Source organism: Mixophyes fleayi, chromosome 8 (assembly GCF_038048845.1).
Source record: "Mixophyes fleayi isolate aMixFle1 chromosome 8, aMixFle1.hap1, whole genome shotgun sequence".
Lineage (NCBI taxonomy): Eukaryota > Metazoa > Chordata > Amphibia > Anura > Limnodynastidae > Mixophyes > Mixophyes fleayi.
The window spans coordinates 10,452,224-10,524,312 of record NC_134409.1 but is presented as its reverse complement, the minus strand read 5'-3'; the positions used below and the strand labels follow the sequence as shown (position 1 = coordinate 10,524,312).

At 41.2% G+C, this 72,089-nt stretch overlaps 2 protein-coding genes across 8 annotated transcripts; one reads left to right on the top strand and one right to left on the bottom strand.

Moving 5' to 3' along the window:
• Window positions 1–22,969: 22,969 nt before the first annotated feature.
• On the top strand, window positions 22,970–36,907 carry SERBP1 (SERPINE1 mRNA binding protein 1). 7 transcript variants are annotated; one of them, XM_075181871.1, is made up of 9 exons: window positions 22,971–23,348; window positions 25,702–25,906; window positions 26,431–26,577; window positions 26,681–26,752; window positions 28,776–28,850; window positions 29,685–29,862; window positions 30,707–30,721; window positions 34,015–34,206; window positions 34,492–36,907. In XM_075181871.1, exons 1-9 carry the CDS (start codon window positions 23,084–23,086, stop codon window positions 34,546–34,548), a joined length of 1,206 nt encoding a protein of 401 aa, XP_075037972.1. In that variant the 5' UTR covers window positions 22,971–23,083; the 3' UTR covers window positions 34,549–36,907. The 7 variants fall into 7 exon arrangements, with proteins under 7 accessions (XP_075037977.1, XP_075037975.1, XP_075037976.1 ...); XM_075181873.1 differs by having other exon boundaries at window positions 26,666–26,752; window positions 34,015–34,188; XM_075181870.1 differs by having other exon boundaries at window positions 26,666–26,752.
• Window positions 36,908–42,283: 5,376 nt separating this feature from the next.
• LOC142098920 (interleukin-12 receptor subunit beta-2-like) lies at window positions 42,284–70,712 on the bottom strand. The gene is made up of 16 exons (XM_075181869.1): window positions 70,580–70,712; window positions 67,120–67,271; window positions 65,736–66,002; window positions 64,486–64,600; window positions 62,593–62,771; window positions 59,069–59,208; window positions 56,882–57,029; window positions 52,591–52,670; window positions 51,104–51,320; window positions 50,576–50,773; window positions 49,465–49,566; window positions 48,456–48,614; window positions 47,197–47,340; window positions 45,186–45,285; window positions 43,962–44,061; window positions 42,284–43,352 (listed from the first exon to the last, which is right to left on the bottom strand). Exons 2-16 carry the CDS (start codon window positions 67,193–67,195, stop codon window positions 42,843–42,845), a joined length of 2,535 nt encoding a protein of 844 aa, XP_075037970.1. The 5' UTR covers window positions 67,196–67,271; window positions 70,580–70,712; the 3' UTR covers window positions 42,284–42,842.
• Window positions 70,713–72,089: the final 1,377 nt, after the last annotated feature.

Below are 72,089 nucleotides of genomic sequence, written 5' to 3'. Positions count from 1 at the left end.
CTCCAACTCTGGGCCCCTGCACCCTCGGTAAGTGCACCACTGCCTGTAAGTATTAGTGGATGGTGAGCCCATTATCATATTGCAAATACTGATTTGATGGAACAGTCCTTTACATATCATCAGTACATGGTTTTCTCCCACTGCAGGGTACTTGTGAGGCAGAGATATTCTGGTGTCCTAAATACTGACATTTCTCAGCAATCTGAGCCACAGACTCTCTTGTCTCCTTATCTAAATCCGTCTGTTTGTGCACCTGTTCGGACATCCCCAGGCATGCAAAGTGTTTCATGTTGGACCATGGAATTGGTTGAGTGGACGAGGCAGCCATGACAATGCGAAAGTGGCTAATTGTAGCCTTTTGCCAAAGTTTCTCCTTCCCAGGCAGGTGGAGCAGAGTTTTCCATAGTTCAGAGTTCAAATAATATAATTGTGTAGGCAGCGGTTAAACTGGCTCTTCCCGCCACTGTATAGTTTAGTGCTTTGGCTCTGAGCAACGTGCTCCACCCAGACTGTGCTGATTAGTGATGGAATGCTGCCGGACTGGAACTCTCCTGGCTGTGGACTTTGCAGGCATTCTATACGGCATTTAAATCACATTGTAAAAGTCCTTTGTATATAGATCTAGTGATTAATAGGTTTGCAGTTTGTAGACCGATGCCAAGATTTAGCATCAAAGAAATCCACGTGCTGCATTAATGCAAGATTGCAATTGTTGCTTATATTCAGCATCTAAACCAATTGCTGCATGTAGGTGCAGCCCTTAGGTACAGTATAGTACTGTACTTAGTGTTGGTAGTCTGCAAGAAAAATATACTGCTACTTCTCATGTTATTTGATGTTCACACATCAAATAACGTTTTGCAAAATATATAAAATGCAATAAAATATTATTTTTCTGTTTTGTTTTTTTTCCAATTTTTAATTGGCTGGGTAGTGAGGTATATAGAACCTTGTATTACCTTTATAAAAGCATGTGATACACAGAATGGTTGGTGCTTAATCAGTCAACAGCGGGTGTTGGGTCTTTCTAGAGAGCGTTATCTAGAAAAGAAACCTTTGCACACTCCAGTCACCAACCATTTTGTTGCACTAATGCGTATGCTCCCGCTAAAGGATGCAATTGTGCAAAAATAGACTTGACATCACACCATGGCAATTGTGCTGTGGGCAACATTTTTGCACTTTTTAAAAAAAAATAGTTTATGGGTCTATTACATGTAGTTGAGTACAGACGTGTGCCGATAGTCAGGATGTCACAGGTGCTATTTGGTCCTAGAACCCATTTTTGATCAATGTATAAATTGCTCTGTAAACTGCAGCAGAGATTGTGTTCGCTTTGCATCAATATTTGAAGCAAAGTGTGTGTCCTTTCATTTGCATTATTTGTAATTCAGAGTCATGGAATTTGTAATGGTCTATAAGATGCATTAAACGCTTTACAATAACATCTATGTGTACATGGACGTCCTCTCCATTATCTGAGCATTTAATCCAACAATCAATGTCCTGTTGTGTTTCCAGTTCTAGCTGAGTAAAACGGGGCCCTCTAGTGGCTGTGTTTAGTATTTGATTTTCAGACAGTGTAAAAGAATTTTCTTTAATCTGAAAATTCTGGGGTTTTAATCATACTTGCCAACTCTCCCTGAATGTCAGGGAGACTCCCTGAAATAGGGGTGATCTCCCTCACTCCCTGAAGAGTCTGGCATTCTCCCTGATGCTGAGCCAGTATAAGAGGTGGTTGGTTTCGCCATCTGTGGCATGATGACACAGTTCAGAAATTGTGTCCTATGTCCATGTATTGATGCCTATGGAGGTGGCCATTTTCATGGAGACCAAGATTTAATCAAAGACTGACAGGTAAGACAACATGAGTTCAGTAATGGAGACAGAAATGTAAAAGACACTTCAGTCTCTAGAGATTCATTAGCTGCTTTTCTTTAACGTATATTTGCCTACACTCCCGCATTTCTGGGAAACCTCCCTGGATCCCGGGGGAACAGGGCAACCTCCCGGTTCTCGCCCTGCAATAAATGAGCGACAGGGTAGGGCTTAATTATGCAAATATTGCGCCCAAAAATTATGCAATTCGTCAAGCCCCGACCCTGCACACCCACCTCCCCCGGAATCTCCCTGAAGCCAACAAGGAAAAGTTGGCAAGTATGGTTTTAATGTTGTTGTTTTTTGTCAAGGGGATATTATATAGTCTGGGACAAGGTTTTATTTAATCCAAAGAAGCATTATGCATGCAGGAAGCAGGACCTAGAGTAGACATTCATTCTTCTTTCATTTCCTTTTTGAGTTAGGACTTGAGACAAAACTTGCAAAAGTTGAGCCTTGTTACCTAGACGGATTATTTGTAGAGTGGTGTACTAGGTTTCCACCTCAATTATGGACTTTTATGAAACACTTTTCCAGTTATTTTTTACAAATGCTCGTCAGTGACATCAAAAGTGGCTGCAGTTTTGTTTTAAGACATTTTGTAGACAGATTACACAAAATATCTGGTAAGATGCAGTGTCATAATTTACCTATAACAATGTTATTGTTTATGCAATTATATTATTGTTATGCTAAAATGTAAAATTTATGTAAACAAAGAATAATTTTAGCATTATCACTATATCTTGATTGGTGTGGTTTTAAATATTTTTTTCTTTTTTTAGGGGGGGTTGTCAGTAGGTTCTGATTGTTTGCTTTGCTACCTACACTGTTATATTGAAACCAGTTGGGTTACCTGGAACCTTGTTGGCTGTGATGCACTTTAGGGGCCACATGGGCATCCCTCTAACCTTCAAAAGGGCCACACATTAGTCTCAGTAATAAGTACAATCAATACGTTTAACCAGAGAGACACCTATCTGTAATAACACAGCAAGCATTTTACACAAGTGTTACAAGCTATAACACACATCTGACAGCAGGAAGGAGCTGGGGGCTGCCGGTGATGGCTGAGGGCCGCCTGTTGCCCATCACTGGTCTACACGCTTCCCCCCACCCCCCCCCCCCCCCGGCAGTCGTTCATTAGCCCGCACAGCAGGAGATCTGTGATGTCTTAGTCCAGCTATCAGACTGCACTGTGCCCGCTCTGTACTTCCACCGTATCACACCATACGGGCGGATGTCAGCCTGTCTGGGAGAGAGCACAATGCACTGAATAAAATGCTCTCTGCAAAGGGAAAACCTTTATTTTTTTTTTATCTTGTGTATAGTTCACCCCTCGCTCTGTAGTAAAGTAAAAAAAAAAATATCGGACCATGTAACAGGTCCAGCTGGGGTTATGAGTATGATTTCCAATCAGGGCCGTATCTGTGTACAGTTTATATGTTCATCCCGTATTTCCTCCAGGTGCTCCGGTTTCCTTCGGTACCCCAAAAACATACTGTTAGGGTAACAGACTGCTGACAATTAACCCTAGTCTGTGTGTGTGTCAGGGAACTTAGACTGTAAGCTCCAATGGGGCAGGGACTGATGTGAAAGATAAATATTCTCTGTACAGCGCTGCATAATATGGTGACAATATATACATGAAACGATAATGTTATTCCTACATAGAGAAAGGGTTAGATATATTGAACATACAACTTATTTCAATTAGAAGAAATTGCCTCAAAGTGGAAGTGACTGATTTTCAGAGCGATGATGGTTTTCTTAGTTTGCTCCCTGTTTATAGAGCTGTTGTATCTCTAAATAAGGTGTCATCTTGTGACACATTATCATTATGTCCCTTTGATAAATATCCATCATTAATGGAAGTTATGTTTCTGTTAGAAGGGAAACCTGGCACAGCTGGTAGAGAAACATCAGATGTTATGTAGCTTTTCAATTCTATATAAAGTACCAAAATGAAACAAGCGCGCATACAGTGAAGGGTAGATTTACTAAAACTTCTAAAAAGGAAGAGGTGTTGCCCATAGCAACCGATCAGATTCTAGCTAATTAAGTAGAATCTGGTTGCTATGAGCAACACATCCATATATATTTTTTTTTACAGTAAATACATAAATCAGGATGTTAATGTGTACTGTGCACACGATGTGTTTTTATAGTCCACCTTGCATACACATGTTCTGCGCTCTCTATTGGCACGCATGTGTAGTTCTTAATACAAAGATAATGCTGTGACCGTTATTAGCAGTTTCTACTAAATCTAATAATTTTTAATATTTTATCTTTTAAAATGTACTTTACATTTAATACAAATGTTTGCATATTGGATGTCCGAAATGGAGGACGAGCAGACGGAGGTGGGACGAGAAGGAAAACTGATGCCCCCCAGCCTTCAATTTTAACCCATATTATTCATAAAGTGCGGCCCCCGTTCAGCGTTGCACCCTGCACGGTTGTCACTCTTGCTCAGCCCTATTTATGGCCCTGGCAGACACTATTGCCTAAGTGTGATCACAGCCCATAGAGAGAGCGTAAGGACTGTACCATATACGTTCTCCAGTAGTAGGCGCAAGTGAGCAAAGACAAATGGATTTATTTTTTAGGTCAGAGTTTCTTAAACTTAGGTGTTCTATACAAGTCACTGATATTTCTAGTGCACAGTAGAAGTTGTTCTTTGTCATTAGGGGCTCTCGGCGATCTGCTTACACTGCTGGTTGTTAGTTTGCACACGCTTCCATATTTACCCAACATCGTTCCATCTTTGATCGTGATTTTTAGGAAGATTATAAAACCAAATCAACAGATTCCATGGGTTTTGGTACGATAAAACATAATGGTGGAAGTATACACACTCTTGGAATATATGAATAAATGGTTGTGAATCGTGTGATCTGCACGATAACTGCATAGGTCTGTACCCAGCTTAATACTAGATTCTGTCTGCATCTGCTGATAGTGAGACACCTTAGTAACAGACTATTCTGCATTTGTTTACACTCCAGTGTTTATCAGCTGGTTCATATACACACTCATAGTCTCCAGTTACTGTAACTACACAAACCATCAAATACAATACAATCATAGATAGCAGGTACTAGGGATGTAAACACCTGTCACACAAACACACACACCTGGCTGTGTTTAATGACTGCCAGGATCTGTGGTCAGAGATGGTATGAAGAATAGCAGAGACCCTTTTGTTCATTATCTGATCAGCGTTTGTCTACGTCCACCAGAATCTGGGAGTATCTCCTGCCCTCGTTCTCCAGATATTTATACAATCACTGATGGGCATACCTCAGCAGAGGTACGTCATTTAGATATATATCAAAGGCTTGTGTCTCTAGAATGTTGCATATGATCTCATTAACCAATAAAATTATGGGGTTTTGTTACATGCCAGGCAACATTTTTGCAGGGCGTTTCAAACTATTTATGAACAATACATAAATATAATAAAACGGAAGTTTGTTTTCCACCCGTGGTCAGCACGGTGGCGTAGTGGTTAGCACTTCTGCCTCACAGCACTGGGGTCATGAGTTCAATTCCCGACCACAGCCTTCTGTGTGGAGTGTGTATGTTCTCCCCGTGTTTGCGTGGGTTTCCTCCGGGTGCTCAGGTTTCCTCCCACACTCCAAAAACATACTGGTAGGTTAATTGGCTGCTGTCAAATTGCCCCTAGTTTCTCTCAGTCTGTGTGTGTTGGAGGATTTAGACTGTGTAAGCTCCATTGGGTCAGCGCTGCAGAATTAATGGCGCTACATAAATAAATGATGATGATGATAAACAGGTTGCTGAATATCTGTCTGTGGCAGGTTACCCTGCGCTCTGTTCGCCATGTGACGGATGCAGAGGGTAGCGCTTGGCACAGGGATGTATTCACCTATAGCTCGCTACTCAAAGCAGTCTTTACAAAAAGGGATTTGGCCTGTGCCTCATGCCTCCGTATCACATCTGAGGTAGACCTTAGAGGGGGGGGGGGACATAGAGTATTTTGAGAAGAGTTTTGACATGTAAGAAGAAGGAGGTGTTGAAGGCTTTGTAGGTAAGGACGTGTCATTTGAATTGGATTCTGGAGGACACGAGAAGTCATTGTAGGGATTTGCAAAGTGATGCAGTAGATGTGGAGCGGTGAGAGAGGAAGATTCGACTTGCTGCAGCAGTTGAGATGGATTCAAGTGAGAAGATTTGGGTAAGGGGAATGCCAGATAGCAGGAGTTTGCAGTAGTCAAGGCGGGAGACAGGGGGGCGGGCTGGGCAGGGGGGCAGCGGACCCCTGGGCCGCTCAGGCAGACCGCTATTAGGGCTGGGGGGGTAGGCCAGGTATTCCACATTTTTACCCGCGGCCGCATCTGATAACATGAGATGCGGCCGCGTCAGCGCACAGACGGCCGCATCACATGACAGGCGATGCGGCCGTCTGTGGGCTCCCCTCTCCCAGCTCACGCCTGGCGGGAGATGATGCGAAAAGTGGAGTTTTAGGAGCATCTTAGGTAAGTAAAGGCCGTATTCTGAAGGTGACAAGATTGGGAGCTAGTCTGGATGTGGATAATGAAGCAATGTGACACCTAGGTAACTGGTTTGGGAGTGAGGAAATTGTGGTGTTGATGTAGAGGAAGTGGTGACTCTGGGAGGGGGAAGATGAACTTTGTTTTGGACATATTGAGCTTAAGGTAGCATTGGGATATCCATGTAGAGATAGTGGAGAGACAGTTGTCTAGACCAGATGGTACAGTCAAGGCCAAAAGTTTTGAGAATGACACAATTGTTCTCACAAAGTTTGCTGCTTCAGTGGTTTTAGACCTTTTTTGTCAGATGTTCCTATGGTAAACTGAAGTAAAATTGCAAGCATTTCATAGTGTGAAAGGCTTTAATTGACAATTGCACTAAGTTTATATAAAGAGTCAATATTTGCGGTGTTGACCCTTCTTTTTGAAGACCTCTGCAATTCGCCCTGGCAGCTGTCAATCGACTTTTGGGCCACATACTGACTGATGGCCGCCCATTCTAGCCTAATCAATGCTTGGAGTTTGTCAGAGTTTGTGGGTTTTTGTTTGTCCACCCACCTCTTGAGGATTGACCACAAGTTCTCAACATGATTGAGGTCTGGGGAGTTTCCTGGCCATGGGCCCAAAATGTTTGTTTTGATCCCTGAGCCACTTAGTTATCACTTTTGCCTTATGACAAGGTGCTCCATCATGCTGGAAGAGGCATTGTTCATCACCAAACTGTTCTTGGATGGTTGGGAGAAGTTGCTCTTGGAGAATGGTTTGGTACCATCTTTATTCATGGCTGTGTTCTTAGGCAAAATTGTGAGTGAGCCCACTCCTTTGGCTGAGAAGCAACCCCACACATGAATGGTCTCAGGATGCTTTACTATTGGCATGACACAGGACTGATGGTAGCGCTCATCTTTCCTTCTCCGGACAAGCGTTTTTCCAGATGCCCAAATAATCTGAAAGGGGATTCCAGAGGAAATGATTTTACCCCAGTCCTCGGCAGTCCAATCCCTGTACCTTTTGCAGAATATCAGTCTGTCCCTGATCTTTTTCCTGGAGAGAAGTGGTTTCTATGCTGCCCTTCTTGACACCAGGCCATCCTCCAAAAGTCTTCGCCTCACTGTGCATGCAGATGCACTCACACCTGCCTGCTGCCATTCCTGAGCAAGCTCGCACTGGTGGTGCCCTGATCCCGCAGCTGAATCAACTTTAGGAGACTGTCCTGGCGCTTGCTGGATGTTCGTAGGCGCCCTGGAGCCTTCTTCACAACTATTGAATCTCTCTCCTTGAAGTTTTTGATGATCTGATAAATGGTTGATTTAGGTGCAATCTTACTAGCAGCAAAATCCTTGCCTGTGAAGCCCTTTTTATGAAAAGCAATGATGACTGCACGTGTTTCCTTGCAGGTAACAATGGTTAACATAGGAAGAACAATGATTTCAAGCACCACCCTCCTTTTTAAAGCTTCCTGTCTGTTCTAACTCAATCAGCATGACAGAGTGATCTCCAGCCTTGTCCTCATCAACACTCTCACCTGTGTTAACGAAAGAATCACTGACCTGATGTCAGCTGGGCTGATATGCAGTGGAAATGTTTTGGGATAAAGTTCATTGTCATGACAAAGAGGGACTTTGAAATTAATTGCAATTCATCTGATCACTCTTCATGACATTCTGGAGTATATGCAAATGACCATCATAAAAACTGAGGCAGCAGACTTTGTGAAAAATATTTGTCATTCTCAAAACATTTGGCCATGACTCTACTCAGGAGGGAAGGAATGAGGTCAGAGGAGGAGAGAGATTTGGGTGTCATTAGCGTAGAGATGGTAATGGAGGCCGAATGAGAAAATTCCCCACGTGAAAAGGTGTACACTGAGAAAAGCAAGGGCCAAGAAGAGGGCCCTAAGGGACCCCAACAAATGGTGAGGAGGGGAGGATCAGCCAAAGAGACACTGAAGGAGCAGTTCGAAATGTAGGGAACCAGGAAAGGAAGCGAGTGAGATTTGGCATGAGGAAATAGCTTGTCAAATGGTGTCTCGTTCGTCTTTTGAAGTAGGTGGCAAATTCATGGACTGTGACGGAGAAAGGAGGATGCAGGTGAGCAGAGGTGACAGGTGGAGATTGGGGAAAGGTATATTTGCTTGGCAAGTGAAAGGACGGTGTTATAAGATGAATGGATGATGTTATAGTGGAAGATGTTCGCCTTGGAGCCAGGCTTCCTCCAGTAGCGCTCACTGTTTGGTGTGCCATGGTTGGGGTTTGGCTCATTGGAGACATGTGTTGGATTGAGATGTATTATCGAGTGCTGAGGTGAGTGGTGTGAAGAGAGTCAGCCTGATCAGGGCTCTGCAGGATAGTCATGAGAGCTTAGTTTTAATGAAAATTAGTGGATGGAGGAGACCAGATCAAGGGGAGTGTTCATCTTCCACCCACTGTGATGAAGTCCACTGGGAGAGAGTGGGGAAATAAAGGTTTGTGGCAGCAGACACAGTGGTGTTGTCAATGGGAAGGTTGAAAGATTGGAAAATCTGGAAATCCTGATATTTTAATCAATGTAATTTACTTTATTTTGCACAAAATTTAGGAATTCAAGTTTTGTCGTCTGTCGTGAACAGAGAACTTGGTTATTTATAAGGGTGAACCCATCACATAATTGTGGGGGATAAGGCCTAAATCATGACTGCAGTGTGAATATTATATCAAATAAATCCATTGATAAGTTGGCTACTAAAGTGTAAAATGTGAAGTCAGAAAGTCTGTTGTGTGTGTATTTGGTGGCTCTGCACATCCCGGTGTTAGAAGATAGCAGTGTCACCTGTAGCGGCTTCAAAGGCCCCTGCTGTGAGCTATATCCTGACACAAGTTAGTTTTTGGACACCTGAATAGCCTTTGTGGGGCCGGTCACAGCTAGACATCCTTGTAGCCAAAACAACCAACAAAACTAGTATAAATCACACCAGGAATGTTCTAAATCCTTCTAGGATATGGTTATTATTAGTATCTTATTTTGATAAATATAATTAGTATCTTTACATTTGTTCCTGATATTAGTATATTGTAATTATGATACCATAGATCCTGAAAGTGGTGCTCCCACACAAAATATCATACATTTAAATCACTATTTATTTATTAATAAATATTTTAATGAATATCAATAAAGTTTATTAAGTTTTATAATGCTCCTGTTCTAAGAGTGCCCCATTTGAACACATTGGCCTTTGTTGATTTAAATCCTTGTACCCAAAGGCAGCATTTGAAGCCCTATATAGGTATATAGAAATATGAGCTTCAAAGGAAAATGTCTTCATAGTTCATATTTTGGGAAATCCGGATGGCACTCCATACTGAGGAGCAGATATCACACCAGGGTTGTGAATGACAGGTACGGGTGGTATCTGGGAACAGCTATAATCGCATGACTGAAGGAAAGGTATGTCCCATTGTCATAATTCCATCATGTTTGGTATTTAAATATGCGGGAGATTATGACCGGTATATTGAAGGGGGAGTTATGTCTCTGGGATATATCTGTGAAGGAATTACCCAAAGGTCAAAACTTTGGGATTATTTGTGAGAAAACTATAGTGACACCCAGAAGACATCCCTGCCCCCTATTGGCATTAACACTGCTCCTGTGAAGACCATCCCATTTCATGTTGCTTAAAAAACCTGTGTTTGGGAAGGGGCAAATTGTCAGTCTTTTGGGAAAATCAATCCACATTGATAAGATGTCCATCTTCCTAGCCAAATCTCCCATGTAAATTATACTCTGAATGTAATCCCTTTTTAATTTTAAACTGCTTTGCTTCTGTATGTCATGTCAATTGTTTGGTTTTTTTTTTTGTTTATATTTGAATGCCCTATAACTTTTTGTATATTAAACTTATAAATTAAGTAAGTTGCGTCCTTGATACTCTAACGAATCCATTAGTCTAGGAAGAATATAGCTCGACCAAGTTAACCCTTTGAATGCCGGAGTGGGATTTGTTGATACATTTGACTAACAAGCTTAGTGTGTGCTTGCATTTACATCTGTGTAAGTCTAGAGGTGTGAAGAGTTAACCCTTTGCTGGTGTGGGCCCTGCTAACCTGTGGGTAGCCAGAAGCCTTGTGTGACAGAATATCGGGGTCCTATTGTCTGTATTCAATAGGTGGTGGCAAACCAGAAGTGTGTGTGTGTGTAGGGGGGGTGAGCGCAGTGTGGGGGCAATTCAGTAGGTCCATAACCTGTGTGATAGGTAGAGAGAGACTGGGCTGGAATCATGTGTGACCTCATGCAGCAAACACCCCAATGTCACAAAAGCTGGGAGCGTGTTGTAAAAGCGTCCCTTTTGATCATTACAGTTTATATTGGAACCCTCAAAAACATTAGAATTCAGTTCTGTGTGAGGTTCTTCTCTATACGTTCTCTCTGTAAAACATGCCTCTATATGAAATGAAGTTCGTACATGGATATTTTCTGTCTTTCTATTGCAGTTGGCTTTTACTTTTTTGTGTTGTATTCTGATGCTCTGGTCTAGTACAGTCAATGTTCTGATTGGCTACTACTCGATCCACACTGAATTCTTACTTTTTCAGAGAAGTCTTGTTCTTTTCCACTTGTATATCAAATGAAGCCTTCTAAATGTCTGCAGGGGAGGGCTGGCAAATTTTAGCCTTGGGGGCAAGACTCTGCTCAGCAGCCGATTGGGAACATTTTAAAGGAAAATGTACATAGCCCAGTGACCCAGCCCAAAGCAGCCAACTATGGAACCCCCAGTCTAGCCAGCCAGCGACCTGACAACAATCGTTTAACGTCCTAGATTAGGTGTATTAAAGAATTCAGTGAGATCTTTTAGGTGGAGGCCGCAAAGATATCTTAAAATAGTTCTTGTCTTCAGTCCAGGTTACTCCTGAACGAGCAGGACCACCCAAAGGCTCTAGTGTCCTAGCACTGCCTTCCTCTCTGCTACCACTGCTTGCCTGATTCATACAGGTAGATGTGTTGTTGACGCTCCTCCCCCATGATCTCGCCATACCTCAAGAGTGCTGTTTTATATTTATCACCTATATAGCAGCGAGAAAAGTAGCACTGGAATATGAACTCACTGGATAAGGGAAAGCACATTGACCGTAAGTAGAACTCTGTATTTTATCATATCTTAGTGGATTCCACCCAAAAACATCTTTTAAGCTTGGGAGGAGGTAACGTTTAACATCATAACATTTGTATGTGCTATTGCAAATATTTTAAATGCAATTGGTGATTTGTCTTTTTAATAGACATTATAGACCCGTAGGTTTTATTTTGCAAATATCACTATGGGGGAGATTCAATTTGGAGAGCTATATCTCAGACAGGAGGTGATTTCTGGCCTAAAATCTTTGCTCATTTTTCCTTGTACCCCGTAGAGGTGCACAAGAAAATGTGCCGCTATTCCTTACCGTAATGTGCGCAGCCGCACATCTCGTTGATGTCCTGCGGAACATTGCTCCTAATTCCTGGTATCTGAATATTCTGAAATTGAAGCATCCTCTGTCTTCTGGGGAAGATATCACATTGTACGCAGACATGTTTACTCCCTGGAAAAAAGGGCCTGTTAAATATACAGAGTGTATCTAACCATGCTGAGGTACGAAGAATCTGCTAGAAAGTGTATCTAACCAACAATGCAAGGTAGACCGGGACGTTTTTATAGGTGAAATTTACCTTTTGTGTCTGCTAAATCTTATTTAAGGGGAAAAAGTCCACAAAGGTGGGAATTTCCTTTTAATCTTTCGGCTACCTGGATGTGAGTTGTTGTATAGAGAGAGCATTTCTTTGTAAATGGAATTGTCACTTGGAGCCTATAATGTTTTTTTTTTATTTTTTTTTTTTTGTTTTTTTCATTTAAGTATTTATTTTTATGATATTATTTGATTTGGTGATGAGAACACATAACCGCAACTTATCCTTCTTACAAGCGCCTGAAACGTTCCCAGCTACTTATCAGCGTTGCTCTTTTGAATATAGCAACTTGTTTGTTTATAGTCTGTGTGATTGTCATATTCACACACTCTAATGTTTTATTACATACATTAATTTGTTGGTTGAAGTCAAAAAATGTGGCTCACACTTTCCCACCCACTTGTTCTGAAGAACGTATTTTTGAAATGAAACCAAAATATAAAAATTAAACCAAACCTTTTTAACACCTTATTTGCAAAACTTCTTGTAATACCCCAGCATTCTGTATTATACGTTATCCAGATACTTGGCGTATTATGATGCACATACAATCTAATCCTATGCTAAAGATCAGACTGCAGACTTGCCAGCCCAGGCAATGTGATTTTTCATGTCAGAGACTGGGTATTGTGCAGAGTATAGTCTATGAGCCGCCATCCTCGGGGGGAGAAAGAATGCTTATACACAGCAAGCCATCAATGCATCTAAGACTGCCGTATCAGCAGTTACTGTCCCTGGCTCTCGTTCTGTGTATAATGCTTGTCCTGAACTAACTCAACCACCCCCCGACCCCACTGACTCATTTTAAGGATGGTCACTTAACCTATTTCCCCCGGATAGATACAGAGCTATGATTTAATATTCATTATAAACAGTAACACTGCAAGTGCAGAGGCTTGGCACTAGGGGTGCAATCCGTAGGGACTGCTACTGGGGTCCAGCTCTGATTCCTATATGTTATACTGCAGTCATAGGTCACGTGCGGCCCCCCCTGAGCCTTCACGTGCGGCCCCCCCCTGAGCCTTCACGTGCGGCCCCCCCCCGAGCCTTCACGTGCGGCCCCCCCCCCCCCGAGCCTTCACGTGCGGCCCCCCCCCCCGAGCCTTCACGTGCGCCCCCCCCCCCCCGAGCCTTCACGTGCGCCCCCCCCCCCGAGCCTTCACGTGCGGCCCCCCCCGAGCCTTCACGTGCGGCCCCCCCTGAGCCTTCACCGGATAGATACAGAGCTATAATTTAATATTCATTATAAACAGTAACACTGCAAGTGCAGAGGCTTGGCACTAGGGGTGCAATCCGTAGGGACTGCTACTGGGGTCCAGCTCTGATCCTATATGTTATACTGCAGTCATAGGTCACGTGCGGCCCCCCTGAGCCTTCACGTGCGGCCCCCCCCCCCGAGCCTTCACGTGCGCCCCCCCCCCCGAGCCTTCACGTGCGCCCCCCCCCCGAGCCTTCACGTGCGGCCCCCCCCGAGCCTTCACGTGCGGCCCCCCCCGAGCCTTCACGTGCGGCCCCCCCCGAGCCTTCACGTGCGGCCCCCCCCCGAGCCTTCACGTGCGGCCCCCCCCGAGCCTTCACGTGCGGCCCCCCCCGAGCCTTCACGTGCGGCCCCCCCCGAGCCTTCACGTGCGCCCCCCCCCCGAGCCTTCACGTGCGGCCCCCCCCCGAGCCTTCACGTGCGGCCCCCCCCCCGAGCCTTCACGTGCGCCCCCCCCCCCGAGCCTTCACGTGCGCCCCCCCCCCGAGCATTCACGTGCGCCCCCCCCCGAGCCTTCACGTGCGCCCCCCCCCCCGAGCCTTCACGTGCGCCCCCCCCCCGAGCCTTCACGTGCGGCCCCCCCCCCTGAGCCTTCACGTGCGGCCCCCCCCCTGAGCCTTCACGTGCGGCCCCCCCCTGAGCCTTCACGTGCGGCCCCCCCCTGAGCCTTCACGTGCGGCCCCCCCCCTGAGCCTTCACGTGCGGCCCCCCCCCTGAGCCTTCACGTGCGGCCCCCCCCCTGAGCCTTCACGTGCGGCCCCCCCCCTGAGCCTTCACGTGCGGCCCCCCCCCTGAGCCTTCACGTGCGCCCCCCCCCCCTGAGCCTTCACGTGCGCCCCCCCCCCCTGAGCCTTCACGTGCGCCCCCCCCCCCTGAGCCTTCACGTGCGCCCCCCCCCCTGAGCCTTCACGTGCGCCCCCCCCCCTGAGCCTTCACGTGCGCCCCCCCCCTGAGCCTTCACGTGCGCCCCCCCCCCCTGAGCCTTCACGTGCGGCCCCTAGCTCATTCCTGCATTGTCAGACTTCTTTGTTACAGCTTCTAACACTTGTGTAAACTGCCTGCTGATGTTATTACAGATGGGTGTCTCTATCTTTTGATTAAATGTATTGTTTTAACTTATTATTGAGATTAAGGGTAACGTGCGGCCCTTCTGAAGGTTGGAGGGCCGCCCATGCGGTCCCTTAAGTGTGAGGTTGCCCATCACTGCTTTACAGGCTCTGCTTGAGGAAAGACCAGAGATAATAGGGGACATACAAGGGACACATTTTGTAGATCCCCCCCCCCCAGTAGGGCAGCAGCGTAGCTGTAATTTCTGTAATATATTTGAGATGGTGGGCAGACGATCATATTGTGCCGCCATTGGGTATGGGGGTTAAAAATGCTTGTAAAACTTACCGTCTGTAAATTCTTTACAATGCTTCTCAGCATCGCTGCCACACTCACCGTGAGATACAGCAGATGGGCTATAAATAAATACTACAATTAGGGATTTTCTTTGAAGGCCACACCCTTGACTTGTTGTTAACGCAGCAGAGAACATTATTTACAGATTACTTTCATGTTTCTGGCTCACGTCAGGCACTAAGACTCCTTTTTGCTAGTATGTTATAAATATGTGTTTATTGGGCAACTCCCTTGAAACTCATACAAGAGAATTTCAGAAGTGCTATGTTTGGGTTGGGAGAACTGCTTAAAGACCAGGAGCCACCATTTGGAAAGGCCTATTATGGAATTTAACATTTCTTATTTCATATAGTGCATGAGAGATCTTAATAACACATCAAAGTACTAAGATTCCCTATAATACTGCCCGATTATCTCAAATGTTTTTTGTAAGACCTATTGGTCATGTGAATCTAGGAATAACTACTTCTAAAGGGAAATGCTAAACCACTGATTCTACTTTAGCTCTTCTAAAAACAAGGGCAAATCCCTATGTGTGGGTGGCACAATGGTTAGCATTGCTGACGTATATATCTGGGGTCATTAGTTTCAGTGGAGTTTGTATGTTCTTCCTGTCCCGTGTGTTTTCTCCTGAAGTTCAAAAACATACTGGTAGATTGGTTGACTTCTGACAGATGGACCCTAGTCTGTGTGTGGTGGGGAATTTAGATTGTAAGCTGCATTGTGTCAGGGACAGATGTGAATGGCTGCATATTTTCTGTACAGCGGTGCGTAATAAGGATTAGAGCAATACAACTAAACCATAACGACTTGCTGGCCCCTAAGATGGTAGGAGCTTCAGGACAAGTGGGCAAGTGCTATATGCAATCTATAGTACATCATGTATATAGAAAATGTTTAAGGTTTAGTATAGGGGCTATATGTGCAGAATAAAATCTTGCCCAAATTTTTTTTTTTCACCAAACCAGAGTTGACCTTTAATGTTAAATGTTTAAAAAGTTGCAAGACCGGCAAACATGCTTTAAAGTGAATGGATAACCCATAGCTTGCGAGCAAGGCCTTCTAACCTCTTTGTCTGTTTTACCCAGTTTATTAGTTTACTGTGTTTGTCCCCAATTGTAAAGCGCTACGGAATATGTTGGCGCTATATAAATAAATGATGATAACGTCACACCATAGTGATGTCACTGTCAATGCGCAGCCATGAGATGATGGGGGAACAGCTTTTCCTATTCACTTTAATGTTGTGCTGGCTGAGCGTATCCTCTCTTTAGAAAGCTGCTTTTTCCTGGTCCGAGAATTGTAGGGTTTTAAAATGTATGCCGGACACTGATCTCAGTGCTGCAGAGAAGCGGATGAGATAGACGGGGTTTATCAATCGCAAGGGAAAATTTCCAAAAATTGTTTGCAGATGATTTGTATCGGCAAAAATGCAATGCAACAACCAAACGCGTAGAAGGCCTAATTCATTAAGGAACACAAATGGCGAAACACAATGCATTTTGCTTAAAATCTCTCTGTGCATAAGCAGAACCGGACCAAACGCTGGTAAATACAAGAACATCCAATTTTCAAGCGCAAAGGACCCTTATGACAGGTTAGGATTTTAGGAGCGGAAGGGGCATGGGCGTATGCACATAATGTACAGGAAGGGCGCGCCACACTCTCGCACACAGCAGCGGCCAATTCAGTCTTTGGGCATCTCTGTTTTCCTGTTGTATCACTTGCACCAGCTACAGGTCAGATGTAAGTGCTGGGTGATAATGATGACATCACATAAGCATGCTAAAACATGTGCTGGCAATCGGGAGCAACTGTAAAGATGCATTCTATGTACAGTGTACGTTAATAACATTCTAATGTTTTATGGGAGGGGATGAAATGTTTTGTCCTTAATGATCATTATCAGACGACTGTAAATGAATTTGCGCAGCTAATTCCATGCGATAATTACATTGATTTCATTTGTTACTGTGGGAGACTTTAATATCATCTACTGCAAATTAATGTGACTTACATTCCTGTGAATACATGCAAACAGTTGTATGAAACTAAATGCAACCAGTTGAAATTGCAGCAGGTTGCAGACGTATCGGACAACTGCAATCCAGTGTGACAAGACTCACATGTAGCAATATTACATATTGTACCATTGGTTTAATGCAAATAATCATCCACGATCACACAGCTAAAAATTACTTGTGTAGCCTCAACCTTATTCAATGGTGTGGAAAAGATGACAGCTGTTTAAAACCTCAGGGTCAGTGTCTTTTCATATATTTAGCCACAAATAAAATAACTGGAACTTGAGTAAGGCTTGAGTTACACTAAATTCAAACATTTTATAAATTGTGATTTTAGGACTAGACTAACCCAGGCCCTGCCTGATATACAGTGTATGTTAATATACTATATGTTCCCCTGTGATGTGATCTTTCTTGATGATGCAATGAATACACTATAATGGCAGAACGCGATTGGCCCTGACTATTCTGATACTGTGACCCAACAGTGTACATATGAATGTACTATGCAAGCTTGAAATATAGTTTACATCTAATTTTAAGTGGCTGACATGAAAACTCAATTTGCGATTTGAGTAAATATTGAAGGACACTCAAAACCAGAAACGCGTTTGATCATAGACAAATCCTATTACCTCCGTATGTCCACCATTGTATGTATGTATTCAATTGGATGGGATATTTTCATTATATATTTTTTTTTTATGTATCACGGCCATAACATGTCAGGACAGTCATTAATAAATTGTAATGCATATAATAGCCTAGTTGTATTTCCTGGCAGACTTCTCAATCTTAACTAAATTAATTCATTTGAATTCAAGTCCTTGTTGAACAAGATACTTTGTACCAGTTACAAACCTAATGGGCTGACGTGTCCCATGGATGCGCTTTTTCTGTTTCGATTTAAAATATTCAGGCTATATGTAGTCGTAATTAAAAATTTAAAATTGTTTGCAGCACGATTTGCTAAAAGCCCTATTTTTGATAGTTATTCGCAATTCTTTATTTAAACAAAGACATTTTATGTCGTAAAAATGCATCTTATGTATATTTGTTATTTTACTTAAGAAATGTTCTAAAAAAATAAATAGTACATTTTTTTTCAAAGTATGAAAATAACTTTGTCACTTAAAATCTTTTAGTGCAACTTGTGAAAACAGATTTCCCAGCCATGAAATAGTGATATTTATAAACACTTTAAATTTGCTGAAACGTTTTGCACATCTCTAGTAAAGTAGTATAGAAGAGACCAGTTATTGTGCAAACAGTGAAAGAAGTATGTAAGTATGTCTGGATCCTGAAAATTGTTGACTGTTTGCATTTATAGGACACACCCCATCTCGGAGCACTTTGCTCAGTGTTTTATGCATTTTTAATCTGATTTCAGTTGACAACATGCACAGTGCATTTAAGTTTACTTGATAAGACGCTACTACCTCACTATGTATGGCCTATACTTCACACTTCAGTGACCCGGTTTTTTATTCTAAATTTAAACCTATCCCAGTTGTGACATACTTTCTATCTTTCTATATATATTGTGTATATGTATGTATATAATTAATGATTATACCATTACCATATCTGGTTATCATTTATTGTCACATGTTGGATGTTATCCATATCAACTGTGTAATGTTTGTAGACCTTTGGATAAGAAAAATGACATCTTTATAAAAAAAAATTGAGTATAAAATTAAGTTTTTTGTTTTTTTTTTTACTTGTAATTCGACTTTCATTATATGATTAGGTGGTGTTGCACTTTGATCTATACAGGGAAAATCAGGATACAAGAACATCTATACAATATTAAAAAATGTTGTATTCCATAGTCTGACATTTTAGTATTTTTCACAACAATGTAGATTAGTATATTTTTAAAGGTATTGAACGAATACCACAGATATACACTATATGGACAAAAGTACTCGGACGCTTGACCATTACACCAACAGGGGGACTGACATTGTATTAAAATACATATACTTTAACAAGTTAACCTGTGCATGATACTCATGCATTCTAGTCAAATCAAGCTACTTAAAGTGTTAAAAATGTTCTTGTCATGCATTTGGGGCTAGGCCAGGCCTCCTCAGAGGAAGAGCGTTACTTCCCGACGTAAGCGCCCTTTTTTTAACGAGGTTTTGTCCACATGTCACCACCTCATCATTCTTCTCCATCACCTCATCCTTCATCTTTATCGCCACATCCTTAATCTCCATCGTCTTACTGTTCTAAAACCTCTCGATACACGTTTCTGCTAAACACCTTATCGCTGTGCTCAATCAGTCTTCCTTGAAGGGCAGTATTCATAACCTGCACTTTCACATCACTGCTTCTCCGTACTTGTGAAAATGCGACATACAATTGTCCATGACCAAACACAGGCTCTGGTAAATAAATACCCACACGGTCAAGAGTTTGAGCCCTCAACTGGTAAATTTAGCCTTTACTACCCCTCCCACAGGGGGAAGGGGGGATGATGGAAGTTAACTGACTTCACTATTATAATTTTTTTATCAAATAATGTCAGTATACCAAATTTCTGGTCAATTGGATGAGCCCTTTCTGAGAAAATAGTTTTTTACACACACACACACACACACACACACACACACACACACACTAACAAACGCCGCTAGGCTTCTATATATTAGATATGGAGTTGGTCCCCCTTTTGCAGCAATAACAATGACTCTTCTTGGAAGAGTCATCATTCACCAGATGTTGGAGTGTTTCTGTGGGAATTTGTGCCCATTCATTCTGTAGAGCATTTGAGGTCAGGCACTGATGTTGGATGAGAAGGCCTGGCTCGCAATCTCCGTTCCAATTCATCCCAAAGCTGTTCGATGGGGTTGAGGTCAGGGCTTTGTATGGGCCAGTCAAGTTCTGCCACACCGAACTCATCAAACCATGTCTTTGTAGTCTTTGCTTTGTGCACTGGGGCACAGTCATGTTGGAATAGAAAACGGCCTTCCCCAAACTGTTGCCACAAAGTTGGAAGCATAGCATTGTCCAAAATGACTTGTTATGCTGAAGCACTAAGATTGCCCATCACTGGAGATAAGGGGCCTAGCCCAAAACTCTGAAAAACAGCCTGTGACTGGATCACTCATAAATAACTTATGGTATCAATTTAGTTAAGGGAAATAGCGCAGGGCGCATATTTATATAATTGCATATGCACTTATTTTTTGTATTGTATATATTCTGAGATAGGAAATCGCTATTTCTGAGACCAGGTAAGAAACTGTTTTTTCCTGTTGTCACCTTACTAAAGGATATGCCTTATTTCTGATGCATATATCTGATACAATAGGTCTTTGTGGATGGAGGTTTTGTGTGCATCGAGATGTGTTTTGTATGGAAGTGTCATTGTTTAGGATTTGTAAGGTTGCTAGTGGAAACCTCCAATTAGGCATATGTGCAAGGCAGTATTACAAAACCAAAGGAGGACTCTGCACTAGGTCTTCCATAAAACTTCTCATCAGATATATGTCTTACTATAATTGAAATATTATATATCTGTGGGAAGGGTGCTCCCCATCATTGACAGTTACTTGAAACAAAGAGTCCAACAGAAAGGACAAGAAATGATATTATGGGGCACTCTAATGGAATGAAAGTAATGGCTGATCTGGGTAAATAACTGTTAAATACAACTTTATTAAATATTGGAACTAAAAACATCTACTAGCGAAATATAAAAGGTGTGGGTGAAATATACATGAAAAGGTATTATTATTAAACTGATAAAATGGACAGTGGAATTTGTCCAGCCGCAATACTTCTCGAAACTCTGTGCTAGGCACAATCAATTTTAAAGCATATATGTGTGCCACAATGTAAGGTAGAATTTATAAATAAATAAACACCCTTCAGATTAGTGATAAACTTCAGATGAAACCTGTATGTCCCTTATGTTACATGAGACAACGAGATGATCTATATACTCTGTCTGCTCACAATGTAACGCTAGTTTATCGTGGTGGCTGTATTCAGACAGCGTGATTGGTGCTATATTAACACATTCATATGTATTGTCTGGTAACTGTACTGGGTATAGGTGCCGTTAAACAGTAATAATCCTCTTAGAGCACTGTCTGCGATAATGCCAAAACACTGCCTAGATAAAGCTAATAGCGAAACACACTATTATCGAATAGTGTTTCAATCAAATACTTTTGTCCATATAGTGTGTTGGACCACAGATGCATTCTGGATGTTCTTCCCATATATATATATATATATATATATATATATATATATATATATATATATATATATATATATATATATATATATATATATATATATATATACTTAGAATTTCATTTCTGTTGAATGATATGTAGTTTTTTGATACTTATTATGGATTTGTGATCTTGTGTAATTTTTAATTTTGATATTTTTTTAATGTTTATTTGAAAAGTGTTTGGTGTCCTAGGTTAGTGGTTAATTGTCATTGATTTTATATTTAAGATGTACTTACGATGGTGGCCATTTTGTTGGTGGAAATTGTTTGACTCTCTATTTGAGGCGCCCATTTTGGATGTTTATTTTTCACACCGAGTAAGGTAATGACTGATTTCGTCATCACTTGGAGCCGATATGTCTGCATTTTTGTTTGCTTACAAGACTGTTTTCAATTTCAAATAATGTGCATTAAAAAAGCGTGTTTGGCGTAATCAGACCGACCACCCACCCCTGACGAAGTGTTATCATGAAACGCGTAGGGTGGTGTGTTTGTGTTAATTGCTGAACCCCGGTGGGGCTGTCTGGGCCAGTCCTGTTGCAGCTTTCCATAAGAGATGATGGTTCAGATAAGCTACGTTACTATTTTATTCTTGTAAGAGATTTTTAATTGCTGTTGTAAATAAATACACTTGGGAACAATTCCACTCGTGTGGCCGGCGCTCATTGTGGCTCTTTCTGGTTTTTGTTATTTGTGTATATCTTATCCATTGTCTTTGGGCTTAATCAGAGATCGGCCTATGAGGATTACAGATGAGCCTTATTTAATTTCTTGTACACCGTTTATATTGGATATCCATGGTATCTAGTAATACACTATGGGGCAGATTCAATTAGCCGCAGTGTTCTGAGGTACATCGCGGCTGCACGTTTTTTACCGTTTATTCGGTAAAAAGTAACATTTAGTTTTGCTCACATCTATGGGGGCACGATCAAGAGTGAGTGGAGTTTTCACCCAAAAAAAAAAGCCACGTAGCGTCTCGTGGCCATTCCTGGATACTATGCAGTGTTTTGCTTGTTTTTTTTTTTTTTTTTTACATTTGAACCTTCCGCTATGAGTGTTCTCTGGCTCTATTCTTGTATTTTCATATATGTGTGTGTGTATATAGAGAGTGTGTGTGTGTGTGTGTTTTATGTGCTTTTTTTTTTTTTTGTCATGGAACTCACCGGAACTGAGTTCCGGCACCTTTTTTTGACGGATTTTCCAAGTTTTAAAAGTAACTTTTGAACATTTGATGTTTGGTCCACGTGGACTTGAATCGCCCTGTCGAGCATAGCAGGACGGCGGCACAATCATTAAAACGGTGCATGCGGGCTGCTTGTGTGTCTAGTCCGATGCATGCGTGCTTCGTCCGCGCTGGTTGTGATGTCACTGCTCGGCTTGTGGCGCTGATCAGTTTGTGATTGGTCGTGTGGTCACGTGCTGAAAGCTTAATGGTGGCGGCGACCGTAAATCTCTCGTGAACAGTGAATGAGAATAGTGATTTCCACTCAAAACATAGAATTAGGAGTTTACTATGACCTCAGTAGTGTAACAGGGAGTTTTGTGGGACCAGCCTTGACCCCTGGACCTGTCCTTGTATATTGGGGACATTGGCAGTTACACTATGGGTGACATGTGACCTTGTCCCATTTCTAGCTGCGCGAGTGATTTGAGCTATAAGTTGAGGTGAATGTATTAGGCTGAGGTGGGGTCTGCTCTGTGTACCCCCGGCAGACAGCCCCCCTGTCACTGTGTTTGTATTTTCCTCCCCGTCTCCCTCATGTCACTGAGAAACAGCGCAACACGGAGCGGCGGGGCCCGGACAATGCAGGCGCGGGGCATGCCGGGACTTGCAGTCCGCCGCCCCACTCCCTGTGATTGACAGCCCGCTCATCCGGCCTACAACTCCCGGCATGCCCCCAGACGTGAAGTCCCGGATGTCTATCGCGCCGGAAGAGAAGACAGCCTCTTTCCCAGCCATCTTTCGGCTTACTAGCAAGCGAGCTCCGCGCTCCAGGCCTCGTAGAATCGGAGGACATCCACCTCTTTAGGGGCCATCATGCCCGGACATCTGCAGGAAGGCTTCGGCTGCGTGGTCACCAACCGCTTCGACCAGTTATTTGACGACGAATCCGACCCGTTCGAGGTGCTGAAGGCGGCCGAGAACAAGAAGAAGGAGGGAGCGGGGGGACCGGGCCAAGGCGCGGGCAAGACCGCCGCCCAGGCCGCCAAGCAGCCCAAGAAGGAGTCCCAGAAGGACCGTAAGAACCCGCTGCCCGACAAGAAGGAGGACACCCCGCCGCCCGTGGCCCTCAAGAAGGAAGGTAAGGCCCGGGGGGGGGCCCATGTGAGTGCGTCAGGGGGCCCCGAGCCTAGTGTTAGGCCCCTGTCACCGAGTCCTGCGGGGTCAGACCGAGTCCACCTCATATAGTGGCCCCCCCTTATATGCAGGGGCCACAGATTCCATACACGGGGCCCTGTCACAGTCCAGGCCCCGGGGGAGGGGGTCAGACACCGTTACTGATAACGTGCTGCAGGGGCCCCGCACGTGGGGCTGTCACCGTTAAATAGGGTGGGGGGAGGCTTGTGGCGGGAGATGGGCCGCACACCACGTGGTGTCGGGAGGGGGGGGGGCAGCTTGTCATAACGCTGAAGGGGAGCACGTGGTGGGCATTGCCCTGGAGCACCCCCCTATTAAACCTGGGGAAGATCCCTATAGTCCACAACACAAAGGGTGGGGGGCCAGTAGGAACGTGCCCTGGGGGAGGAGGCCGCAATGTCTGCAGACCCCCCCCCCCCCTTCTAATCATTACATTATACCAAGTTTTCTCCAGACTTTCCTATTCTCAGTTGCACACTATTGACCTACACGTGGTTTGTTGCATGTCAACAGCACAGATCACCTACTTTACAACAGGTTTAAGCAGCATTTGTGGCTCTCCAGCTTGTCTCCCTAGTCCCAGGGTGCTCTGTCAGACCTGGTATGATGGTACTTGTAGTTCCACAGGAAGGGTGGTCCAACTTTGACTGTGCCTAAACTTGCTGTAATAACAATACCAGTTTGTGTCTGCAAAATGAAATATTGTGACTACAACCTGTATTGTTTACTTGGTAGGCCTTGTTACCAGAGAAGATAGCACCCAAGTCTTGAGTTTAACTTGTACAGGAATATAGTTGTGCATGCAATATTTAGCCCCCCCCCCCCCCCCCGAATCTTCATAGCCTCATATTTTCTTAGCACCTAAATAAAGGTATACGGCCCTGTCACCGGTGGGTGTGGAAGTCATTATTCATAGTGTAGCGTGTCTAATATTCATAGTCAGCAACATTTGTGACCGCACCCTAATATAAAAGTTTTTTTAAGAGAATAATTTTGAGCTGTGTGCATGATGCACATGAGGGCATTAGTTTCTTTTGTTTTACATTACAGGTTAAGTGGTGGGTTTTTTTTTGGGTTCTTTTTCTCCTGTGTGAAAGTTGTTACTCATAATTGGGGCTGAATGGTTAATCTTCATTTGCATCACTTTAGGGGTTTCAGCAGCTGTTGTCGTCTAAATAAGCTGTAGTGGTACCAAGTGGCTATTCTCGGGCGCTGTGAAAGCCCAGAGTGTGCTGTCAATCATGATTGGCTGCATTCTGCTTGTTATCCAGAAGCCCTTGCAATACAGTGGTGACCTTACTCTGTTTAGATACTTCTGTAAATATAGTAAGTTTCTGTCTAGGCAAAAGCAGTTCATAATCTTTATTTTCTAAACTCATACACATGGTGAGGAGGCAACAGGCCATATACAATCATAATATTTGTAATGTGGAGCTATTTGAGTATAATTAACGGAACTTATCACACTGCACTCATTGAGAAACATTTGTGCCAATGTGCACTGATGATTATTATTTATTTATAAGGCTTTGACTTATTACACAGAGCTGTGCATTGCAGGGTGCATGATACAATGTCAGTAGACAGAGACTAGAGATAAATATATTTGTTTTTTACCCACACAGCAGCTAAAATGAGATCCTTTGCTTTCCCCCTCTACAGTAATTTGTAGAATTTATTAATAAAAGATGATAATTTACTGATGAACACCTACAAACAAAACCATATTGATTTTGCAGCTATATCAGATTTAAATCGGAAACAATAGAAGTGGGTAAATGCTCCATGTAGCAACGAACACCATTACATTTCTAACCTTATGGGTTTGTTCACACTGATGCATTTCTAATGGGGGTCTGCATGCACTAGTTAATGTTTAAAATACATTGTTAAAGGATTTATTTCCCACCTGTTCATTTAAGTACAGAAGCCCTATGGTGTGTGTAAAATAAAAAATGTGTGCGTACATATATGTATGCATGTATAAAGTTTTATTTGTATAGATATATGCACATTTCCTCCAATTTTGTGCGTTAAAGAAACATGGTCTTTTTCTTTCTTTTTTTTTGTTAAAACATTATGAAAGAGCCCAGTTTATCCAAGCTGCTCATCACATTTTGTTTTGGTTTTATTTTTATCTCATTGTAGTTACATCCACACTTTCATTTTAGTACATCACACATTTTGGACAGAGGCTTTTAGTTGCCATTAGATTGCGAGGGAGAAGTACAGTGTCTGACCTGACCCAGGCTGCTGTGCCATTGACATTACATGACATGTATGTTTGTGTGTGACAGGGATCAGGAGGGTTGGCAGAAGACCTGAGCAGCAGCAACAATCCCAACCTCCGCAGCAGCAGCAGCAGCAGCCGCCCTCACAGGCACCACAGGGCGAAGGCAAGCCCATCGACAGAAGGCAATCAGATAGGCGGCCACCTCGTGAACGCCGCTTTGAGAAACCAGCTGAAGAAAAGAGTGAAGGAGGGGAATTTTCTGTGGACAGGTAAATGCCGTTGGCCAATTTCTATCCCCCTTACAACTAGGCAATTGATGCACAAGATGAAGTCTTAACACTATTACAGCTTTTTCTGTTCACTTTGCAGTTTAAGTAATACAACTGCAAACAGAAATAAGAGTGAAGTCACCTTTGTCCTGCTAACCCCCCCTGCTCTGGTTGAATGGTGGCCCGGTTTCTAAAGGGTTGTTTTTGATGTATTTTCTATTATATGCAATCAATAGGTACAGTTTGTAAGATCTGTATCATAAATAGGATCTCACAAGACAGTACACAACTATATAGTAACGAGTCAGAAAGGAATATTGGTAACTTGTAATATAATTAGTTATCTTCAACATAAAATCCAGCCACTTCTAGGTTTGTGAAACCATTCTACCATTAAACGCAGACCTTATAGTTTCACTTCATTGTACGGCGATGTGGAATTATTTTTAGCATTTGGTAATGTAATGCTTCCTGAGTGCTCTCAAGTATGTGTCTCTTCCAATTTGAATTCCATATATTTTCAGGCCCATCATTGACAGGCCAATCCGTGGTCGTGGCGGCCCAGGAGGACGGGGTGGCCGTGGCGGTCGCGGACGTGGTTTAGGCAGAGGAGACGGCTTTGACTCTCGTGGCAAACGTGAATTTGACAGACACAGTGGCAGTGACAGAGTGTAAGCCGTCTTTTGCTTCCTGTTGATATTTGCTTTTGTTTCCCATTACCTTTACACCCACACTGACAATATAACTCATTTTGGTTAGTTCTTCACATTTCAGTGGCCCGAAGCATGAGGACAAGAGGGGCGGCAGCGGATCACACAACTGGGGGACTGTTAAGGATGAGCTGAGGTTGGTTTGACTCTTTCACGGTGAAATGTTTTACTTGGTGTAAGTAAGGAAACAGAATTTGTGAACTTATATGTAGATCCGATGAGGGCTATTTTGGATATAGAGGACCTGACACTGTTTTGAAGCCCTATTGTAATGTAGTTGAGACACTTGTTAACACTCCATTATTGCAGCTGTCTAGTTAAAAGTTGTTTTAATTATATTTGCGTATGAAGGAAAACTCTGTCCAAAATATCTGTTTGACAACTATTTAGAGAACCTATTGCATGCCCAATGTTAAGGCAGCCATTTTGTGTTGTGACCATTTAGTCTCATCAATTTGAGGCACTAGTTTCATCACTGAGGTACATAGAACTTCATGCCTCAGAAATTTCACTCGTTTCTTAATTTAATAGCCTGCCGTCTGATTATTGGTTCAAGCTGCAAAATGGCTGCCGGCTCTGTGAGTATGTGACTGGTGCCATTTCAAGGCCAAAGGTTTTTATGGTCAACATCCTTAAATGTACAAAAGAAAATACTTTCTAGGAACCAATGTTGGCTTAAAGTGGTCTTATGATTTACACACAGTGCAGGAAGCCATTTTATGGGCTGAGCTGATATCTACGAGGTCTGGGAATATAAGCCAATTTCTTATGAAGTTTGTCATTGATATTGCTGGTTCCTATCATTTTGGTTTGTTGCATGCCAGTTAACCCCACACAATTAATGCCTCCAAATGTACTGCAATACATCTTTATTGCTGCCCTGTGTCATCTTTGTGTGCGTTGGGTTGATCCAGAAGTCTGTGCAGTGCTAGATTGAAGACTAGGTGGGTAACGCAGTGTTTCATAAGCACCTCCCCCATTTTGAGCCTCTGTGCAGTGTTAGATTGAAGACTGGGAGGGCAGCACAGTGTTTCATAAGCACCTACCCCATTTTGAGCCTTCTGCTAGCAGTAGACAAGATCTCTAGTTTGGAATAGTTTGCTTATATTTCCTATTAAACATTCCTGACTTTTCAGTTTTTGTCTTCTAATGTGCAGTATATACCTGTTGCCAAAAGCCTCAGCAAATCTGATCATGCACTTAGGGGGGCATTCAATTGTTAGCGAGATCTCCGGAAAAACGAGTGCTCGAAAAATATTACCATTAATACGGTAATATGCGCGTAAATACCGTTAATACAGTAGTTTACTCGCTGAATTTCATCTCGCAGCTTTGGGAGCTGCGAGATGAAATTCAGCGAGTAATTACCGTATTAACGCTAATATTTTTCGAGCGCTTGTTTTCCGGGGATCTCGCTAACAATTGAATACCCCCCTTAATGTCCTATCGCTCCTGAATGCTCCATTTTTGTCTTCCGTATAAATAATAAACCACTGCCATTATTCAGGTCTAAAAAAACAAGGTAGTGTATGAATGAACAAGACTTTCATACAGATGGGGCAGCATGTTCCTCTTAAGAATGATGTATGATTAGGGGAACTGGTTACTACAGATCTGGCAGGGTGGTGGTAATGTTAGACTGTAATGGAAGCACCTGTTACTGATGTGGGTGGGGTGTGTGTGATAACTTCTCAAACGATTTCACCAGTGACTTAAAAGTCCAAAAGAGCATGTCGATTCATGTGTGTACACCCACACAATTTACCTTCAGATCTGTGATCTTCATCTCTCAGCGATCTGCTGAAACGATTGTGACTTGTAGGAAGTTTGTAAAACGAAATAAACAGATGCGATGTGTTTTTGTACGATAAAATATGATCGTGGGATCGTACACACTCTTGTAAAATCTGACCAAACGGTCATTTATTGTTTAATCTGCACAATGATTGCATAGGGGTGTACCCAGCTTTAGAGGTCACTTGAATTTTGGCATGAATGAAAATTTTCTGGTATGATTTTCAGGTGATTTTTTTGTTATTTTTAATATATGTAGATAAAATCTGCTAATCTTGAACTCTAGTGAGGAAGTAGGACCATGATGATGTGTCCGTAAGGTGAAGATCAGGTGCTGCAATGTTTGCTCTTTGTTTAATTTTCAGCGAATTGGACCAGTCAACTGTGACCGAGGAGACACCTGAAACCGAAGAACAACCTGTTGCTGACTCTGAGAACAAGTGAGTGTACATGTAGTTATATTACTGGGCTAATAAGAATTGTGTGCCAATATGTATGCACCAACACTGCACTCACTATCACGTTTCCTCAACTCCGATCCTCAAGTGGCCCCGGAGACCAGGTCCCTCTGTGATAACAGATTAATTACTGGATTAATAATGGAATAACTTGTCAGTTTTGTTGTTAATGTTTTATCTGTGAATTATTTTTTTTTTTTTTTTTTTAAATATCCTTTCTCAGTATATACAGCTAGAAACTGCCCACTTAGAGAGAGGTCATCTGAATATCCAGTCAGCTTAAGCGAAGCTTGGAGAATTTTGTAGGGGGAAAGAAAATTTGCTTTTAAATTTAATGTTTTGAGTTCATTTACACTTTACAAATTAGACTGACTTAGACATGTGTTTAACTGTCTTCAGTTGCTGGTTTGTGACGGGAGATTTGCCGTTCCATACCTCCTGTTACACGCAGGTGGAGAACTAACATCTGTACATAGTACATCATGTAGTGAATGCAGTTGTTTATGTAGTGCCACCATATTGCCGTGTATAGATGTAACTCTTGGAGACCATTGATCACAGTGTGTAACTCTGTATCCATTCACATTGATGCTTTGGCAAAATCTGACCATCCCGGAAACATTCCTTGTTCTATTTAGCTGTAGTGTCTCGGTGGTAAACACATCAGATTACTGGGGCACAAGCACAATGTGTACATACGTATACTGACTCATCATTCATGTAAACTTAGATTCACTCAAACGGACAACACACACCAGTGTGTGTATTACTTATGTGGTTATACGCTTCCTAGTGATGGTATCATGTTTGTTACAGGGAAAATGAGGCAGAAGAGGTCAAGGAAGAAGGACCTAAGGAAATGACCCTGGATGAATGGAAGGCCATGCAAGACAAAGAGCGCGCAAAAGTTGAATTCAACATCCGGAAACCAAACGAAGGCGCCGACGGACAGTGGAAGAAAGGTTTTGTGCTGCACAAATCGAAGAGTGAAGAGGTAACTAGAATTTCTTCTACTCTTGACCATATGTAGACTTTCTAGTTTGTTCATTTGGACATTCACCTTACTCTGGCTGTGTGCGGCATTTTACCACAGTGCTGTAAAGTGAGGTTGCAGATGAAGGAGAGAGATATTTACGGTGGTGTGTAGGTGTACAAGCTTAATACATCCATCAGTGTGCCGATAGCTTGTTGTGAAGTCTCCCTTGTTTTATACCCATTAGCATTAGTATGGAGAGGTTGGGTACTTTTTTTTTTTTTTTTTTGACCAAACCAATTGCAAGATTTTAGTTTATTTTGGTATTCTGCCAAATAGAATTTTTATTATATGTTTTTTTTAAACAAAGACAAAACTTCACAACCCTCTTACCACCTTTTGGTAGCAATTTTTTATTTAATTTTTTCTTTTCTTGTTTTAAAATAAACACAACAACACAAACAGAATGCCCTTTTACTTTATTCTAACCATTAATATTTTAACAATGCCTTCCCAAATAGTGTAACATAAATGTATATCTGTTTGTTTACAAACCAAATGTATAATTAAGATGACCAGTCACTCGATCCTCTGTCTTTGTACTATAATGTTGGCAAAACAAACACCTCAGGGCTCCAGGGGATCCCCACCCTGTGTTCTTTATACCTCTCAGCCCTGGGTCCTGAACTAAATGCTATTCCAGGGAGATGTACCCTGTTCTCTTGTTTTGCTTACAACATAGTGCACAGGACCTGGTGACAATTTCACTTTAATAACGTTTAAGAAGTTTTGTTTTTTTTTGTTTTTGGTTCCATTTTTCTTTTGTAATTCTTTTTTTCTTTTTCTTTTTTTATCTTTTCTTTAGAACATCAATGAAAAGGTCAGGCTAGACCCTGAGGGACAACTGTTTAAATTTTTGCAACAACTGAAATTGAAACTTGCACATCTAACTACAATTCCCACTGCAGCTGGTGCACTTTTTTTTTTTTTTTCACAAGTGAAAGCTAATATCAACCAATAGCTTGCTCTCCTGCATTACCTCATTGAATGTGCAACCTGATTGGATGACCGCAATAACTGTCTTTATTGGGCTAATTTACATGAGCGATTTTCAGTCGCTTGATCACAGGCGGTTGTTTGCCAACCTGTGATTGCTCATTTTACATCCGCTTGTTTCCTGTAGGGTGGTCAACACAGGTAGAGACCATTAAACACGCATACAGGTCACGCAAATCCTGCATTTATCCAGATCGGTCTCATGCGACCGCTGTATACATGAGAACACAGCCCAATCGGGGAGGCAAATGCTTCGGCTTCCCTGTATTGAGGAGCCCCCACCCGTCCACGTCTTTGACTCACTCAGACATGCAGGTCGGATGGGTAACTGCTAGGCACAGGTTGTTTTTTTTTGGTTGTGTGGAACGGGAAATGCTACTTTGACCCATGTAATGAGATTTCAGAATTGCAGAGTGTAGCACTCTGTTCTCTAAGCGATTAATTGCATGAGATTTAATTGCTGAGTGTAGTCCCGGTCTTAATCTTCCCTGTTTAGTACTCCTGGCTTGTAAGTGGAGGAGACCAATAACATCACATAACTGGATTGTGGGGGGGGGGTTGTCCTTTGCAATAAAGAGAAATATAACCGATGTTTTACCGCTACAATAAGTAAATAATACATGGGACAAAAGCGAAGCTTAAAAATACAAATGCGAGCAGATGGTGAAGATAAATGTGGTAAAAAGATAAGCGTGTGTTCTAACCTATCAACTGAAATTTTCAGCTCACAAGTAGATATGTATCAATTCAGTTTGAAAAAGTTAGTAATTGCAGCTTTGGCATCCTGCTTCATTCCCTATGCGCTACAGTACACAGGTAGCCACAAGCTTATTATTTGAAACCGTGCTAAATGGTTCACTATGCCGAGAACTACAGCCAAACCTGTCTGCTTAATACAGAGCTGTAGAACGTAGAGGAGCAGATCATGTGTCAGGTCACTAGAAATAGGATTTAGATAGAGAATATTGCTGATTTGGGTGATATCCCTTCATTAAGTGTTAGATACTCCACTGTCTGATGACCAATGTATGGGTTTGTACATTCACTCCTATAAAGCACAGCATTTAGTAGATGTTGATGGAGAAATGGGAAATCCATAAGACCTACATCTATTTACAATATTTGGTGTAGTATTTGGCTAGATGCTTCAGGGAAGACAGCGCTGGATGCTGCTCAGTGTTTACCCTCAGACACCAGCTGTTGATGCTGACAGTTGTTGTTTGTACATAAACTGGAAGATATTCGGCACCTATGCTTTATATGTTACTGTGGTGTAAATGTATGATAAATACAGCTTGGAACATATCCATAGGTGCCATCATACATTTATTTTATATTTTTGTCAATAGAACGTGTAAGAAAACGTTTTCATACTTTGATTTTGTGCTTTCTGCTGCAACTTGCACCTATGGAGAAGTTAATCCTGTAACTGTATTCTCTGCAGTTAATAACATGTTAAACCTAAATAGCATCAGAATAAAAGACTTAAATGGGAAATCCATGGGCATAATCATAGTTTCTCACACACTAATAAAATGTGCAATCAGTGGTATATAACAACTTCCTGTTACTTTACCGTTAATCCCTCGTGCTCTGTTATTCAGAAGGCTGCCCATGTAACTGGCATTATGACACTTATGGTGGGCTTATCTTGAGTATTTTCTAGTTTAGTTTGTAAATCACCCTAATGAGGCTGTTTACCTATAATATCTAGATCATTACTTTTACATGCATTGACTTATGGTGGTCCAGGTTACGTTGCCTGGCACAGCCCCATTTGGAATCCTTGTGGTTATTGTGCTTGTGCTGCGAATGTCAATCTACTGCATGAATGGCAAAATTACGATCAGTTTTTGTTCTGCTGAGCACCTACTTGCACTACTGTTCAAGATTAAATAACTTGTAAGAGATGTCCAGCCATGATCTAGCTTGTTCCATCATTCTCGGCATAGGCAATGAGCATTTGTTGGATAGTTCTGGTCTTACATGTAGTATATTCCCACTAGAGCCTCGGGACACCAGCTGTTCAATGATGTCCAACTGGGTCTGTTCGCTGCTCACATTCTCAGTACGTCAATAAATGCCCCTAGTGATTCTTGTCAGTATTGCTAGTTCATGTGAGCCTGTGATCACAACACAAGCATACCATTAACTGTACATAATGCTATAAGCACTTTCCTTTCCTGTACAAACGCTTTATAGATCCAGTGCATGCAGCCCGTGGGGGAAAGACAACAGTGCATATGAAGGAGTGACTTCCCATGGATTCATGGGAATTGTAGTTCAGACTGCTCTGGCAAAGCGTACATTGCAAAGACACTACTCTATTGGGAAGGTGCATGCCATATAGGAAACTTTAATTCACTTCTCCACATGCATTTCATACGAGACTTTTATATCATTACGAGTGGTTAGACCAGGCCTGGCCAACCTGCGGCCCTCCAGATGTTGTTAAACTACAAGCCCCAGCATGCTTTGCCAGTAGACAACCTGTTGATAGCTGGAAGGGCATGCTGGGACTTGTAGTTTCACAACATCTGGAGGGCCGCAGGTTGGACAGGCCTGGGTTAGACTACTAGAATCGTAAAATCAGGAACCTAACATTGGTATTGTGGGGTAGTGTATCTAGGCAAAATTGCTTTTTCTTTAGTAAGTAAGATTGTGTTGATATGGTCCTTTACATCAACACAAATATTTTTTTAGTGAAATACATTGCAACATGTAGCTTTAATTTTAAAAATATTGGATTTGTAAATACAAACTTTAGCTTGTGGAGTTGGATCTTACCACCATGGCTTGCAATGCTTGTTTAAAATGTTTTGTTGCCAGTGTCTCACAGAAACATGGACTCCACCCTCCTGTCACTTCAGCCGAGTGCGACCAGGAACAGGGTCCCTCGCCTGCATGCTATGTCTTCATCACGATTTCCTTGAGTATGGCCTCCCTTTTGGCTCGGGGAGTTTTTGGTCAGCAGCATCAGCTTCTTAAGATAAAGGAATCTTCCCTGGAGTGACTGGTGGATGGAGTCCATGCTTCAGGTGGTGCCTGTATAACTAACAAGTCCAGCTAGTGATATGCTCCTCTTGTATATTATTTCTTTTATACATATATTTTCAGGTTCAGGCAGAGTGTGAAGGTTTGGATCATCACTTCCGCAAGCCCGCAAATGACATCACTTCCCAACTTGAGATCAATTTTGGAGACCTTGGCCGCCCCGGACGTGGACGTGGTGGAGGACGAGGTGGCCGCGGACGCGGTGGAAGGCCCAGTCGTGGGGGAAGAACCGACAAGGTAGAGTTCTATCAAAACGTAAGCTCATCCGGAAAATGCAAAACAAGATTGAACTAGTGTGTTGTGGTCTCTGCATGTCACTAATATTCCAGGTCTAAAGAGGTCGTCTGAAGATAATTGTTTTTGTGTGTGGTATGAAAGAATAATAAACAGTTGTACATGTTTAAACCGTAAACAACCTGGTGCTCTATCGGGCCAGAATATTACACTGACATGAAGGGGTGTAGAGCAGAGACCCCCCCAATCATTTGCTTCTAATCATAACCCAATCTCTTGTAAGAACATTTCTCTCTCTCCTTTCAGTCCAGCGTCTCTGCTCCTGATGTAGATGACCCGGAGGCTTTCCCAGCTCTGGCTTAAACTGGATGACTTAAGTCCAACCCTGGTGCCCCTGCGGCCCCTCCCTTCTACGAGGCTTGCATGCTTAAGGATCCTAAACAACTACAAATTAAAGACTGTCGATCATACCATTCACACCTATGGACTGAATTTTATCTGTTTTAAAAATGGACTTCTCTCGCTGCAGAAGCAACCATACGGTAGTTCAGTTTTGTATTTAGATACGTACTGGTAGCAGGGACGTTTTCATAATTTTTCCAGAGATTATGCATTCTTCATGAATACTTTTTTGTATGGCTGCTTGAAAATATGCGTTTCCAAACTTGAAATATAGGTGTGAACAGTGTGTACCAGTTAAAGCTTTCAATTCATCCGTGTTTTTATTCTCAAAACTATTTTTATTTTTTTTGTTTTCTCTTTCTGGGGGTTTTATTTTGTCCAAGCTTTAGTTTAATGCTAACACACTAGACGTTTTTTATTTTTTTATCTATAATTTATATTTTGGAATTGGTTTCATTTAGTCTATATGTCACGTACCCTGCTAAAAAAAGAAAAAAAAAATGTAAAAACAAAGAGTTGGTTTATTTTTAGCATAAATGCCTAATTTTCAATTTGGAAAGGGAACTTTAACTGCAGTGGTGAGCGTTTTATAGACTTTAAAGAGATCTGAGGTACACAATCAGTCTGTAGAACCCAATCCTTGTGTTGGGTGAGCGAGCGGTCTGCTGGAATATGAGCCTGTTTTAGTGTCTTAGTTCCTCAGCTTGTTCTACAATTATTTAGGTTTATTTTCTGAGTGCGCAAAAGCTTTAAGTAACAATGTGTAGTTGAATCTCAAATGGGACAAGAATTTCTATATTATTATTTTAAAAGTGCATGATGAAATTGTTTTCCATGCACCCTACGCTTAAATATATCCAAGGAATTGTTTTGCTGCAACTCTTGTATTAGGAGAAGTGTGTTTATAAATAGCGCTGGGGGAGGCCTGTAGGTCACTTTTAAGGCCCTGTTATAAAGTGGAATAACCTGTATCATTATACGGGGATGGAGTGAATACTTCTGTTTGCTTGGAAAGCAAAATAACCCCCCCCCCCCCCCCCCCCCTCTTCCTCGTTTCGACGTGAAATTGTCTTATACCTTCAGCTTTTTCGGTTTCACTGGTTGACAGATGAATGTTCCCCCTCCAGGGGGATATTATACAAATCTCCCCTTTAGGTTTTTATTTTTTCTCTTTCTTTTTTTTATAGATTATTTAAATTGTTCCTAAAATTTAAAAAAATAAAATAAAAAATGACCACTTTGAAAGCAAAAAGGACACAACAGGATAACTTAAAAGAAAAGTAAAAAAAAATACACAAAACCAATAAAAGAAGAAAACGATTTAAAAAAAAAAAGTTGTCTACGGTGTTTTAGGATAAGATACTCCTATTATTTAATATTCTTTTTACACTTTTTAGCAGGCTATACAGTTTGTAGGTTCTTATCTGCATAGGTTAATTGAAAACAAATGATTGCCCTATTTTTATAAAAGTTGTACAGTCAACGAAGTATTCAAAGCTGGCGAGTACCACAGCGGGCACAGTCTAGCCGTTACTGCGTACTTGCGACGATCTCCTGCCGGGTGTACATGGTCTTTGCGGCGCTGGCAGGGGTCCGTATTTTTATTCAGCTGGCTAGCCATTTTGAGATTATTTTCTAGGAGATATAATTTACTACGAGGCTACAAACCAGAGGTATTATAAATGTCGGCACATTAACCTGTAAATGAAATAAGCCTTTACAGAACGAAGGCAAGTTTTCAGCAGTGGAGGCAATTTGCAATACCTATTGAAGGGGCGTTGGTTAGTGCTCCCTTGGGACAATTGCGTTCCCCGTGAACATTCGAATATTTCTCATCCAAAATATAAATAAGGAGTCTAAATTTTAAAATATGTTGTTTGCAATTTATCGTTTATTTTTCAAAAAGACTACAATTTATTGAAGGGCTTTGTAGCGGCAACAAAGTTGTAAGTAGTTGAACAATATATTGTGACGTTTGCCATTTCGCAGCTCTTTCTGATTCAATGTGAACCTATTTCCTGCTGCCTTTAGAACGAAAGTATCTGACCATTCTGTGGTTTCTGTGGCCGCGGACAGCCTGGATTTTTCAGTTTAGTACTCACGGTGACCCCAGTTATCCCAAAGTGTCAAATAAAGTCTTTGATCCGCGCACAAGTAAAAAATTCTGATAGGTGAAAAAAAAAGTTCCATCCGACTAAGTTGATGTTTTTAAATTTGCCTCTCAAGTCCATTTTATGTGTGAACTGAAACTGTGAACCAATCTGTCTTTGGTGGATGCTTATTGAATTAAAGGTTAATTTTCATGCTCTTGCCAGTGTAATGGGAGATAGTGTGGCAGCTTTATTTTGTCTCTTTTAAGACCCGATTCCTGCTGAACACAAGCAATTTTTTCATAACGTTACTTAAAACTTGCTCCATGCCCATCTACGCCACAAAGTCTTGTATACATACGTTGTGTGTCTGGGAGTTGTGTACACAGGCATGAGTGTTTGACTTTTTGAACGTGGCACCATTAGCTTTTGTTAAAAGGCAAACTTTTCAAAAATGGAACATAGTAATCAATCCAGGTAAGCAGTTTTTAAACATGACATTTTTTCCTGTATAACTGTCAATGCCAATATCTGCTGTGTATTTATCCACATACTCAAATGTTGATCTGATTACCACTGATATAAGAATTCCCTTGAAACTTAATTTAATAAATGCTGGTCTGAGGCCTAAAGCTGAAACATAATGTAGCACCTATTGAATGTGTTTGTTCGTTCTTAGTTGATTCGGGGGTTTTCAACATGGGTTCAGTGGATTTATATAGCTATAAGTGAGGTGCACACTGCTATCATCACCATTTATTTATATAGCGCCACTGATTCCGAAGCGCTGTACAGAGAACTCGTTCACATCTGTCCCTGCCCCATTGGAGCTTACAGTCTGCTATGAAGTATATAGCTCATTATAGTGTATTAATAGACAAGCAAGAGTGCTGCATGAAAGTTTCATGCTAGCTGATCAGGGTGATGTGTACAATCTGTGCTGCACTCCTTGGTGCAGCACAGTCTAAATTAGCTTAATCTAAATTTTCTAATACACACACAGACTAGGGTCCATTTGTTAGCAGACAATTAACATACTAGTATGTTTTTGGAATGTGGGAGGAAACCCACGCAAACACGGGGAGAACATACAAACTCCACACAGATAAGGTCATGGTTAGGAATTGAACTTGTGACCCCAGCACTGTGAGGCAGAAGTGCTAACCACTTGGCCACAGTGCTGCCCATAATGAAATGATCCTGTTCACTCCTAAATTGTATTTGCCTACTTGTGCCTGGTACACATGCTGCTTTACTATCACGTTCAGTCCTGACCACTCCTCCCCAATGATGACACATGCCCCTTGCAACTAGGCCACACCCACACAATTGTATTGGAAGAGGATCACCACCCCTCAATAAGATTGAGCGCAGAGTTGAGGAAATGGGAACAGAAATAGAAGAATTGATAGAATTCAAGAACGCGTTCGTTTATCCCTTTTAATATTTGCATCAGACAAAGAAATGACAAATATATGTGGTCCTTTTTAAAGGTCCTGGCAGTTACATACGTGAAGAGCTTTGTGTGTCTAACAGGTCTTGATTGTACCACTTACGTCTGATGGTTTCATAGATCACAAATGTTTACCAAGTTGGGATCTATTGATTCTATGTGTTTTCAGTTGCTCTGTGTCAGTACTGCTTGTTCCTTCTTGGTATACAATACTTATTTTTTAAATGCCTTCTGCTACAAAGAATTAATAAAAACTATGAATACACACCTTAATTATTTTGTGTTCACACTCAAAGCAGCGGTAATGAGGCATTTTATAACCTTAGTCATTTACAATAGTTTAATCTTGTAAAGGTAATGCGCCAAAACTCTCACCATATACTGCTCTGGCGTTTTACATGCTCATTGGCGTTCATAAAAATGTACATAAAGCTTGTGTGAAAACAAGTACAGGGTTTTTATTTTTTTCTCTACGACACTTCTGACGTGAATATATTTCCCCTAATATCCTTGTATACAAAAGTTTTACTCAACAGCTTCCTTCTGCCCCCAGTACGATGAAATCCGTCTGTGACTTAATTTACAGGATAAGTTTGTTGAATCACTTCAATGGTCAAACCTAACGTGTACTGCCACATTAGACATATCTGATGAAGCTAAATGGCCACATACAGCCAGTTGGCGATGGTCGTCCCAACCACAAGTTCCTCTGATCCAGTTGTTATCTGATCAGTGTTTGGATCAACAGTTGTTTTGTGTCCCCTTACCCAGCAATTTTTTTTTTTTTTTATCTTTTCTCCCTCTAGTTTTGTGTGAGAAAATGATCAAATTACACCTAACGTGTATGAGCGATATTAAGGATAAATCGCCTTTTGTGGACAATGTTAGTATTTAAATGTGAAAGATGCGTAAAGTCTTATTTTGCAAACTACAGTTTTCCTGTAAATTCATGGGTTAGGTTAGTAGAGTGTATATATCACGTTTTTCATCTGTGGGGAGGGGAAATAGTCTCCTTTGTGGTTCAGGGGGCCATGCTATGTTTGGGCATTGGGGAACGATGCTGCTTCCGTCTTATCTGTCACAGTGAACTTGATTTATAGCTGCCAGCTGTAGAATTCAAGTTTGCAAATGACGGGTTGGATGCGTTATTCTTGTGCTCATAGGGATGGCACCTTAATAAGAAGGGGAGACCATTTTTTTGGCACTTTCCTATTAGAGTATCTAACCAGCACATTAACAGGAACTTACCAAAACTTTCAGTTGTACTAACAATGTAATCTGCTTTATCTGGGCTTTCTGCTATAATTCTTTATAGCCACACTACCACCTTGGAGAATATTTTAGTGGGGTGTCCAAGGGCACACAGCCATGTAGCATTTTGTTTTGTTCCCCCCCCCCCCCACCTTGTCCTTTCACAGCCAAAATATATCTCCCTGCCTCCCAAATGTAAATATGGTCCACATAATTGATTTGGCAATCCTTATAGAATTGGAATGGTTGCATGTAGCCGCCCCATGGGCTCAGACTAGGGTGATGGGGAACGCTAGTAAAATATTTTCCTAGGTGCTAGTACAGCATTTAAAATTACATTTGCTGTCCTGTGGGTTGAAGATGCTGCGATCATTAAGATTTGCTATAAAGGTTTTTATTTTTTCCTATTGCAGTTTTTATTTTATTTTTACCATATTGTTTCGTGATCTTTTTAGTTTCCTCCTGCGCCCAAATCCATGTATACACAGTGACATCTCTATGGCCATTACATGATACTCTTCTGTTTCACTTCCAGCACTCCTCTCTACTATTCTCCTATTACTACTCTGTCCTTCCCTGGTGCAGTCATCTCTTTGTACAATATGGCAGCTTCAGTCCCATCACACAGTCTCCCGACATCTAAACCTTAACCCTTATACTCCAAACAGACTCGCTACCTGCAAAAGTGCTCCCGTGCTGCTGAACATCAATGGAGAAAATCTTGCTCCAGCATGGATTTCTTCCACTACAAAATTTATCATCTCCTTACTATACTGCCTACTTCAAAGGCAAAATCCTCCTCATCATCAGCATTGATTGATATAGCGCCAGCAAATTCTGTAGCGCTTTACAAAATTGACACCAACCGTCAAGAAATCTTTCCATCAACCCACATCCGCCTTCTCCACACACGCTCTGTTCTTTCCCTTTACGGAGTATGAGGTCTTCACTTCCGGTTCAATCTGTCCCCATCCCCCCCAATCCATCTCCCCCGCACACTCTCCACTGGTGGTTTCCCTTCCATCTTTAATCATTTCTCCTATTGTCATTGTATAGCATCTACTGCCCCACTTCTTTCCTCCCCTTTACTTCCAAATTACTTGAATGCCTTGGGTACAACTGCTGCACCCACTTTCTATACACTCCCTCTCTTGAGCTACAGTAATTGAGCTTTCAACCTCTACCTCTGTGACTGCTCTCACTAAAGTGAATAATGATTGACTTCCCTACTCACACACTGATCACTCTGCCAATTTTGATAGTCACCCACCTTTTCTTTTTGCCATGGACACCATTGGCCAACACAGTACTGTTCTTGCTTGGTTCACTTCCTACTGCTCTCACTGTTCCTTTGATGTCTCTACTGGAACATCTTCCACTTAGTCTATCTGTTTGGGCCCCTCAAGACTCTGTTCTTGGCCCTCTGCTATACTCTTTATAACTCTTCTCTCGGTAAACTAGCCACCTCCTTCAGCCTCCACTACCCCCTCCTATGCAAACACCCAAAACTCACCCTTTCTCTTTTAGCCCCATGTGTCCAACTGCCTCTCCGTCATCTCTACTTGAAATGTTCCAACACAACCTGAAATTCAACATGTTGAAAACGGAGCTCATCTTCCTCTGTGTCCCTACACCCCCTCTAGTCTCTATTAGCGTGAGCCACATCACACTCCCTCCACAGACCAAGCCTGGTGCCTTTCAGATAAATACTGATGATTTATATGAGGGTAAGGAGCACACACGAGAAAACCTAGGTAGAAAAAAGACGAGCGCTTTTTGTCCAGGCTTTTATGAGATGTTCTTGTAACCTTTAGATTTATATGTTAGTAGCTTGTGCAGGTAAATAAACATTTCATTTTTTATATTTTTTTTTGTTTTCAACAGGTCTATTGCCGAGGAGCAAGTTGGGGGGAGTTCTACCCAGTAACAGATCTTGGGCAAGTCTGAGGAAAGCTGATCTTTTTGTAAATTAAGGTCCTTTCCCAGGAACAACTTGGGTAGAATGCAGATCACTGCTTAAAATAATATTCTGCTCTTCACTTGGTTAAGACATCCTGCTTGAGCTTAATTTCTTGGCTGCAAAAATATGATGGGCAGGAGTAAGCAAGTAGCTTTTGCCTTATTTTTACTCCAAAACACCCTGTATCTATTTTTCCATTTCCTAAAACAAATACTGTATTCTTACAAATACCATTAAAATAAAAAAAACAAACGGTGAAAGCTTACAAGAGAGAACATAACCCTCAAGTCTTAGATCACCTATGGTACAAGTGTCCTCAGCCTATACAGACAGTATCAGGAAGCATCATGTTGATCTTGAATGGTGATGTTTATGTCGATCCTGGAATGGGGCTCTGTGATTGGGTACTTGTTTGATTAGTGTACACACCGCCTAGTGAATTTTATAGGCTGCATTTTCATGACTCCACTTCCAAATTGTGCATATGCGAGAGCCACTTTCTGATGTCGCTGGTGCAAACTACTTTGTATGCAATAAAAGCCTTGCATTGGGAGTTAGTACATTTAATGGACACTAACCTAACTTTTATTATTTTATTCATGGTTTCAAACCTAAGGAGTGTCTGATACCTGTTGTCTGCTTTATAATTGCCTTTTGGGACCTACCCTCATTCATTTCTCTCACATGCTACTAAATTGCATTATATGACTATAATCACACATCCATGAGACTGACAGTACGCCTTTGGCAAAAAGGGAAGGGGGCATACAGTAGCAGTCTCTTTAAATCAGGCCTGTCCAACCCGCGGCCCTCCAGATGTTGTGAAACTACAAGTCCCAGCATGCCCTTCCAACTATCAACAGGTTGTCTACTGGCAAAGCATGCTGGGGCTTGTAGTTTCGCAACACCTGGAGGGCCGCAGGTTGGACAGGCCTGCTTTAAATGCTAACATATATTTGTCACCAGGTGGCAATACAGCACCTCGAACATCCACAGGAAGCTCATTGCAAACGTATCATGCAGATATTTAACAAATCACTAACCCTAAAATGCAGATTGATACTTTGGCACATATTCAAAATACCCACACTTTGACTGTATGTAGCACATTTGTATGTAGTCTCTAGCTGAAGAACTTGCATTCATTTTCCCAACAGCCCTCAGTCGAGGAAGTCGTCTGAAATTGTTCATTTGTGATAAATCTCTGAATAGTGTATATATTTATTTGAATATTATTAGCTATGTTGAGTCTAAAGTGGATTTATCAGAAACTGCTATGTACTTGTACATCTGAAAACTGACAATCACTTTTAAAACTAGTTCCGTTGATTATGTTATCTCCCCCAAGCTTGATTTCAGGCTGTTGGGTTTTTTTTTTGTCAAGAGATTTTGCTGGAAAGTAGACCCAGTGTAGACTTAGAAACCATTAATGTTGTTGAAAGTATTATTTTGCAGCTGGAGTATATAGGAAGACTTTATAGACTGCTATTAAGTTCTGGTTTCACTGTACCGCATAAGGAAAGTTTATTTGTACAGCATCGAGTCTGATTGTTTGACCAGTTGTAATCCATGTCGGCATGAAGAACTGGAGATGGAACGGATCTTCGTCCCTCTCCTCATCCACTAGGACATTTAACATGTTAGTCGGTAGATAGTCCACTTTAATGTCATGGTTGACCAAATAGTCTGATGGTGGTTCCTTAATAACTGGATGAGGAGGTTCTTGTGGTATGTACATGCTGGGTGGCAGAGTTTTTAGTGGTTTGTACAAGCTGCGTTCTTCTGGTTGTGGGGTCAGGATAGGTGTAAAAACTTCCCAATCATTCTGGGGGATCCTTTTGTTCTCTGTTTCACTGATCTTGTTTATTTCAATCTCTACCCCATTAATGGTAAACGATAAGGGGGAAAGTGGAAGGTCATCGTCACTGGCCAACTCTTCTATTTCCAATGTCTCTGTTTCATCATAATTAGAGGTGCAAGAGGGAGGGCTAGACAATATCCCCATGTTATCCTTGCAAGACAAATACAAGAAAAATGCATCTGTAATATAGGTTACCATTGTTGTGTATATTGTATCCGTACAACAGCTGCGACCACAGTATAGTTTTGCCTCACTTTTACATTTTATTCTTTAACTGGTTAATAATGACAAACTGTTATAGGAGAAGTGTAACATATGTAACCAAAAGTGTTTATAACATTGCACATTATTAGACAAAGTGACCAATGTCTGGAAAAATATACAAATAAGTACCCATAGTATAGTAAACACAGGGACTAGTGCAGGAAATGACAGTATTGGAGGATAGGTGGTGATTCTCCGTCTTACATCTTGGAGATGGAGGGGTTCTACGCATGTGTTGCACCTACTGTCTGTTACAGGTGTACAGTTTCTCCTACATTCACCTTCAGCATGAATAATAATGTGAGTGAACTGCCCAATCATGCTCAGTGTGCCCCTGAGGAACATCATGTGACCTCATCCAGCTGCCAGCTTTCAGTGCATTGGCTCTGAATGATCACATGACATCAGTGGCACAAGAGCTTCTGTTCCTATGTGTTACTAACACTGATGAAATGGACATCTCCAGACTTGCCTTTACGTTGTGTATGTGCGTACCTTGTTATAGATGTACTCTTTGGCCCACTCACAATTGGCTGGATCGGGGACAGTTTTGCTGCACCAGTATGTTAGGAATCTCGACAGGAGGATTTCCAGCCTGAAAGTAAAATTTGGGTAATGGGTTATCCATAAAAGTAATTTGCAATAATGAGATTCAATAGAGCTACATGACCCACCTGGGCATGCGTAATGGGTGTGTGAAAGGGTTAAATCAAATGGGTTTTTGCATAATTCGCAGTAGTAGACTGATACCCAAAAACTTCTTATAAGGTTTCCTAACTTTTTATACATTGCCCTTTCTTGCCAAAACCCCACCCTTCTGTGACATCAGGGAAAGAGGTGGCTTGGCATGCTAATCTGGTTTATTGCCCTTCATCCAAGATTAATGGGTGCTACAAAAATATTATAATACTACTGGAAAATAGCAGAGATATGGCATTATTTCCACTAAATATGGAATTTTCTGCACATATACATATGAAACATGATTATATTATATTGATTCTTGTGAAGATACCCTATAAGGAGTCTTGAGGGATAATGTATGTATAAATTTAATTGACACGTTACTTACAGCTTTTACAAATTTATACAGAGATCTTCACAAACCTCTATTAGAAGTTTTGCTTTGATCTATTATGTTTCTTAAAAGAAAAATAAACTGAACTTTGAGTGACCCCAAATATGGTTATTTGTAGCCAAAAATGTCAAGCTTTTAAGATCTATACTGGGCAATAAATAAATGGTTGACTGTTAATTGTGAGATGGCTGGTGTCACAGTAGACCTCTGCAGCATATATCAAAATACATTAAGACCTTATTTTTTTTTTTACATCCATGTTATCGAAAACAACTTTAATATATAATTTTCCTAATTCTCCAGATTAATCTTGAAATTAATGTTGCTATGGGCAGCCTATTATCATGGGGAACATTTAAAAAATGTCACTAACGTTTAGAAGTATAAGGCCCGTTAATCACCCTCCCTTGTGTGGATATTAACAATGCTTCCCCTGCTTTAGTTTAGCGGAAACCTGGTACTTTGAAGCTAAATTGTGGACCTCTGAGTCAGCCTTAGTAAGACTGTATATCTGTATTCATTACAGTAAATTTAAATAACTTTTATAAACAAGAATTTCAAAAAGCTTACCCCTCCCTTTTTTTAAACTTTTTTTTTTTTTTTTTTTAATTAAAGAGATTTTGGTTAAGCTGTTTGCTCACCTTTGTTTTACGGATGGTATGCAGAACAGAAACAGTACGAATAACAGGCATACGAGTAGGATTATAATCATGATAACAGTCATGTAATCGTTGTGTGTCCCTAGAAAATAAAATGCACAAAGATGTCAGAACAAGCAAAACATTTAAAACAAAGAAATGTACACTTTATAAAAGTGTTCTTGTGCTTAAAAATAAGACAAATGACAACTGGAAAATGTCAACATCGATCGTAAATGAGGAGTAGACACATAAAAATGTTAAACATCAGATTAAACAACAATCACCTTCAGGGACATGATGCAGCGTTTAGAAAAGTTTAACATTTATTTTGATAGAGAGATACGCATTGATGTGATGTGACTGATATGATACAGATGGAATAACATCCATTCTCGAGTATAATTGAAAGCAGCAAATAACTTTTTTTTTTTCTTCTAACTAAAATTTTGACAGAGTAGGCGAGTATCCCTCAATCTCATATTTTAATTTATTTTTTTTGCATTTGTGATAACTCCTATGTAAAGAAACATGTATTGTCTGTTTAGGGGTCTTTTTATGTCCTGTTCATTTTACATCTTTCTTTGATTACATTTCATTGGTATCTTTAAATCATTGGTTTTTAAACTTCCAGCTGAACTAGTCACCTATGGTTCAGTTTGGGGTTGATAATACATTTAGTTTTTAACTGCATTACCGTTAACTACAGTTTCAGAATATTTTATTAAAATATATATTTAATATACTAAGTACTATTAAAAACTTATATAAAAGCTACTAATGCCATTCGTGAACATATTTTATAAAGTTTGAGTTTATTGAAGCAGAGAATACGTGATATGAACGTAGGAAAGATTTTTTTCCAGTATACAGGAAACCTCTTTACAGTAATTTGCACAGTTACAGGCAGCCGAGTAATCAAAATATAACCGACAACTATAGTTTGTATTCAATTTTATTTTGTAGTCACACTATTTCCTTTTGGTAGCACATTAGGATAAATATATTTTATTAGTTTGGATATTGACAGAAAAATATGAGCAGAATTGGGGGGGAAATTTATCCATGGTTTCACCACTTGTTTTTTGCAAATCTGCTACATTTATTCTACAACTTGTACATACGTTACACTATTATGTTATATATAGACTTTAGTTGTGTGTCTTTGGTAGGTTTACTTTGTTTGCACTTTTCTTTCTTTAAATCCCCTATGGGGAAATTCTGTATGGATTTTCTTTAACGTTTGATAGAATCAGCATGTGTTGCATACAAAAATAGTAGCTTAAGTGTAGTTGAAATCTAAGCTAATGTTATGGCACATAAACATATGCTATTAAGGTAGGGGAGGAGTATAGAATGCCCCCCCCCCCCCTGTGTTTTTAGTACACCCAGGGACTTTCCCTCCTTTACAGAGACCATGGCAATGATGTCACCAAGATCTTGGGGTTGAGAAATATAGAAATGGGGAAATCGCTTCCCATGTACAACTTTCTATATTGAGCACTGCACGGTGGCTCAGTGGTTAGCACTTCTGCCTCGCAGCACTGGGGTCATGAGTTTGAATCCTGACCATGGCCTTAGCGGGGTGGAGTTTGTATGGGTTTCCTTCGGGTGCTCCATGGCTGGGGACCCCCCGTTATAGATCAGATGCTGTCTGGTAATACTCTTAAGAGCAGGAACACTTTTCCTGCACTATTAACATAGATTTCAAGTTTAGAGGCCATGTCTGGTTTTTATGTACGAGATGTTCCTAATATCCCTAGAGAAGGAAGAAACAAAATTGACATGTTAACATAACCCTGTCCTGTTTTATGGCAGCCAACATTGCAGGGACGCATGTTGTGGAAGACTTACAGGTTTCGGAGAAATGGGGGATGTCTTTTGGGCTGATCAGGCCCATTGTGTCAACACTTTTGTTGCCATTGAAACGGTAGGTCGTCAGAATTACTAGTACATAATATAAAAGAGGAACCGGGATTCGGTAGAGTAGAGCGTTGAGGAGGAGCGTTCTTACCTTCCCCAGAGAGAGAGAATTGTCGTATGAGAGAACTGGGACTTTCACCAGCTGCATTTGAGAACGTCATCCATAATATATATTGGACGTTGTCCTCAATGTTGTTAACCTCGTACTGCTGAAATGTTGACTGATTGGGGAATACTGAAAAAAAATAAAATAACCAGAATTCACCGTTATGTTATCTCCATTATATATGGCGGGTCATGTAGGACTAAGAAATGTACTATCATGACTGTCCAATTAGAAGGGGCAACTCACAAATGTAAACAAGATTTTTGGACTGGTCACACTGACCCAACTTTTCTTAAGAGGACATCTGATTCCTACCCCTTAGTTATAACAATTATAGAGTACACTCCCCTAAGGAACACAAAAAGATACCCATTTTATAATACATTGTTGTATGTCTATTGCCAACTGACTCCCCTTTTAGTAAGCAACTAAACTTTTTTTTTTCCTTTTTAGTAGATTTTCATGGACTTTTGCAGCCACTTAAATAACAACCTTACTTCTGTGCTTTCCTGAATTACATGCATTTCTATGTTTTGGTTTTTTTAACATGTTTCATTGGAAATAACTTTTCTCCGTTTTAGTCTATCCTCGTACATTTTTATTTTAAATTTATTTATTTTATTGGGTAACTGTATTTTCCAGGTAATGGACAACATATGCTGGGTGACTGAACAGATATTAGGTAAATTTATAGATCAAGCACTATACATTTTTGTAATATATATTCCTCTTTTTTCTTTTGAAGTCAAATGATAATCTTCCCTGCAGCGTTTAGACTCCAAACAAGTAATGTTAATAGATCTCAGAGATTTAACATAATAGAGCAGTAATAGTAATGTTTTGGATTTAATGTGTGGGAGAGGTAAAGATGCATTTAGCCCAATGCGGCAGCCAATCGTTATCACGTTTACTTGGCCACGCCCTTTCTGTACTTGACCTACACTCGCACGGCCCTTGCTTCCCCTGATTGTGCCTATATAAGTGTAAGGAGTTGTATAGGCAAGATGTAACTGGCTGCATACGTATGCAAGCCCAAGTCTCTCATGCACAGTAGTGAGATTTGTATTTCACACTATGCAAATGAGAGTACATATGGACAGATTCACTTTAAAGCTTGAATTTATGCAACAAGGGTCAAAATGTTCTAATTACAACACTAGCCTGTACATATGTCACAGATCTGCCATCGGCCTGTAAAACTACTTTCTTGTACTTTTAGGATTCAATCTTACACTGTTACTTACTCTCAATCTTTCTGGTGCACTTTGAAGACAGATCCTGCAGGTAGATGTTGTGTTGGACGATACAACCCATCTGCTCTTCTGGAGAGATTTCCTCCCAAGTCACCAGTATGCTTTTATCTCTCTGAACTTTATAATTAAACAGAGGTGCGGTCAAAGGTGCTGGGGACACACAACAAGGGAACAAGGTAAGTATCGCCAAATGTATAAACTGACACCATGTAACAGAGTTAAAGTAGAAAAAAAAAAACTATTTAAAAGATAAGACCAGGCTGCTTCCCCTCCATTGTAGTTTGTTTGTCCTCTTATGCAGGGAGTATTTCTAAACAGACTATAATGATCCATCTAGGGTCTGCTATCTACCTCTATTATTGGATGGCAAATTTGGTTCCTCTCTTATACAGACTGCTGCCCGTGAAGTCATTGCAGGACTAAATGCTATTTATAGTTTTCAGTTCCCAGTCTTGCACGAAGCTCGATTTGGCTGCTAAAGTTAAGTGCAGGATAGGAAATTAAACTGCAATCGGTCAATAATAGTCTAGACTGAAGGTAGCTCTGGGACTAACGAGAAGATCTGGAAAAAGGATAAGTAAATAAGTAGTGAGTGGTAAATAGTCTGTATTACCTACTACCCACTTGGTAATGGGGTCTGTATTGTCTATTAGGAGCCAGTGAATCAGGTCTGTATTGTTCACTAGTTACCAGTGAGTGTTATAGACAATGTCCACTAACCAGCAGTGATTGAAGTATGTATTGTCCATGAGCCACTTGTGAAGCAGTGAGTTTGTATTGCCCTCTAGTCGTTTGTGACCTGGCTCTAAAAACCCCTATCCCCCACTAAATGAACGTCTGTTGCCCATTAGGCACCTGTAAGGTGTATTGTTCAATAAAAAATGGTTTGTGCACAGAGTCATTGGGCTGATGCTGGTTTCAGGTATAGGGGGTGAAGGTAAATAAACTTTTGATATCAAGAGAGACTGCCAACAATGATGTTTACTGTACAGATCAATACCTTTCTGTTGTGTTGATCCTGTTGCAATTGCAGGAACCCCTGCCCTTCCTGCCCATAGAAAGTAGACGCGGAACTGGTAACACAAATATGGCTTTAAAAGACCTGCATGCAAAGGTGGTGTTAATACATGGTCGTCATGTTCATTCTGCTACTGTCAGATCTAAGGAAGAAAATGCTCTACACCAATGATGATATTTATATAAAGGAAGAATGACTGGCATCATACATTTAGTTTTATTGAAATGTATTGATGTCTATGAAAATTCTTATATTAATAACTAAATCACTGTATAGGCAGCTATAGCAATGGTGATATCATGACACGCCATTAAATAAAATGGTTACAAGTTAGGTAAAAAAAAAAAACATTGATCCATCTCTGAAGACTACAATCAATTTCATCAGCAAGAAAATTCTTACAATATACATCGGTTAGGAACGTGGGACAGTTATAAAATATACCAAAAGCTTGTCACACAGAATAAACGGTTTTATACAATTCAGACTTTTGAATTGCGCTATATTCTATGAGACTAGTTTAAATCTTCTGTGCATTAAGAGGAGAGGATGATCCACCAGCATGCAGGAGATTAATGCTGAGAGACGGAACATTTGCATCAGAAGGAGAAATATTACATGCAAATTACTCAGTCTATGAACGTATTTCATCTTTATTTTACCAAATTACTACTTCAATTTAAGGATACTTTTATTTCTATAATTAAGGCTACAGTACTCCTTAGTATTCTAGAGCAGTAGATTTTATTCCACTCTATCAACGCACATATTTCAGTACAGGATTTACTGTACACAACAGTTTGAGCTAGTTTGGCAATTATAATAGGGTCAGCTTAACTAGTGCTAACTTAATCTAGTAGGAGATTAATGATAGAATTATTTTATTATGCAGTTTATACAATTAGTGGAACAGAAATGTAAATGTATGTTTTCTTATTGTTATGGCGCTACAAACTATTTACATAATTTAAGATAACACCTTTAAAAACGGCAACAAAATATATTTAAAGACAGCGACAGCATAAAACCTTTATCAGGATATTAGTGACTCCACCAAGTCAAGTAATAAACTGTCAGTGATTCAATTAGTTACCTGATATTGTAACAGATCTATTAAAGTTGGGGACTTTAACCCACTTTGTTTGGCTGTGATCTGTTCCTGTAGGTTCCTCCCATTCGAGTATTTGATCCCCAGCCAACGATTCGTTTCCTGTCTGCAGCTCCCAGGTGACAGTCAAGCTGTTATCTGGGTCACTGAATGTGGCGATGACATTCGTAGGGGCCGGTAAAACTTGTTCCATAACAAAACAAAACAAACAAAAAAAACAAACAAACATTGTAAATACCACAATACATAAGTGAACTTTTTTTTTTAAGCTATGGACAACAGATATCTGCTAACAAAAAAAAAAAATACAACGTTCCATCCTAATTGAGAAACCCAAGAACTCCTTTATTGAAATATCTCGGAACCACATTTAGTGGTTTGCATCATTGTGTGTCTGGCAATAGCATAAAACGGTTTCAAACAGACCCAAGATACAGGAGGATTAGCTGCTGCCCATCCAGAGTGCAGGGAACCGGGTTTTGCAAAATAATATAAGGAAAGAAAAGCATTTACCTGAAACGTCCTGAGCGGTGACTGTGGTGTATGTGGGAGGGGAGTTTCCTTTGGAGTTGTGTGCTGACACAGCGATGACGTAGTCTGTTGTGTCAATGTCTCTGGTCAGCCAGGTGTTGGTGGTGGTGTCGATGTGCGATGCTCTACGCTCATTCCCTGGCTGAAATATCACTCTGTAAAACTGGATCTGACCCCTGGTCTCGGACACGTTCATGTTCTTGAAAAGAAAAACAGACAACACCTGAATCACTACAAACCTTTCCTTCAGAGGGTTTTTTAATATCCAAAAGGGCTTGAATCCAATTGGTTACGGGAAACCAGATCGAAATCCTGATTTTTGTAACTTTTTAGAATTACAAACAACATTTAGGACGCACCCATTTCATTTTCAGAAGCAAATCAGATTTGGTAATGTCTTCAGCTGAATATTTTGTAATACATTTGGGAGTTTGGTCAAATCCTAAAATCTGGATTTGGTGCATTTATTAACCATAATGGCAATAATTTAAGTATTACCTGGATTTTAGATTACCGATATTTACCCAATTGAATGTCTTCCTGTAGCAAATCATATAATCTATTCATACTACTGACCATGTAATCTAATGTCACAGATCAGCTCTCACTCATTCACATAAATCATCCTGCTTAATCCCACCAAAATCAGCCCCATCCCACCCCCTCCCACAACCAGGGGCACGGAGAGGGGGGGGGTAGGAAGGTGCAATGTACTGGGTCCAGGTCCGCCTCTGTTGTGGGAGGAGCTTTCAACGTGGGGTGGCTACTCCCCCTTCTGCAACTATGGAAGGAGACCCCAAAGAGGGGGAATGGAGGCCCCCTTAGCCCAGGGACCTTAATCCGGCCCTGAAGACCGTTGTACCTTATTCCGCCAATTATTAAGAAAAACAAATTGTCTGCCCTGTGCATTCATGTACTAGTCCCCACCCCAACTCCCCGTGGAACCGTCACCCTTTCTGTAAAAAGTTATTTCTAATGTTACTCTTTAGTCTTCCTCCCTCAACTAGAAATGCTATTGTTTTGGTTTTTTTAAACAAAATACTGCCTAACTGGACTCTACTAATACCATTCAAGTTTCTAGTATTACAGCTCTGGCCTCTCTCAGTGGTACATGTTCAGTTCCCAAAGCCTTTCCAGTCTCTGAAATTTTTCAATTAACGACTTTTTAGGGGTATGTTCTATAGAACTGTGCACGAGTCAAGGTGACGTCTTCTCAGTGTCCTACAAAGTAACTCTACAACCTGCTACTAATACATCTTCCCATATAACTGAGCATTCTACTGGCTGCTCCCACTGCCGACTACATATCATCTGACACCAACATCAAGTCCCTTCCTTTGTGGTTGCAGACATCACGTCCTCACTTCTTCTGCCTTCTGCTTTTGGATTTGTGGGTCTAATGCATTAACTTCTGATAAATGGACTCCACTGCGAATAAACGTGTTTGAGATTATAAAGCGCAGTCTTACCTTCCAAAACAGCGTAATAGTCTGGGACTTGTCATTGATGTTCTGCAATTTGTACCAGACTTCGACCTTTCCACGAGGAGCTAGAGTAAAAGAAACAACAATATTTAAAGGCAACCCTCCCAGAAAGCTATTCTCCTACTCTATATCTAATACGTGTATAATCCATGTGTGCGCCCCTTTAATTGTCATTTTTCATTGAGTTCAGCTGTTTGTCAACAATTGTCAAAGTGTCTGTTTGCCTTGGCACAAATCCAGCCCTACCTGGATCTCATAATTACATACCTTCAGTTAAACACCAACCTCTGTAAAATATAAATAAATACAATTTCAGTTCCCTAGAGTAAATCTACCAGGCCAACAGCAGCATTGTGTCAGATAATCCACTGGATACCAAGTCTTGATGTCCTCTATGTATCACTTTGGAATTTAAATTATCATTAGAACACACATGAAGGCTCAGAGTCTTTATATACCTGCAGCCAGCCTCATACGGCAATAACTTTCTATGTAACAGCTGCAACATCTCTCCAAGTTTATTGGAACAACAGAAAGACCCAGATCACATTATCATACTACCAGCCCTGAGTTATGCCCCATTACAGCTCTGATTCCGAGGTACTACCTCAAATGCCCCAGTTATATACTGCCAAATACAGCCAGTGCACGAATCAGCGCTGCAACACTCACATTTTATACTGAAATAAATTGGAACCAAGTAGAACAGAGAATAAAATAGCACAACGTAGGATCCCATGCGCACTGCTGTTTAAATGATCTTCTTACCACGAAAAGACAGCAGGTGATACAGGATTTCGAAGAAAGACCACAAATCCCCCCAAAGATTAAAATAACTACAATAGTAACTCGCCACAGCTGGGATCCCTGTGTGAGCAGAGGATACCGGCCCCACAAAACAGTAGTGAAAAAAAAGAGAATTTAGTTTGAAGAGAATTAAGTGACATATCAGACCTCTGACACTTAAATACCTTTTTTTTTTTTTTTTTTTTTTTTTTTTTAAAATACGGTGTTTTATTCAAATTATAAAGCACTGCAGAGTATGCCAGAGCTATAAAAAGGAGAGTTAGTGAATTGTTGTTATTATTATGTACAACAAACAGCAATGCAGTATTGTTAATTTGTCCTCCAAAAACCAGCAGATGCAATGTGGATCTTAAAAACTTTAATATATAGAAATTAATTAAAAATATATATAAACATACTCATACTATATGCAGATATCATTGATATATCAAGGGAGATACATACATTAGGTGCACCTATGCAACACTTCCCCAAATAGTATAAATATAATCAAAACCTATACAGATAAGCTCACGATGTAAATGCGATTGAGACCTCATAAGATCATATCAAATTCAAACTTGATAAAGATGTACTCATAACACAAGGAGTCCGTGGTGTCTCGGTATCACGTACTTTTGGAGGACAAATTAACACTACTGCATTGCTGTTTGTTGTATATAATTTTGTGACGGGGACGCAGACCCCGTGCAGTAGATATTTGCCCTCTTCCATCTTTGCCCCAAGAGTTTTGGTTTATTATTATTATGTACATAAGATTTTCCTTTGCTCTATTCTCTTAGAATCTGGTCAGTGATATATGGGTATAAGTTATTGTACACAAAGCTTTGCTTGTCCATATAGTTACATTATTATCCATGAGAGATACCACGTTATATGTCATGCAGAGGGGAAAACAAATTCCATCCAGAAGCAACAATAGAACTGCAACAATCGGAGGCCACATTGTGTTACAGAACAGAACGGCATCCACAAGCATTAACGTTTGGATCATTGATCTGCACCTAGATCTGGTACAACAACATATCCCTTCCTCCATGTGTCCAGTACAGATCACATCATTTTGTCTTACGGTTTTAGACACAGACAACATGACATAAGTACACAGGAACTATAGTAACCCCCCACAAAAAAAATAAAAATAATAATAGATAGATAGATCTATATCTAACTATCACATATATATGCACACACATATACACAAGGCAGAGCCGGATTTAGACCTCATAGGGCCCTAGGCAGGATACTGTTTTTGGGGCCCCTCCCTGCAACAATCCATAGCACTATATTTTTGCAGCCTACCATATACCCCTATAGTTACGTAGAAGTGAAAGCATGTGCCGCCGCATGCCTACCATATACCCCTATAGTTACGTAGAAGTGAAAGCATGTGCCGCCGCATGCCTACCATATACCCCTATAGTTAAGTAGATATGAAAGTATGAAAGCATGTGCCGCCAAAGGAGGTGAGGGCGTGGCTTGCATCTTTGGGGGCGTACCTAACATGTGAAAAGAGCAAGGCCACCCTGCTGCAGAAAAAGGCACCCCTAAATAATTACCAAGCAGTCCCGTTTTTTTAAGTAGTTGGGTCAAAACAACATAATAAATATTGAAGTCAGGGCAGAAATACTTACTTAAGTTGTTTGCAAAAATCATACGCATAAATCCAAGTATGTGCTCTTGTCACTTTTGTCCCTCTATCATCACACTGTGCCCCTTCATTGTCACTTTTGCCCCTTCACAATATCACATGTGCCCTTTCACCATCACCTCTGTGCCCATCACCATCACCACCACTGTGCCAATCACCATCACCACCACTGTGCCAATCACCATCACCACTTCTGTGCCAATCACCATCACCACCTCTGTGCCTCTTCAACATCACCACCTCTGTGCCCTTCACCATCACCACCTCTGTGCCAATCACCATCACCAATTCTGTGCCCCTTCACCATCACCACCTCTGTGCCCTTCACCATCACCACCTCTGTGCCCTTCACCATCACCAATTCTGTGCCCCATCACCACCTCTGTGCCCTTCAAAATCACCACCTCTGTGCCCATCACCATTTCTGTGCCAATCACCATCACCACTTCTGTGCCAATCACCATCTCTGTGCCCTTCACCATCACCACCTCTGTGCCCTTCACCATCACCACTTCTGTGCCAATCACCATCACCACTTCTGTGCCAATCACCATCACCACTTCTGTGCCAATCACCATCTCTGTGCCCTTCACCACCTCTGTGCCCATCACCACTTGTGTGCCCCTTCACCATCACCACTTGTGTGCCCCTTCACCATCACCACTTGTGTGCCCCTTCACCATCACCACTTGTGTGCCCCTTCACCATCACCACTTCTGTGCCCCTTCACCATCACCACTTCTGTGCCCCTTCACCATCACCACTTCTGTCCCTTGTTTTACTTACCTTTCTATTGCGCGCTGCTCCTCCTCCGTCAGTCCAGATGTAAAAAAAAAAAAAAGAAAAAAAAGAAAGAGTCACGTGATCGCTCGTCGGGTCCCGGCAGCCTCTCCTCCTCTCTCTATCACTGAGAGGAGAAGAGGCTGCTGGGACCCGATTCGCGGCACCCGACCCCCCCCCCCCTCCTCCGATTCCCGGCACCCCCCCCTCCCCCGACTCGCGGCACCCCCCCCCCCCCCGCACGAGTCACGGGGGGGGGGGGGGATTACTCCTGTCCCCCCCAGCTGTGCCCCCCCAGAGCCGCTAGGCCCTAGGCAGGTGCCTAGGTTGCCTAGCGGTAAATCCGGCCCTGACACAAGGAGACAAAACACTTAATACATATTTGTATGGGAGAAAATGTAATACACATGCAGACAGATCTTTACCACTTCACAACTTATTACACAATAAAAAAAAAAAAAAAAAAAAAAAACACAAAACCCAACCATTATGAAAGAAGAGAAGTGGCTCAGTCCAGTACTACCTGACAAAGCATGCTGGGATTTGTAGTCCAACAAAAACAAATGAGCCACAACTTTCACAAGTCAACACCAAGTCATGCATGTAAAGGAGTAAAGACAACTCTACACTGCAGGAAATCTACTGTTCATAAGAAATGTGTAAAATTAAATATATTTGCACTTCACAGTATATTTCATTGCGAAAACTCATCGGTTATTTTTGGTTACATCCAGTGATTTCTTCTGACGCTCTCACTCCCAATATTCAGCCACCCGGCACACAGAGCTCTCTTACCCTATATACTGCCCAACAATGCAGGTGGGAAACAGTATCCGTGGTCACTAATACACTAACCGTGTCCCAAAACCACAAAGCATTGTTACATTTCAGTGCCGGGAGATGGGTCGGCTGTGCATTTGGGACTATGGGAGGGGGGGGTATGTTCCCTGTCCATCCACTTAATTGCTGTTCCACAACAGCTGGGCGCCCACTGATTTGCATACGGCTGCTGTACATTTACAATTGATATAGATTTACCATCCTCCGGGGTTTCGAGTAACACAGGGTGACTCCAATTGCTCCAGATCCCTCCATCGATCAGGTATTTGCAGGCTGCCTGGAACTGGTATTGTGTTGCTGGATGTAGATTACGCAGAGCGAGAGTTCTGTTACTCTGTGTCTCTGCCTGTAAGAGGGGGTGCAGAATATTAGTACAGAAGTGTTTGAGACACTTTGTAACCAGTTATCCTGTATACAGAATACCATATAATGAAACAATCTAGGGGGGGGTATTCAATTATCCGCAATTTTTTTGTTTGTTTAAAAATTTCCTGCAGGTTTTTAACTGCTATAGCGACCGTTTTGAGTTAGTGCAGCGCTAAAACTCGTGCAATTCAATTGAAAAAGAGGAAACGCTGCCCCCGCGCATTACACATTGTGTTTGCGAGTTTTTAGGGGAGTGAAGGGGAGTTTTAACCCGGTCATGTATAACAAAAAAAGGTTTTGCATACATTTTCATACATTAGATTGCATTACACATTGATAATATCTACATTACAGTACTTTCTTTAGCATATTTTTTAATTGAAGTATTTTTTTACCATAGAATCATCTATACCATGTCACAACACATTACTACATTAATATTTGTACCAAAAACATACATAAATATAATTAATTAGTGATTTTATTTATTTTTTATGTTTATTTTATTTCATTATTTTTTCACAAGAAAATCAACTTTTACAATTTAGGCATTAGTGATAAACGCAAGTTTAATTTTTTTTTATTTTTTTTTTAACATTATTACATGATTTCAAATACCTTTCGGAGGTGTTTTATTTTTAACACACCCCAAAGAGGTGCGAGATAAAACAACATATTTACCTGTTTAACGCGCCGCGTTAAAAAACTATTGAATAGCTTTTAACGCGGCTGCCTCTCGCACACACTGTACTTTCAATAGACCTTGTACTGGACCGCGAGAGGACCGTTTCATGAAAAAAAAACGAGTGTTAAAAATGAAATTGAATCGCGGGTAAAGTTAACGAAAATGATAAAAAAAAAAAACAGTGTTAAAATGACTTAACACAATTTAAGTTTAAAATAAATGAATTAGTTTTATTCACATGGGAAGTGGCGCAGTTAGACCCATGAGCTCTGTGGCAGTTGGCGGTACATATGGGGGTTATAAAATGTAAATTCGGGCCTAGCCTTAGAGTCTTCTATAGCGTGGGAATTTCTACAGCCGCTGGCTTCAAAACAACTGCAGCACGAAAACAAAGACGACCAACATATTTCTATAACAATGTCGTTATGTGTTATTATATATCGCTTACAGGGATCACGTCACTTCCATGTTACAGAAAGAGGTGAGCGAAACGCGTCAAACACGGAGTGGATACAAATTTCTGTCTTTCACGGGGGTTGAATCAGTTTGCAACATTTCTACTCGAAACCATTTGGAATTCAGGACAAATGGTCTCGTTTTGACAACAAATTCTATTAGACAAATTATAATATTACAAATTGAACAAATGGGTATTATGAAGGCCTTGTATACTTTTAAAAAAGTTTAAAATTGCTCTTTGTTTGAACAATACAACATATTTGATTGACTGAAAATTGAGCCATTAACTCATTATCGTTAATTGTTTGATGAACCTTCGGAGATTTTCTCATTGCCAATTTTTTAAAGGGGAAGTCCACATTTTACAATTTTTTTTGTTTTGTTTATTTACCTAGAATTGTCTGAGGGTGGACCAGGTTTATTTCTGTCTGATCTGCGTTACTCTGTTCTTTATTCACTGTTTTTACGCAGGTCAATGTGGCCACCTGGTTTTGACTATAAATAGTAGCGCTAAACAATTCAGCAAGTTTGAGGATTTAATTAATTTGGGATATAATTGATTTTGGCTAGTTTGGAGTTCTTGAATCAATTTATGGGCAACATTGCAGGAAATTTGCTTGTATTGGAATTTTATAAGTACATTATATTTTAAAATAGCATTTTTGTATTACACATTGAACACATTTACATTACAAACAACTTTTTTTTCCCCCTCTGACAAGGTTATCTTCTGTTTAAAAACGGAATAGAGAAATGTAAGAATCGGTTTGGCAAAATGTAACTATTTGACCAAATTGGATTTTCGCTCAGCTGTAATGAAATCAGACACACAAAATACAGAAACCGCGGGAACAAAACCATGAATCAAACATTACCTTGTGCCAAACGGTCTCGTGGGCGGCTTGGAACTGTACCCGGCAGAGCTGTATGTCCTGTTCGGTGTGGATGGTCACAGTACAGTTACTTGACGTCGGGTGACAATTTAGTGTTATGTTTCTTGGTGGAAATGGTTTCACTGTAAATAAAAGAACATTTTGGTCCAATATACTGTAATTTACGTTTCATAATCAAAATGAACTTATAAAGGTCATGTGCAAACAATCGTTTGCCGGTTCATTAAAGGAGGTTTTCCACGTCTGATGACTAATTTATTGGGTGTACATCAACTTTTATAAGCTACATTGATTCAACAGAGTTGGTTATTAGTTGCCCTTGGATATGACACACATTTGCTGTGCTCTGTGTTTTGCACACAGTTGTGACCAAAGAGCAGGTTGACGTCATATCCCAGAGCAAGGAAAAGAAACCATCTTGTCTCATGATATAAATACAAGGCTAACAGTAGTAAGCAAGCAATGTATCTAGTAAAAGTTGCATGATGGTCATAGCCAATAAATTAAACTCCGAATTACCCTGAAGGTGGAACACCAGGTAGCTGACAACATTATGTCTGTGAATCAACTTTACAAATCAACGTTTTGAGTTTAAGGTATGTTTGAGTCTGCAACTTATTATGTTCAATCATCATCTGCTGTTGTCTGTCTGTACCCTATCAGCCAATCAAATCATTGGAATGTTAACAGGACAGCCAATAAGATTGGTCACAGCAGATGGAGGTGAGTGTGTTGATCATATGTGAGGCAGTAACATGTCCTCTTGTGATGTGTTAGTGAGGACAGGGCTGTATGTGACATGATGTGAGGAGGGGAATGGAGGCAGCAGGAAGCCACAGACTGAGAGTTATATAGTGGAGGGAACAGGCTCCCCCAGCAGCACAGAGTATATCAGGAGAGGAGTGATGCGTTAGTGAGGACAGGGCTGCATGTAACTGGGGCAGTGACATGATGTGAGGAGAGGAATGGAGGCAGCAGGAAGCCACAGACAGAGTTATATAGTGGAGGGAACAGGCTCCCCAGCAGCACAGAGTATATCAGGAGATTAGTGATGTGTTGGTGAGGACAGGGCTGCATGTGACAGGGGCAGTGACATGCTGTGAGGAGGGGAATGGAGGCAGCAGGTTTTGGACTTATTATATTAAACACTACTGGTTGCACACTATTGCAAACATTAATTCCATGACCCTCTTCCCCAAATAATTAAACCGTTTTATCTGTTTGCTGGGGGTTGCTAAGCTACAGGGTGAAAACTGGCCTTAAAGCTCCCCTAATACACGTGCTCTATTTTATTATCACAAATGTGTAACCTCTAGGTGGATGAGTAGGTTCATTGGCTGTTATTAAATTCACCTTAGTCTGTGTGTGTGTGTTCGGGAATTTAGACTATAAGCTCCAATGGGGCAGGGACTGATGTGAGAGAGTTCTCTGTACAGCGCTGCGGAATTAGTGGTGCTATATAAATAGCTGCTGCTGCTCCTCCTCCGACCCCATATTTGAAATTTGGACAGGACCAATTGAGGCTGGGGGCTCCCCACAATCCGTCACATATCTACAAAGAGGGACATTTACTACATTTAGCAGAACGAGCAGAAAAGCGCCATCACTCTCCGCACCGGGCAAATTTTGAAGCCATTCCCGCAAACCCGAAAAAAGTAAACACATCCCGCATTTTCCGGGGGCAGTTCCCAAATGTGAGCAGAGTATCGCACATCCTCATTTTTAGTTCTGCAAAATGACTTTAATGTCCGATTGTTCACTATACGCTACATCAGGTCTATTTACAAACAGCCTTCTGGATTTCAAAGGCACAACAACATTAAATTTCCAGAATACAACTAATAGATTTTTCATTTAAAAATTATTGGGAGAACAGGAGATTCCAACGCCAATGAAAAAAATAAAAAATTGTAACTTGTGCAGCAGTGATGTCACTGGCTCCTAGCGATTTGATAGGCTGCAGTCTCAGGAATACTGGTTCAGCTCACATAAGAACACAGTGCGCTTAGCAGTACACAGGATACTAATTAGCCGCACATTCCTGTCTGCGTTTTCTCATCAATAATGTGCATATAATTTCCTTCCAGCTGTAATGAGGTTAAGTTTCATTTCATCATAAGATAAAGGTACCGGTCAGGAAATCACACTCAAGTCTCTCGTACCAAGAATGACCTTCACTTTTCCTGTCTTAAGCCACAAAATGTCCAGATACAGAAAAACAAAAGTAAAAACCAAGCAAATACACCTAATATTGCATCAAAACCAGGGTGATAACTCTCCCTCACATTTACACTCCAATTTACCAGTGCAAACTGCAGAACTACTTTGAGAAACTGAAAACTCTGGGACTCGCCCACATTAGTATAGTCACAAGCAAGTGATGATAAGTTATTATGCGTTTATCTTAGCCAATCATAGAGCAGCTCGTCAGCTGTTTGTCTGACACACATACAAAGTATTGCTTTGCATTTTTGAAAATGGCTGAAATTCCTACAGCCAACATCATCCTTCCATTGAAGTGGGTGATTCACTCAGAGATAACTGATGTCAGTGTCAATTTTTGTTGTGCGAAACTAAACATACAGTATTTGAACTTTGCAAATTATTAAAAGTTAGTAAGTTCAGTTAGGGGTGCAGGATTGGGCGTACTGGTCATGTGTTCACTGTGCATAGGAGACGTGCAGGGACCAGGACAGGGCAAACTATGGAGAGGGGGATGAAGGCTGGGGGCTACAGGCAAAGTAATAGACTGTTGTCCCTGGGGATCAACCATAGTTGTCAACTATTGTTGCCATCTGGGAGATCCCAGGAGGAAGGGGGGTGTAGTGGGAGTTCGGAATGCGGCAAATTGCATTTTGGCCCCACAACAAAATTTTAGTTTTAGTGGTGGCGGGGCCAAAATGATGCAGCAGGTTTGCGAGAGAACTGCCTGTCCTCCCGGGAGTCCGGGAGACCTATCTGGAATTTGAGACTCTCCCGGACATTCTGGGAGATTGGGCAAGTATGGGTTCAACAGAACCTCGACGTAGAAATGGTCCAGATAGCAACAATGTGATTGTCATGTGTATTTGGGGATAATAGAGCAAATCTTTGAAGAGTGCCAGAACACCCTATCCACGCACCAAGAGGGGGAGGGGGAGAGGGAGAGAGAGAGGGGGAGGGGGTCAGGTGCAACTAGGGCAGCAGTCTGCATGTGCAGCGGAAGGAGCCTCAACCTAGTGTGGACCCCTCCCCCTCCTTCAGCAGCTATATAAGTGGCCCTAAAAAGTTGCTGTGCCAGGACAGAAAGTCCCCTTGGTGGCCCCTAGTCGTCACTGCTTGACAACATCCCTTGTTCACCCCAAGCATGAAAGCAAAATATGATGGAGAGTTGAACAGTTGGGTCATATAGTTAACGCATACATGTAAAATATGATATAGAAAAATATATTGTCCTGATCAGAATTAAATCTTGTAAAATGTCTCTCTGAGCATCACAGGGTATAAGTCTGCGGTCTGTTCCTTACCTACATCGTGGTACGTGAAGATATAGGGCAGCGAGACATTAGTGCCTAGTTCATTAGAGGTCGTCACCAGAGCAGAGTACTCGGCCCCACGAGTCACAGAGAGCGGCAGAGTCAGAGACGAGGTCACGTCTGAGCTGCAGGCGCTGGAGATGGTCTCATTGTGCGGTTTCTGCCACAACCTGGAATATATATGTAATCTTTATCTATAACAAAGACAGCTTTATTTGTAGCTCATGTTGAAGTGTACACTGAGCATTGTGGGAGCATTTATGAAAAAGTTACACAGGTATTGTTGCTGAGATCTACAGCTAGAGCAACACAGGAAATAGTCATTATTACAACTATAAAAAGTGTTTATGAAAACAATAATGCGTTTAACTTGGCTTTTATTATCACTAAACTATACATTGTTTTGATTTTATTTAAAGTCTTGTTTGATTTTTCCACTATATCTGTGGAAAACCTCCAAATGATAGAGATGGCCGTGGCTTGATGACGCCAGTTACCTCACTAAGTGGGCAAGACAGAGCGTATTATAAGGTGTCTGTGTGAATATGAGCAGAGTATGCCCACAATTGAATGCATCAGGTGGAATATGGGCGGGGCTTGGTGAGATCATGGGTGGGGCGTGTTGTGTCCCAAATCTCCATGTCTCAACGTTGGGAGATCTAGAACATACTTCCTACTCCCCTGGAATGTCCAAGTGGCACCCAGTTTTCAGGGAGTCATCCCGAACTACACAGAGACGGGACTTGTCGATGTGATTGGTGGCATCAGGCCCCGGCCCTGCTATGCTAGGTTATAAGAGTTAGTAAGTGAGATCTAGAAGTCTTTGTACGGGATCAGAAGAGACAGCATTTTGTTTGCTGTCTCAGGAAGCAAATGGACTGGGCACACCGCTGTCTGCCATTCATTGTGATTATTATTCAACATCTAAAAGGAGAATGTTGCCAGAGGTAAAAAGGGAGGGGGTGGGGGACAGTTTGGAGGGCAAAACACTTAAAGATGATTTGTTTTGATTTTCTTTACTATTTGTAGATCTTATTGGTAAAGCCGGATTATTCATTAGGCAACCTAGGCTCTCTCCTTGGGGTCCGGACTAACAAAACCCATTTTTTATGCATGTTATTATCACAAAAGGAGGGAGGAGGGGGCGCAATCCAATATCTTGCCTAGGGTTCCATGAGGTCCTCATCAAGCTCCACCTATTGGTGAGTAAACAGTGGTTACTCCCATGTCTGAGAAATGCTGTCTCAAGATAATTACTTTCTGAGTATCTGCTACTTACAGCCAGTGGCGTCAACCATTCTGTGGGTTGAATTAGTATTTAGACGATCAGTTGACTAGTAGCTAATGACATAACTGACGCTCATCGCTTTCAGTGATGTCACAGGCTCCAAGTGAATAGATCATAGTCATCTACTCTCGCAGAATGTCTGTGAGATTCCCGAATTAGGGGGAAGACATCATAAGAGAGCCGGCGATGCACCAGAGAACGGGTTCCTTCCGCAAGGTGGGAGGGTACATCGTATGCCCCTCCCACCTCCATGAAAAGCTTTTTAAACTGGCACCTTACGGTTGATTACACGCTAGTCCTGCCCTCTTGACGCAAACCACGTCATCAAGCTCCTCCCAACTCCTGGCACTCAGGTAGGAAAACTAGGTGAGTGAGTATCGTGGCTGACTTCCCCGATGTCGGCGATGGGTTATCTAGTGCCAGTTTCTTAATAGCTTGGCAGGAGGGGGCACTGTTCTGCTGCCTGCGGGATGATCATTTATTTAAAAAAGATAGAGAATAGAACAACTTACAATTACGGTCTATTGGATTTTAAATCCGGTAAAAAAAAAAAATGTTAAAATTAACATCTCTCGTAGTAAAGGCAGATACTCAACTGCAAAGTACTGTTTGACGTTATGAATGTTTCTCTTCCTCTTTCCCAGGAACAGGAAAGTCGGCCGAACTCGCCGTCCTGTTCACATGCGCCAAATATTGGCCGATCCGGAGGAACTGGAAAAAACAGCAGTCATTTAGTACGGCGAGTCCAGTAGATAAATAAATAGATTAAAAAAGAGTTGAAAAGACAAAGACAAAGACAGATCTATTCCAGCCATTAACATTTGTTTTACTGCAGTCAGACTATTGCAATCTAATTGCTTTTCATTAATATTCAGTGTTTTATATTAATAGACGAGATAAGATTGTATACTTTGCAGAGTATACTACATACAGGGTTAGACTATCCATATGACTAAACTGCACAGTTTAGGTTCCTAATTTAGAAGATCTTCCTTATTTACATCTAGGACTATTGGTTCCCTATTGCGTTACCAGGTGCTGTTGATCAATACTTGTGACTTTATGAGTGGCTGAATCATGTTCCCCAGAGTTGCTGTGTGCATAGATTTTATTGTCATTTAATTTTAACCCACATCTAGATTACCTTTAAATAAATCAAACTCTATATTATTCACTGATCTCAATTTAAAATACTCAGAATATAATTAATAAAGTTCCTCTCCTTAGCGCTGTAACATTCATGGTTGGATTATATATGCTGTCAACATGGGGGTATTTCTGTGCAATATCATTTATTAATTTTGCACCAGCCAATTCCGTAGCGTTTTACATTTGGGAACAAACACAGTAATAGAACAATACAGACAGTGGTACGAGGGCTTTGCATGCAAGCTTACAATCAATGGCCATGTACTTGGATGTGGAAAGTGATGTTCATCATCACCAATTTATATAGCGCCACTGATTCCGTAGCGCTGTACAGAGAACTCATTCACATCAGTCCCTGCCCCATTGGAGCTTACAGTCTAAATTCCCCAACACACACACTAGGGTCAATTTGTTAGCAGCCAATTAACCTACCAGTATGTTTTTGGAGTGTGGGAGGAAACCAGAGCACCCAGAGGAAACCCACGCAAACACGGGGAGAACATAGAAACTCCTCACAGATAAGGCCATGGTTGGGAATTGAACTCATGACCCCAGTGCTGTGAGGCAGAAGTGCTAACCACTGAGCCACCGTGCTGCCCATATGTTCATGCTGAATTAGACGCATATACAGTCAAAAATTAACGTCTACAAATCTGCATGTACAAGCCTGCGGCTAGATTAACTGACAGACACTTACGTCCAACGTGCACGAACGCACCGCAGACCATCTTGCAGTACCAACACGAGAATGTCGTTGTTCCTAGTGGAAGACTGAGATCATTTACGCTGATGGATTTTGCGTTTGCGGCTTCCCATTCCCGTTTAGTGTTATGATTAAGGATTTTAATTCTCTTCTTGGGGCAGTGTGTATTGCGGGTCACAGAACACGAAAGAGAGATTGGGGTACCCAGATGTACGACGGAACCAGGACTAACCACCTCCATTTTGGCGTTTCTGCATTCCTCTGCAGATAAAAATGATCAGACAAAGAAATTCACTCAACTTAAATTCTTTTTTTTTTTTTTTTTTTAAATAGCAAAATTCACATCCCCACAGGAAGTAGCAGCTCTTGTAAAACCTCACATATATCAATATTATTAACATCTGCAGATGTTTTTACTTAGCATTTTAGAAGTTTAATATTATATTTTTATTAACTGTACCTGTGAAATGATCCCGCCCCCGACTGCCTCAAACCCCGCCCTGTTTTGTCCACTTACATGATATGGGGCAAATGCAGGATTTGTAGAGGGGGGTTTCCACACCACACCACCAGTGGGTGTGACCAGCATGCATGGGGGCGTGGCTATAATTTTAAACAGTGCTTGGCTGCTCTCCAACTCTCCCTATCCCCATAATATACATGGGCAATGCTGCGTGCACTACTGTTAGGTGCACGCAGCTCTCCCTTTTCAAGCAGAGCCGTGTGAAGCGGGGACAGGTTCCAGCCACCTTAATTATACATTGCTCCAGGCTTGGAGGGGATTTCCAGGTACTAGGTTTGCCTAAGATGTTACATGTATGCCCTGCTCCTTTTAAGTTCCGCAAATGGGGGCTGTCCTTCCAAATCAGTTGGGAGGTAGGCAACATTCTGATTGGTGGGAAAATATTTAGAGTGGGATACAAACCACTCCCGCTTTTTCCTTCAGTAGTCTCCGCTAACCTGTATGACTTTTACGTTGTGGCACCAAATGCATATTTGCAACCAATCAGATTCTAGCTATCATTTATCTAGCATATACTAGAAAAAGCTAGAATCTGATTGGTTGCTTTGGGCAACACCTCCACTATTCCTTTGTAGAAGGTTTTAGAACTCTACCACCTAATCTGTTGGATTCGATTTATACAAGTTATATCTGTTATATTGTTAGTCCACCGTTTTTGTTTTCGTGTAACAGCCAAACACATCGGTAACGGAGAATCGCGCACACCATGCCATATCCCAGCCATATAAATAGTAAAATCAAAACATCTCTTAATTAAATAAAAATTGTAAATTGCTTAAAATGTTAAACATGCTAAAAAAACAAACAATATATTTTTTCCTTCTGGTTTTACAGAATTAAGGTGTTGGAACCAACCTGCTCTCATTTTAATTATAACACACAGAAAGGCGATATTAACAGCCGTCCAGTACATCCAAATTCCTCTCAACATACGCAGAACATTAGGGAAGATTTACTGATCCATAGAAGAAGCAAAATCTGGTTTTAGGACAACTCGGACTGGGACACTGAAAAGGTAAAATTAGACATGTACTGTTATAAGCCTGCTAGGAATACTTATGCTGCTGAGTTGTGTAAATGTTATAGAGAACATACAGACAGATATAATGTATCCACCGCTCTGATCTATGGTCACTGTCTCACTATTGTCAACATTCTAAGATCGTTCTCAGGATCACTTTGCAGCTGAGCAGGTGGCTCTCAGCGGATTACATCTTACTGTCTCTGTCAGGTTTACTCAGCTTCACTATAAATCACACATTTTAGTATTTTAAATACTCATTTTCATTAAATATTCACTTTTTTAAAAGGTTCAGAAAATAGATGGTTAAAAAAAATGCATCTTGGTCAAAGCTGAAAAAATAGGGACATTGCCAGCATGAAATCTCCAAAACCTGGGTCTGGGACAGTTGGCAATGGTGCCAGTCATAGGTGATCAAAGATACAGATTACCATTCGACTAAACACAGTGGAGGCTGCCATTTTGTGGTGTGAGCAAAAGTCAGGACAATGCAGACGATCAGTGAACTAAAAACTAGGGACACCCTCATCCTTCTCCTCCCTGTTTCCAGCTTCTGTTCTTTCCTCCTTCTCTCCCCTTCCCCGTCATCACTTTATGGTACTTCGGATATCTCATAACCATTGTACTTTTTATTAATTTCTGCTCATATTCTATTGCCCACGACGACCTTTCCCTCTGTAGGGATTCCAGTCTCCATATCTTATCTGTATGGCAATTTCTCAAGGTTATCACTCTTATGAGTTGTATTATTATAGCACATGCTGTACCATTTCATTTTGAAAAAAAAAAGGAATTTAAAAAAAAACAAAACAACAAACACAAACTAGGGACACATGAGCCACCTGGGCTAACGCGCAAATGGCAGAGCGCAACCTGGCCGCCAGTGCAGAAAGGCAGAGCGCAACCTGGCCGCCAGCGCGCAAACGGCAGAGCGCAACCTGGCCGCCAGCGCGCAAACGGCAGAGCGCAACCTGGCCGCCAGCGCGCAAACGGCAGAGCGCAACCTGGCCGCCAGCGCGCAAACGGCAGAGCGCAACCTGGCCGCCAGCGCGCAAACGGCAGAGCGCAACCTGGCCGCCAGCGCCCAAACGGTAGAGCGCAACCTGGCCGCCAGCGCACCTTGGAGACCCTAATCTGCTTGCTAGATACCAAAGCAAATAGCCTCAATCTTTTGGCTAGTATACAGCAGGAATCCCAGTTTTGCCCATTGCACAAGCAGCCTTTAGTCTGTAATAACAGCCACTTGCAGGCGTATCTCCTATAAGCTCTTGGTATTGCCGAGTGGCAGAACTCAGTTTCCTGTCCTCTACGTGTAGTGATGGGTGCACTATTTGGGTGGGGGGGTTTGACAGTACGTATATACGTGTTGTCTCATTGTAGTGTTTATGTAATTGTACTTTTCAGGTCCTTTCCTATGCTGCTCAGTAATTGCCTCTGTATTGTACACACTAGCTGTAGAATTTCCAATGTGTGGTTGTGTGGTAATCATATGAAACGCATATTATATAAATATATATCTTAGTCACCACTTCACAAACTAGCTGACAAACGATGGAAGCCGTAGAGTTACAGGCTTCTTCATAGTCATGTGATTTGATGGAATACTAGAAAACCAAAATGGTGGCCAACGTCTGCAAGAAACGCAACCTCAGAAACTGGGTTAAGAATTTTGTTTCAGTTAATTCTTTTTTTTTTTTTGCTCAATCATTTCCGAATTAATATTAATTATCACCATCTCCTTATTGATACAATTGCATTATTAATGTTGACAAGTTCTAAATTTATATATATGTTGCAAACAATGGTAGTGTTTTTCTTTGTGGAACCGAGAGTCAGATGTGAAACTTGAGAGTGATTTTTATGAGTGGGTTCTGCATAGATTGTTACAGAGGTTTGGGACTGTGGAGGGTTAGAATGGATGTAATTAAACAGCTTGAGCTCTGTGGCTTCTGTCTGTGTTGTTCAGTCAGTTATTTATATCAGAAAAATGATTATGTCTATTGCCCATGGTTAAAACGCAACATGCAATCACCATGCTGTGAATATTTGCAAATATTTTGGAACATAAACACTTGTGCAGGACACCTTAAATCCAAGTCACATTAATTAAAAAAATAAAATACAACAAAACTTATATAACTGCTTTCCAGCCTGATAAGCATATATCATTCGACTGCATTAGATCAGTGATAATATCTAACATCATCCAAGAATATCTGGCTAACGTAAGACTATACAGGCAGTGACCATGTACGTTTGGTAGTTTATGTCATTTTGCCCTATACGTTAAAAAAAAACAACAACTGTATTAGCTATTAGTAGACAGAAGACTATGGCAGTTAAGAGAGAAACTCCCCCAAAATATTAAAATAAAATCACATGTATCAATTGATAGCATGATTTGCACATTGTTAATATTCTTTCTGCTACCTTCTGATAGAAATATAAGTATATAATACAGTTGTCATTATCCAGTACAGCTTGCTGTATCCATACTGCCTGAAATGATTGCCCCCAACATTGGCTCCTGTCCAGGGGTAGGCTGGACTAGGTGACAGAGGGACATTAGCCACCCTGGGTCGGTCCCATTGTGGGCTACCTACAGCTGGGTCATCTGCATTTTTTTTCTTTTAAAATGTTCCTAGTAGGCTGCTGAGCAGAGTTTTGCCCCCTAGGCTAAAAATTGCCAGCCCTCTCCTGCCTCTACCCCTGTTCAATAGAACATGGGCTAGATTTGCTAAACGGCAGGTTTGAAAAAGTGGAGATGTTGCCTATAGCAACCAATCAGATTCTAGCTGTCATTTTGTAGAATGCAATAAATAAATAAAAGCTAGAATCTGATTGGTTGCTATAGACTACATCTCCACTTTTTCAAACCCGCCGTTTAGTAAATATACCCCCATGCAGAGAGGTTAAACAGGAAGAGAGTTTGCCTATAACTGGGGTACTGTGTCTCCCCCCTGTTCTATACCCATTGGAAGCCCACCCCAAAGTAAATGCACACATGCAAATGAGAAACTAATAGGTTTCAGAGAAATGAATATCAATGTTTGCAAATATTTATATTAAGAGACACAGATTAAAAATATTTTATTTATCTGCATAAATATGTGTCTATTCATACACTATATATAGATTTATATAAATAACTAAGTAAATAAACATTCACACATACAACTAGTGCCTAATAGGAGAACTTCTGTTATATAAGATTGCACAGTTACATGGAAATATAGTTTAAATTTAGATATTTTCTTAAGAGGCATCTAAAGAGAATTCCTACAACAGACTCACCTGTGGTTTCCTGCTGTCCTTGTTCTGTGGAAGGTATATAATTTAGGAGGAGTATGATCAGACCCACACCATCTATGACACCTCTGTATAGCGCCATCCACAGCAGAGACATGTACAAAGTGCTGTGCTGAGCTCCGTCAGAGCTGCTTTGTAGATTATCTCACAATTGTCTCAGCCCACAAACCACACGTGTTACATAGAAGACTCCACCTTTCTGATAAGCAGAACAAACCTGTGTGTTGTCCTGTGGTAATCCCATGTAATGTGTTAGTGAGGACATATAATAATTCTATTACCTACAGCAATATATTTAATACATCATTTTTACAAGAGGAAGGGGGGTACACTAAAACCAAATCAACTACTTAGACATTTCTGCATTCATGAATTAATTAATTCAGGTGAAAGATAATTGCTGATTGCCTGCTATAGTTTTAATGCGGGTTTTCACCTTTAGCAAATAACCTGCAATGTTTATGATGGCACAGTGGTTAGCATTGCTGCCTCACAGCGCTGGTGTCCTGAGTTCGATTCCCAACCATAGACTTATCTGTGTGAATTTTGTGTGTTCTCCCTGTGTTTGTGTGGGTTTCCTCCCACAATCCCCAAAACATACTAGTAGGTTAATTGGCTGCTGATAAAATTAACCCTAGTCTGTCTGTCTCTGCGTGTTATGGAATTTAGACTGTAAGCTCCAACGAGGCAGGGACGGATGTGTATAACAAATTTCCTCTGTACAGCGCTGTTGAATTGGTGGCGCTATATAAATGATGATGTTTATGTCGGATTTCGAGAATTTGCCATAATATATACATTGGGTTTACAGTATTTTGTACATACCATTTGCAAGGTGTCTGTTAAAAGCCTTATATGTGCAAACAGCCCTCCACTGAAAATAGTGTTTAAAAATAGCTATTCCAAAGTAGCATTAATAGCACATGGGGGCATATAACCAGTGTATTGGCAGAACAACTCCCGCAGCAATTTGAAGCTGGGTACACACTGATGCAATTATTGCATTATACGATAAACAGCTGTTAGGTCAGATATCGCATTAGTGTGTAAGCTCCTATGATCATGTTTTATCGTAACAAAACACATGGCATCTGTTGATTTGGTTTTATAAACTTCCTAAAAATCATGATCAACAGTGGAACGATGTCGGACAAATGTGGCAGTATGTAGGCACTCACCACCAGCAGTGTAGGCAGATATCTGTACAGTGTACAGAGTCACCATCTTTTCGGCAGATGGTTATGAGAGATGACGATCACAGATCTGAAGGTAAATCGTGTAGGTGTGTACACAGGAATCTGCATGATCATCGGGACTTTAAGTGGACTTTAAGTGGTTGGTGAAATCGTTACAGAAATCACATCTGCAGTCATTTTCTGCAGTGTGTACCCAGTTTAAGGTGGCAATAGCAGTTGATCGTGGGTGAAAAAAGGCAATATTTGTTGAAGTAAACAATGTTTTCACATGATAATTTTATTAAAATATGTATTATTTT

Coding starts and splice junctions, on each gene's coding strand:
- SERBP1 (XM_075181870.1), top strand. CDS start 23,084: ATGCCCGGACATCTGCAGGAAGGCTTCGGCTGCGTGGTCACCAACCGC. Junction 25,907..26,430: donor GGGGAATTTTCTGTGGACAG/GTAAATGCCGTT, acceptor ATATATTTTCAG/GCCCATCATTGACAGGCCAA. Junction 26,753..28,775: donor ACTGTTAAGGATGAGCTGAG/GTTGGTTTGACT, acceptor TTTAATTTTCAG/CGAATTGGACCAGTCAACTG.
- LOC142098920 (XM_075181869.1), bottom strand. CDS start 67,195: ATGTTGAGAGGAATTTGGATGTACTGGACGGCTGTTAATATCGCCTTT. Junction 66,003..67,119: donor TATAATTAAAATGAGAGCAG/GTTGGTTCCAAC, acceptor TTTTATCTGCAG/AGGAATGCAGAAACGCCAAA. Junction 51,321..52,590: donor CTATTACGCTGTTTTGGAAG/GTAAGACTGCGC, acceptor TTTCTTTTCAAG/AACATGAACGTGTCCGAGAC.